The 72,089-nt window shown below is 48.6% G+C and overlaps 1 protein-coding gene across 1 annotated transcript; it reads left to right on the top strand.

Moving 5' to 3' along the window:
• The first annotated feature begins 21,319 nt into the window (after positions 1 to 21,319).
• On the top strand, positions 21,320 to 60,263 carry TOMM70 (translocase of outer mitochondrial membrane 70). Its single transcript, XM_073565222.1, has 12 exons — positions 21,320 to 21,628; positions 32,278 to 32,451; positions 33,514 to 33,640; positions 36,479 to 36,588; positions 38,529 to 38,677; positions 39,821 to 40,028; positions 40,678 to 40,812; positions 41,777 to 41,884; positions 43,214 to 43,330; positions 56,951 to 57,048; positions 59,332 to 59,454; positions 59,822 to 60,263. The coding sequence occupies exons 1-12, from the start codon at positions 21,401 to 21,403 to the stop codon at positions 59,973 to 59,975; spliced, it is 1,731 nt and encodes a 576-aa protein (XP_073421323.1). The 5' UTR covers positions 21,320 to 21,400; the 3' UTR covers positions 59,976 to 60,263.
• The last annotated feature ends 11,826 nt before the right edge of the window (positions 60,264 to 72,089 follow it).

Here is a 72,089-nt window from a genome sequence, read left to right as displayed (position 1 = left end):
TTACCTAAATATACAGGTAATTACTAAAGCCGGCCATACACATCAGCTGAACGCTCATTTTAGGTGTCAACTCTCTCTCTCAACTCCTCCATAAACACATACCTTTGATAAGACATGAAAAGGCTGTAAGTGAAGAGAAATTCATGGACAAATGGCTCTGGCAGCAGCTTATGTCCTAAAGGACAAAGCAGTCTGACCCTTTTGTTGCCCAGGTTGGGCCGATTTGCAGATCAAAATTACCCATTCAAGTGAATGATTCCACAAAAATATGGACGGTATGTGGATAGCTTCCATGTGGTTGGGGTGCACTATCCGTATTTCTATGAAACATGGTACTAGATGTTTTCTCTGTCATTGGAGAAAAGTGTGACCTAAGAGTGGAGGACATAACGCCTGTGCAGTTGCATAGGGGCCCAGAGGGGAGCGGACCCTTGACACCTACATTTTTAGAAGATATAGTAGTACGTACCTGAGACCTGTCCAGTGCACTCGGTAGTGTATGGCCATAGGAAATAGAAGGGTTTATACTAATATATGAAGGATTCATGAATCTAAAAGATAGGGGATAACTCCCTGACGGCTGGGGGTCCCACCACTGGGACCCTCAGGGATCCTGAGACCTGGCTTTGAAGAACCCCAACTGAATGGTGACAAAACCCTTGTTTGGCAAGCACAGCAGTCAGATGTTTTTTGTAGTTGATGCTAAGGTTTGCGCACATGTCAGGAGGAATTTTGGTCCACTACTGTTTGCATATCTCTAAATCATTAAGATTTTGAGGCTGTCACTTGGCAATTCGGAGCTTCAACTCCCTCCTGTCATGATCCATGGTCATTTCAGGGGTTAACTTTTCTCAGCCTCAGTCTGGTTTCAGATCTGCTGTTTAGCTCCGCTGCATTCTGCAGGTGGTGCCAGCTATAGTTCTGCCTTCGGCATACGTACCTGACTCTGGTATATCCTGATTTGTCCTGCTGTGATCCCTAACTTGCCCGTGTCTGTGTATTCGCTCTGTCTGTCCTGACTCAGTGTTTCCCTCTAATTTGTTGACTCCCTGGTTTTAACTTGGCTTGCATTCAGACCTGCTTCTGTCTTATCCGCTTCCGACTGTTGCTGATCCCCAGGCTTGTTTCTGACCACGTGTACTGCTGTGACCTTTGGTATTTCTGCTCCTGTTTCTGTCTCGGCTCATCTGACCAGTCTTTCGCTACCTGGTGGCACTTGTGCACTGCTCAGTCTTGCTACGCTGTGTGTGCAACCTCTCTTCCCTCACCAGCACCCACTGGTGGAGGTTGTGCTGTACTGTACTGCAGTAGAATGACACCTCCATAAGTTTTCTATGGGATTAAGGTCTGGAAACTAGCTAGGCCACTCCATGACCTTAATGTGCTTCTTTTTGAGCCACTCCTTTGTTGCCTTGGCTGTATGTTTTGGGTCATTGTCTTGCTGGAAGACTCAGCCACGACCCATTTTTAATGTCCTGGCGGAGGGAAGGAGGTTGTCACTCAGGATTTTACGGTACACGGCTCCATCCATTCTCCCAATGATGCGGTGAAGTAGTTCTGTGCCCTTAGCACTGAAACATCCCCAAAACATAATGTTTCCACCTCCATGCTTGACAGTGGGGACTGTGTTCTTTGGGTCATAGGCAGCATTTCTCTTCCTCCAAACACGGCGAGTTGAGTTAATGCTAAAAAGCACAATTTTCATCTCATCTGACCACAGAACCTTCTCCCAATCACTCACAGAATCATCCAGGTCTTCATTGGCAATCTTCAGACAGGCCTGCACATGTGCCTTCTTGAGCAGGGGGACCTTGCGGGCACTGCAAGATTTTAAACCTTTACAGTGTAATGTGGTACCATTGGTTTTCTTGGTGTCTGTGGTCTCAGCTGCCTTGAGATCATTAACAAGTTCCCCCCATCTAATTTTACAGCTTTGCGCAGGTCTATGATCTTGTCCCTGACATCCTTATAAAGTTCTTTGGTCTTGCCCATGCTGTAGAGGTTAGAGTCTGACTAATTGAGTCTGTGGACAGGAGTCTTTTATAAAGCTGACTATGTAAGACAGCTGTCTGTAATGCAGGTAATGAGTTGATTAGGAGCGTCTAACTGGTCTGTTGGAGCCAGAACTCTTAATGTTTGGTAGGAGATCAAATACTTATTTCTCACTGCAAAATGCAAATAAATTTATATAATATGATTTTCTGGATTTTATTTTTGATACTCTATCTCTCAATGTTAAAATTAGCCTACCCTTAAAATTATACAACATTCATGTGTTTGTCAGTGGGCAAACTTACAAAATCAACAAGGGATCAAATACTTAATTCCCCCACTGTATGCCAGAATTCTGGTAATTTCACAAATAAAACAGTTTTATTATGAAACTCAATTTGTGCACCTTGTCCGACAGGATTCGGGCCTCGCTGGAAAGTGTCATGGACTCATGGCTTTTGATGCTACACTTTGCTCCGAAATTTCTGTTACAAAGTAACAGAACTAATTTGTGGTGTAAACTCAGACTACATGGTCTAAAGATGCACCAAATATTTCCAACCGTATGAACCTTGATGATAAATTTTGTGCATTTTCTCACTGTCTGGTCTAAGTTTGCACTACGAATTAGCAGTAATAAATCGACCCTAAGGCCTCTTTCACACATCAGTTTTTTGCCTTCAGGCGCGATCCGGCTTTTTTTGGAAAAAACGGATCCGGCAAAATGCAATGCCGGATCCGGTTTTTCCCCATTGACTTGCATTAGCGCCGGATCGTGCCGGATGGCATTGCGTTTCATCCGTTTTTTGCCGGATCCGGCAACTTGTCTCATTCCGGCGTCTTGAAAAAACGTCTACTGTAACGTTTTTTGTCTCCGGCAAAAAAGCTGGAAGCGCCGGATCCGGCGCTTCCAGCTTTTTGCTACAATGAAAGTCTATGGGCGCCGGAATGCGCCGGATCCAGAAAAAGACGGATCCAGCAACCGGATCCGGTTTTTTTAAGTCTGCGCATGCTCAGATCCGATTGGCCAGCCTCCAGGAACAGAGACGGATCCAGCAAAAAAACGGATCCGTTTCTACAGTTCTCCAAAATTTATGCCGGATCCGTTTTTTCTAAAAAAAGCCGGATCATGCCTGACGGCAAAAAACTGATGTGTGAAAGTAGCCTAACGGGTCTCTAAGCTTCAGTGCCCTGTAAGTCCCAATACATGTGCACACGAAAAGCCAAGTACTACAAGCAATGTTTTATTTACATCCTGTTTATAAATCAGACGTGAGCTCGTCACCTTACCAGCCAATCTGCTGTACAGATTACGTTGTTAATCAGGGTCAGCACATGCAGCAAAACCTGCATTCTGCGTCTATGCAGATCTTTTGTATCTGTATTTGTAAGCTAAAACCAGGTGTGAAATCCACAGAAATTGAAAAAAAAAAAAACTACGATGCAAGATGAGCACTTCTCCCATATTTTGGAGCCACTCGTGGTTTTGGCTTACATGTGCTGATTATTGATGAGCGAGCGTGCTCGGATAAGGTGTTATCTGAGCATGCTCGAGTCCTAAAAGAGTGTCTTCTGCGTGCTTGAATACTATGTTCGAGTCGCTGTGGCGGAATATCTTGTGGCTGTTCGATAGCTGCAATGCGTGCAGGCATTGCCTAACAGGACATCTCTGCATGTGTTTCGGCTGTCGAATAGCCTGCTGCAGCCTCTGCCCCCATCCTGAAATGAAGAATCATCAGTGACGTCCGTTTCAGGGGCCAGGCTAGTCCCTGCTTAGGCCCGGGTCAGACTCGCGAGAAATTCGCACAAATCTCGCGTCTCAATACCCGGCACTAGGGTCCTGAGTTTGAGAAAATTTGGTATGGGCAAAACGAGGATTGTTAGATAAGTGAGGTGGGGCGATAAAGCCAGTTCATGGGAACCAAAAATGTTACCACGAAGGTCCACCATAGTCCAAGTTCCCTAAATCTGGCTCAGGCAACTATGAAGCAGTAAAGTCCCCACTATTCACAGGCGTCGGGTACTGACGACAATGCTCGTCAGCGTTGCTGTCTCCCACTGCAGTCAGAAAGACCAAGCGGTCCTGATGAGCATTGTCATTAGTACCCCAGCGCCTGTGAATAGCGGTGACTTTACTGCTCCACATTCACCGTGGCCAGATTCAGGGAACGTGGACTATGCCGAAGCTTCGTGGAACATTTTTCGTAATAAATTGGTGAACAAATGACTATCTCTTGTTTTTAGTTCTGTCTTTTTCTGTTTTTCATGTATCCATTTCTGGACAATATTGGATTCAGTGGATTACTGCAGACCTGCATGGGATTTTTTGGTTTTTTTTCAATAAATTGGTGGACGAGGGATAGATAAAGTTTTTTTTTTAAAGTTTTTTTTTATGCGTGACTGTATTTTTGATTACTTGGTTAGTAATGGGGGTGTCTGATAGATACATCTCCATTACTAACCCTAGGGCTTGATGGCAGATGAGATTTTTGACACATCACAGCTGACATCAATTGCAAGCCCAATTACCCCGATTGCCACCGCACCAGGGCAATCAGGAAGAGCCAGGCAAAGCAGCAAAATTGGCGCACCTAACATGATGCGCTAATTCTGGGGCTGCTGTGGGCTTGCATTCTAAGGCTGTGTGCCCATGTAAGCGTTTTTAAAGCGTTTGTCCTGGTCAAAACGCTTCAAAAACGCATAGAAGCATCCCATTGATTTTAAATGAATTCTGCCCTTTTTGTTCACATTGATGTGTTATTTTCCGCACAAAAAACGATTAGCGGTAAAAAACGCAGCATGCTCATTAATTTTGTGGAAAAGTCAGCGCTTTTAGCTATTTTCTATGAGTCAGAAGACGCACGGAAAAAACGCACGGAAAACGCGCAAAAAAAGCGCGGAAATAAAACGAATGTTTTCTGGGAAGGAGTCCGGTTTTGAAGCAGAAATTTTCTGCATACGTGGGCACATAGCCTTGGGCTGGGAAGGACCCAATAACCAGGGATCTTCCCAGTCTCATGATATCAGCCTGCAGCTGTCTGCTTAGCCTTTGCTGGTTATCAAAAAATATGGGGCAACACCATGTCATTTTTAAAAATTATTTATTTAATAGGTTAAATAAAACAAAATACCCTTTAGTGCCTCATGAAAGTCACTAACGGGTGCTAGTTTATTATATGTAGGAGGCTTGTGACATTATATATGTACAGGGCATCTATTCTATCTCATATCTATCTATTGTGACAGGGTCACTGGCACTGTATGTGAGGGGAGATATTCATCACGAAGATTGCTTTCTTCTGTGATCTTGAAACCCATAAGCTTCTCTCCAGCATGCTACGAGCTGAAGGAGTTTATCAGCCATGATAAGGGACAGGTTTGTAAGTGAGTATGAGAGAGATGGGTGGGATGCCTACTCACCATATCTCCACCTCAGGGGTGTGGCTGGGATGTTAAATGTACAATTATTTTTTCTCTGTGTTGTGGTTTGAAGAGGAGAGACTCCAGGTGTAGCTCCAGGTGGAAATGAAGACACATGGTGGTCTGAGCAGGTAAACCCCTCAGATTGAAGGACTTTGCTACACATTATCTTTTTGTTTTAAAATTATGCCAGAAAGGCCACGTTTACTTTGCTGAACCCTGATATGGTTTATGCTGTTCCATAATAAACCAGCAGGTAATTTACCACAAGAAGTGGACAAACTGCATATCCTGGGTAAAATCCACCATCCAGCATGAGACGTCCGGCAGCATGGAGGAGCTTATAAAGCATCTGGTCCAGGTTCAACAGCAGCAACATCTGGCGCCAGTCAACAGCAGCAAATGGTGCAACAGGAGATGAATAAACTCCAACAACAGCAACAGGAGGCGCTAATGCGGCAAATGGAACTCCTCGCAGAGGCGGTTTGTGGGAAGCCGGCGGTCTTCCCCCCCCAACTACAGGTGTTGACTTGTAGGTCCAGAAAGCGGTAAGATGAGCCATGCCAAAAATAACCCCGGGGGATGATGTGGGAGCTTTTCCTTTTTCGAGAAACTTCCGCCAGAGCAGTGAGAGGGTGCTGGCGCCATATTTGTCGGGAGAACCTGAAAAGGCATATTATGACTTAGCACTCCAGGATGCCAAAGAATATGCCAAGTGAAAGACTGAAATCTTGGCACGCCTGGGAGTAACGATGTCCGTTAGAGATCAGTGAGTCCACCGCTGTGCGTATGCTGGCGACAAACCCCCTCACTCGCAGATGTTCGATTTGTTGCACCTGGTCCAAAAATGGTTGCAGCCAGACACTTCCACTCCGGCTCAGATGGCTAAATGTGTGGTGATGGACCGGTTCATCTACTCCCTTCCCAGGCCAATGCAGACCTGGGTTGCCCAGGGAGGCTCTCGGAATGCGGACGACCTGGTTAGCCTGGTGGAGAGATACCAGGTTGTTGAGAAATCCCTCGGGAAGCCAGACCTCGCCATTTCCCCGTACTGGGATACTCAAAAGGGGGGGGTCACTATGGAGGGTTGCTATACCCACAAATGAGGGGCGTCCCTATCCCACTGAGGGGCTCAAGCGTGGTTTGTTGGCGATGTCATAATCCTGTTCACATATCCACCCGGTGTCATATGTCCCCTGAACCAATGGACTGCAGCCTAGGCAGGCATTGCTTCTATTACCAAAGAACTGAGATGGGTTTCCAGGGCCGCTGAGCGGAGATGGAAGAGAACCCATTCTACGGAGCACTTCAACGCATACAAGCAGTTCCTTGCCAGCTTTAAGTCCACGCTCTCTGCTGCAAAACAAACTTACTTCGCATCTCTCATATCCTCCCTGTCTCACAACCCTAAACAGCTCTTCAACACTTTCAATTCTCTACTCCGTCCCACAGCACCTCCTCCCCATTCTCTCATTTCTGCTGAAGACTTTGCCTCCTTCTTTAAGCTAAAGATCGACACGATCAGACAAAACTTTGGCCCGCAGCCCCCAATGCCCCTCTTAGCCACTCAGCCCTGTTCTGCAAAAGCCAGCTTCTCCACCATGACAGAAGATCAGCTCTCCACCTGTCACGGGAAGCTTAGGTAACTCTAGGCTGAACCCCGGGGCCCCTGCAGTGTCCCTCAGACTAGAGGAAACCCTGACTTTCCCTCAACCCAGGGTTTACACTGAAGGTGAGCCTGCCTGGGCCTCCACCCTGTCCTTGTCTCCTGTCCAGCCCTAAGCTGAACCCACCACCCTCCACCCAGTGAAGAGACCAAACACCAGACCCCACAAATAAGTATGGACAAGGGTAAGGGAAACGCACCACACCACGTACACACAAGAGAAAACAATAAGGTGCAAGGGCAACCAAATAATACCACGCAGGGAGGAAATAATGGCAACAACAGAATATACTACACCAGATATTGTATGCTCCTAAGACGCCCCCTTCAGACCGGTAACGCTAGCACAAGGCATGAGCTATAGTCGGCGATGCCCATAGTCACGCAGGACAATTTAAAGGCAGGAGGCGTGGCTAAGCCCTCACCCAGACTAACAACCTGGTTAACCCAATCCAAGCCGGATCAGAAGACCAACCGGCGCTGCTGAGAACAAAGTGGTAGGATGGGGTATTACCGCTGTCTGCCGGACAACCTGGTGCGATCCGTGTCCGACATGACAGTACCCCTCCTTCTATGAGGGACCCCAGGAACCTCACAATGACGAGGGCCTGGCTTGTCCGGATGACGGCGATGAAACATCATAACCAGTCGGTATGCATGTATGTCCGAAGCCGGCACCCAAGTTCTCTCCTCCGGACCATAGCCACGCCAGTGAAGCAGGTACTGTAAAGTGCGACGCACTACCCGAGAGTCAACCACCTTGGCACCTCAAACTCCAACGTGCCCTCCACCAAGATAGGAGGCGGTGGCACGGGAGAAACATCCACAGAACCCACGACCTTTTTAAATAATGCCTTGTGAAACACATTATGTATCTTGTATACGGCAGGTAAGTCCAAACGAAATGCCACAGGATTGACAATAGCGGAGATCCTAAACGGACCAATGAACCTGGGACCCAACTTAAGCGATGGTATTTTGAGTTTGATGTTCCTTGTAGACAACCATACCCAATCACCCACACACAGGTCCGGACCTGGCACATGTTTACGGTCAGCCACGCGTCTATACCTAGACCCTACACTCAGCAAGCGCTGCTTTACTCTCCTCCAAACGGATGACAATTGTGCTCCCAACTGGTCCTCCTCAGGGACGCCAACCGAGCACCCCTGGCGCAAGGTACAGAATTGGGGATGTTGACCATAAATACAAAAAAAAGGAGATTCCCCAGACGATTCCTGACAATGATTGTTTATCGCGAATTCAGCCAGAGGAAGAAACGCTGACCACTCTTCCTGATTGTCAGACACAAAACAGCGTAAGTATTGTTCCAGGTTTTGGTTCATACGCTCAGTCTGCCCATTCGACTGAGGATGGAAGCCGAAGAATGAGACAATTTGATCCCTAGACGTGAACAAAATGCTCTTCAAAATTTTGCCACAAATTGTGTACCTCTATCAGATACAATGTCAGACGGGACACCATGAAGTCTGACCACCTCGCGAATAAATACCGTATATACTCGAATATAAGTCGGGTTTTTCATCCCCCTTTTCGGGCTGAAAAAGACCCCCCTCGACTTATATTCGGGTCACGGTTCAAACTTACCTGGTCCCCGTCGTCTCCGCGGTCCCCGGTATGTGTCTGCAGTCCCCTGCAGCCAGTCAGTGTCCCGGCGGCGGGTGATGATAGGGCCGCGGCAGTGCCGGCGTTACAAGTCGCTGCGCGCCGCTCTCTCCCGCCTTTCGTCTTCTGGCAGTGACGTACAGGGGGCGCGATGACGTGGATAGCACCCGCCCTCTGCCTGAGTCACTGAAGAGCCGGCAACGCTCAGGAGCAGCTGTCAGCAACGGAGGTGAGTACGGTATATAGTGGTTTGTTTGTTTTTTAATTCCAGCAGGGGCAGCAGCAACATGATAGGATTACCGGTAATCCTATCACTTGGCCAATAAATTATCATGCATTGGGGCCACTATTACGGTACTCACTGTGCAGCACTTATGGGGGCATATGTTGTGCAGCATTATGGTATTTGGGCCACCATTATTCACTGTGCAGCATTTATGGGGGCATATGTTGTGCAGCATTATGGTATTTGGGCCACCATTATTCACTGTGCAGCATTTATGGGGGCATATGTTGTGCAGCATTATGGTATTTGGGCTACCATTATTCACTGTGCAGCATTTATGGGGGCATATGTTGTGCAGCATTATGGTATTTGGGCCACCATTATTCACTGTGCAGCATTACTTTTATTCTTATCTATTTTTATTTTTGAAATTTACCAGTATCTTCGGCAATTCCTACCCTAGGCTTATACTCGAGTCAATAAGTTTTCCCAGGTTTTTGAGGCAAAATTAGGGGGGGTCGGCTTATACTCGGATCGACTTATCCCTAAGTATATACGGTACCTGAGCAAGGGTCTTCGCATTGGGCAAAGATGGCAAAGCAACGAAATGCGACATTTTAGAGAACCGATCAACTATTACCAGAATGACCGTGTTCCCAGCCGAGGAGGGCAAATCCATAATGAAATCCATGGAAATCTCAGTCCATGGCTTACTGGGCACACAGAGAGGATGCAACATGCCAGTAGGATGGGAACGTGGTGTCTTGGCCCGTGCGCACGTGGTACAGGCAGAGACATAGGAGGCCACGTCCTGCCGGATTTTGGGCAACCAAAAACGACGTGATACAAGTTCCAGAGTGCCCTTAACCCCTGGGTGGCCTGCCAGGACAGTATCGTGATGTTCCCCTAACACCTTTAAGCGTAGGTGTAATGGCACAAATGATTTATTAGGAGACAGACCCGGTGGTACCTCCTCCTGAGCCTCAGGAATCTCTGCCTCCACTTCTGTCGTGATAGCCGAGACCACAACACCCTTTTGGAGGATAGGCACTGGCTCCTCACATGGCTCTCCCCCTGAAAAACATCTGGACAGGGCGTACGCCTTAGTATTCTTAGAACCTGGTCGGTAAGTCACAAAAAAATTGAACCGGGTGAAGAATAACGCCCAGCGAGCCTGTCTGGGGGACAGGCATTTAGCAGACTCTTAATAAAGCAGATTCTTATGGTCTGTAATAACAGTAATCTGATGGACAGCCCCCTCCAAGAAGTGTCGCCATTCCTTAAATGCCAACTTGATGGCCAACAATTCCCTGTTATCAATATCGTAATTGTGCTCAGCCGGCGACAGCTTCTTGGAGAAGTAGGCACACGGATGCAATTTGCCCAAGGATGGGCCCTGAGACAGTACCGCCCCCACTCCCACCTCAGATGCATCCACCTCCACAGTAAATGGTAGGGAGACATCAGGCTGAACCAGGATGGGAGCTAAAGCAAAACTGTTTTTGAGGAATTCAAATGCGCGCATCGCCGCCTCAGACCAGTCAGAAAAATTAGTACCCCTTTTAGTCATGTCGGTGAGCGGTTTAGCAATTATAGAAAAATTTGTAATAAATTTCCTATAATAGTTGGAAAAGCCTAAAAACCGCTGAAGCGCCTTGAGATTATCAGGCCTCTCCCAATGCAGCACCGCTTCCACCTTAGCAGTGTCCATTTTAAACCCTGAGGCGGAAATAACATAACCCAAAAAAGGTAATTCTTGGACGACAAATACACATTTCTCAAGCTTGGCATAGAGCTTGTTCTCTCTGAGCAACTGTAATACCTGCCTAACATGCTCTATGTGTGTATCACGGTCGCGTGAGTAAACAAGAATGTCATCAAGGTATATGATAAATTTCCCCAAAAGATGAGAAAAGACATCATTTATGAAATGTTGAAATACTGCTGGCGCGCTAGTCAACCCAAATGGCATCACCAAATTCTCAAAATGACCCTCAGGGGTATTAAATGCCGCCTTCCATTCATCCCCTTGACGGACTCTTATGAGATTGTATGCCCCCCTGAGGTCAAGTTTGGAAAACCATTTGGCACCAGACACCTGGTTGAACAAATCGCGTATGAGTGGCATCGGGGATGGGTCACGAACCGTAATCTGGTTGAGTTCCCTAAAATCCAGACACGGGCGTAATCCGCCATCTTTCTTCTTGACAAAGAAGAACCCCGCCGCCAATGGAGATGATGAAGGCCTAATGTGCCCTTTGCTTAGACTTTCTGCAATGTATTCCTTGAGAGCTTGCCTCTCCGGACCTGAGATATTAAACATCCGGGCTTTCGGTAACTTGGCTCCCGGTTTTAACCTAATAGCACAGTCTTAGGGTTGGTGCGGTGGCAGCTCTGAACAACCCTTTTCAGAAAATACATCAGCAAAGTCCAGCAGTGGCTCCGGGATGCTGGGAGTCACTGCGGAAATACAAGTGGCCAGACAACTCTCCTGGCAATCTCTGCTCCACTGAATTATGTCCTGGGTTTTCCAATCAATTACCGGATTGTGCATAGACAACCATGGAAACCCCAGAACTACCTGAGCAGGTAAATTACTGAGCACCTTACATGTTACCCGCTCAGAGTGTAAGACCCCAATGTGGAGTTGTACATCAGCCACAAACTCTTTAATCTCCCCTTGTGAGAGTGGGGAGGCATTGATGGTAACCACCCGAATAGGATTAGGCAGCTTCTCCACCTTCAATCCCGCTGTCCGTGCGAATCTCTCATCAATGAGATTAGCAGCTGAAATACTATCAACAAATACAGTAATCGACAGCTCTTGGCCCCCGACTACTACCTTGGCAGGGAGCATACACTGGGAGACCAGCATGGAGGATATGCAAAGGCTCAGATTAGACTCCTCCAAACCCTCTGAGCCTAGCAGTTTTTCCGCCGGCGCGTCCTTCTTAGGTACCAGCCGGCAGGCATTAATAAAATGTCCTTTCTTGCCACAAAGAAAACAAACCCCTTGCTTTCTGGGCAAGGGACATTTATGCTTGTTACTTTGTGAATGTGATATACCAGCGATCTGCATAGGCTCAACGGATTCACCCGAAGTAGCCTCACCAAAAACTGCCCCCCCCCCCAGGAAAAGTCTCCTGCGAACTCTGACAAAAACGGCGATGAATGCGTACTACAAGCACCATAGCAGCCTCCAGAGAGGCGGGAGTCTCATACATTAACAGAGCCTGTTTAACCCTTCCAGAAACCCCATGCAAAAATTGACTCCTTAGTGCAGGGTCATTCCACTGAGTGTCCACAGCCCAGCGACGAAATTCAGTACAGTTTTCCTCCGCCAGTCGCTCACCCTGGAGCAGAGAGCGTATTTTAGATTCTGCTAACGCCAGTCTGTCAGGATCGTCATAGATTAAACCAAGAGCAGAAAAAAAAGGTCTACAGACTCAAATGCAGGTGAATCAGAAGGTAGTGAAAAAGCCCATGCTTGTGGATCACCACTCAGCAAGGAAATTACCAAGCCCACACGCTGAGCCTCATTTCCTGAGGAGAAAGGACGCATACGAAAATACAATTTGCAGGATTCACGAAATACAACGAACTTACAGCGATCACCAGAAAATCGTTCAGGGAGAGGTAACTTGGGTTCAGCTGCCCTGACTGCTGCCTCAGTTTGTACAGCAGAAACTGACAGGCCTTGTTGCTGGACCGCCCCCCTCAGTTCAGTGACCTGTAAGGACAGAGCCTCCAGCTGTTTAGTTAAGGAGACTATAGGATCCATGGTAATTAATTCTTGGGCCGACTATAATGTCACGGGAAGCTTAGGTAACTTTAGGCTGAACCCCGGGGCCCCTGCGGTGTCCCTCAGACTAGAGGAAACCATGACTTTCCCTCAACCCAGGGTTTACACTGAAGGTGTGCCTGCCTGGTCCTCCACCCTGTCCTTGTCTCCTGTCCAGCCCTAAGCTGAGCCCACCACCCTCCACCCAGTGAAGAGACCAAACACCAGACCCCACAAATAAGTATGGACAAGGGTAAGGGAAACGCACCACACCACGTACACAAAAGAGAAAACAATAAGGTGCAAGGGCAACCAAATAATACCACGCAGGGAGGAAATAATGGCAACAATGGAATATACTGCACCAGATATTGTATGCTCCTAAGACGCCCCTTTCAGACCGGTAACGCTAGCACAAGGCAAGCGCTATAGTCGGCGACGCCCATAGTTACGCAGGACAATTTAAAGGCATGAGGCGTGGCTAAGCCCTCACCAAGACTAACAACCTGGTTAACCCAATCCAAGCCGGATCAGAAGACCAACCGGTGCCGCTGAGAACAAAGTGGTAGGATGGGGTATTACCGCTGTCTGCCGGACCAACCTGGTGCGAACCGTGTCCGACATGACACCACCCTTCTGTCAAGATCACACCTCACCACTTGTGCCCTCGACCCACTCCCATCTCACCTCATCCCTAACTTGGCCACAGTCTTCATCCCATCTCTAACACACCTCTTCAACCTTTCACTTACAAATGGTGTCTTTCCCTCATCCTTCAAACATGCCTCAATCACACCCATCCTCAAAAAGCCCTCCCTTGACCCATCCTCTGTGTCTATCGCACAATGTCTCTTCTCCCTTACGCCTCGAAACTACTGGAACAGCATGTATATCTTGAACTGTCCTCCCACCTCTCCTCCTGTTCCCTCTTTGACCGGTTACAATGTGGCTTCCGACCGCATCACTCAACTGAAACTGCCCTAACTAAAGTGTACTAACGACTTACTAACCGCCAAGAGCAAGCAACACTACTCTGTCCTCCTTCTCCTGGACCTGTCCTCTGCCTTCGACACCATAGACCATTCCCTCCTGCTACAGACTCTCTCATCTCTTGGCATCACAGACTTGGCCCTATCCTGGATCTCATCATACCTAACAGACCGAATATTTAGTGTCTACCTCTCACACACCATCTCCTCACCTCGCCCCCTGTCTGTCAGTGTTCCTCAAGGTTCAGTCCTAGGACCCCTACTATTCTCCATCTACACCTTCGGCTTGGGACAGCTCATAAAATCCCACGGTTTGCAGCATCACCTCTACACCGTTGACACGCAGATCTACCTATCTGGACCTGACCTCACCTCCTTACTGACCAAAATCCCACAATGTCTGTCTGTTATCTCAGCCTTCTTCTCTGCTCGCTTTCTCAAACTGAACATGGACAAAACAGAATTCATCATCTTTCCCCATCTCACTCTACCCTTCCACCAGACCTATCCATCAATGTCAATGGCTGCTCTCTTTCCCCAGTCCCGCACGCTCGGTGCCTTGGGGTCATCCTCGACTCTGCGCTCTCTTTCAAACCATATATCCAAGCCCTCGCCTCCTCCTGCCGCCTCAAACTCAAAAATATTTCCCGGATCCGCTTATTCCTCATCCACGAAACCACAAAAACACTAGTGCATGCTCTTATCTCCCACCTCGACTACTGCAACCTCCTACTCTCTGGCCTCCCCTCTAGCACTCTGGCTCCGCTCCAGTCCATCCTACACTCTGCTGCCCGACTAATCCACCTGTCTCCCCGCTATTCCCCAGCCTCCCCCTATGCCATGCCCTTCACTGGCTTCCTATTGCCCAGAGGTTCCAATTCAAAACCCTAACCATGACATACAAAGCCATCCACAACATGTCTCCTCCATACATCTGTGACATGGTCTCCCGGTACCTACCCGCACGCAACCTTTGATCATCTCAAGATCTCCTTCTCTACTCCCCCCTTATCTCTTCTTCCCACAACCGCATACAAGACTTCTCCCGTGCTTCCCCCATACTCTGGAACTCCCTGCCGCAACACATCAGACTCTCACCATCAACGGAAACCTTCAAGAAGAACCTGAAGACCCACCTGTTCCGATAAGCCTACAGCCTGCTATGATCCTCGGTCTACTGAACCACCACACGACCTGCTCTATCCTCCCCTACTGTATCCTCACCCATCCCCTGTAGACTGTGAGCCCTCGCGGGCAGGGTCCCCTCTCCTTATGTACTTGTGTGTCCCTTGTCTTACACATGTTTATTATGCTTGTCTATATTTCACCTTTTCACATGTAAAGCGCCATGGAATAAATGGCGCTATATAAATGCATAATAATAATAATATTACGCCTATCCAGCCTGAAGAGTGGACTGTCAACCCAGCGAGGGGCCGCAGACATGTACCGTGTCCGGCAGTGGGGTAATAGTGTTTGGACTTTTGGACTCTGGAAGTCTAGAGACCCTAATCAGAGCTACACTGCCCCACCAGTTGATCCCTAATAAGTTTGGGGGCGTCCACTGCATACTCGGAGACGTCACGGGCTACTCTGTAGCCAGAGTGCCCATGAGAACAGACTCTGGTACTAAGTCCCATGAGGTTGGGGTAGTAAAAGACTTAATACATCCTGTCATACTAAGGTGGGTTTTTTCACTATTTTGGAACTTGTGGCAAAAAGGGGCTGCACAGAGTGTCCCGGAAAATAGCCAAGCCCCTATAGAAGAGACTCCATCAGAAAGAAAGATAGAGGAGTTTCCCCTATGTGTCCTCGCTGGAGAGGGGGCTGAGACGGTGACAGAGGAGCCCATTTTCCCTGAATTAGAATTGCCCTGTGATGCGAGTCACTGTGACGCTAGTCACTACTCACAGACAGGCCGTGAGACAGAAGAGTCAGACGTTCCAGGTCAATACCAAACGCTAACTTGTCAGCAAGAAGCTAACAATTTCCAACATTATAATTTCTCTCATATGAAAATTTCCTAAAAAAAAATTGCATATGGCCTAAGTTCGTAAGGGTTTTAGGACCTTAAGACCAAACAGCCCCCACCCCAAACTCTAAGGCATCCATCTCCATGATAAACAGTTTTTGAAGATTAGGTTGAATCAAAACTGGAGCAGACATGAAGCACTCTTTTAGTCTATTAAAGGTCCCAATGGCATCTGACGACCAAACCTTTATATCCGTCTGACATGGGAGATCGGTAAGAGGTCTAACGATCTGTGAAAAACCCCTAATACATTTGCTATAATAATTGACAAATCCTAAAAAAACGCTGTAGTGCTTTATGGTTGTGAGGTTGAACCAAATCAATTATAGCTTGCCCCTTCCCAGCGTCCAATTTAAACCAGCAGATACAAGGAATCCCAGAAATTATATTTCCTGAACAGAGAAAGTAAATTTTTGTAATTTGGCAAAGAATTTTTCCTGAATCTTTGTAAAACATAGCGAACATGCTCATAGTGCGAATCCAGATCAGAAGAAAAAAATTAGAATGTCATCAAGGTATACCACAAAAAAACCTTCCAATGATAGCAGAAAAAATATAATTCATAAAGTTCTGACAGACAGTAGGTGCATTGGTTAAACCAAAAGGCATGACCAGGTTCTCGAATAAACCCTCAGATGTTAAAAATGCTGTCTTCCACTCATCACCCTCCTGGATCCATATCAGATTATATGCCCCTCTAAGGTCAAGCTTAGAAAACCATTTGGCCCAAGTAAGCTGATTATATAGGTCGGGGATGAGTAAAAGTAGGTATTTTTAACAGAAATTTTGTTTAGTTCACAGAAATCGAGGCAAGGGCCCCCATCCTTCGTTTTCACAAAGAAGAATCCAGCCGCTACAGGCGAGGAGGAGGGAAAGATATGACCCTTCCGTAAACTTTCATTGACAGATTCTTTCATAGCATCCGTTCTGGTCCTGACAAGTTGTACAGGCGAGCTTTAGGCAATTTGGCATTAGGAATAAGATCAATAATACAATCATAAGGACTATGGGGAGGTAGCAGCTCTGCCTCATTTTCCGTGAACACATCTCCAAAGTCTTTCAGGTGTGCCGGCAGACCATCCAGATTAGCGGAGCAAATTTGCACAGAATTAAGACACTTTTTATGATAGTTGGGGCCCCACTTAACAATATCTTTATGCCACCAATCACTTACAAGATTATGAACATGAAGCCAAGGAAAACCCAACACCAATCCCACAGGTAAATTATCCAATCATCTCCTGTATACACTGCACAGTACCACTTCTCCTGTCCTGTATATATACACTGCACAGTACCACTTCTCCTGTCCTGTATATATACACTTCACAATACCACTTCTCCTGTCCTGTATATATACACTGCACAGTACCACTTCTCCTGTCCTGTATATACACTGCACAGTACCACTCCTCCTGTCCTGTATATATACACTGCACAGTACCACTTCTCCTGTCCTGTATATATACACTGCACAGTACCACTCCTCCTGTCCTGTATATATACACTGCACAGTACCACTCCTCCTGTATATATACACTGCACAGCACCACTTCTTCCCTGTAAACACTGAACAGTACCACTTCTCCTGTCCTGTATATATATACTGCACAGTACCACTTCTCCAGTCCTGTATATATACACTGCACAGTACCACTCCTGTCCTGTATATAAACACTGCACAGTACCACTTCTCCTGTCCTGTATATATACACTGCACAGTACCACTTCTCCTGTATATATACACTGCACAGTAACACTCCTCTATATATACACTACACAGTACCACTCCTCTTGTCCTGTATATATACACTGCACAGTACCACTCCTCCTGTCCTGTATATATACACTGCACAGTACCACGTCTCCTGTCCTGTATATATACACTGCACAGTACCACTCCTCCTGTATATATACACTGCACAGTACCACTCCTCCTGTCCTGTATATATGCACTGCACAGTACCACGTCTCCTGTCCTGTATATATACACTGCACAGTACCACTCCTCCTGTCCTGTATATATACACTGCACAGTACCACTCATCCTGTATATATACACTGCACAGTACCACTCCTCCTGTATATATACACTGCACAGTACCACTCCTCCTGTCCTGTATATATACACTGCACAGTACCACTCCTCCTGTCCTGTATATATACACTGCACAGTACCACTTCTCCTGTCCTGTATATATACACTGCACAGTACCACGTCTCCTGTCCTGTATATATACACTGCACAGTACCACTCCTCCTGTCCTGTATATATACACTGCACAGTACCACTCCTCCTGTATACATGCACTGCACAGTACCACTCCTCCTGTCCTGTATATATACACTGCACAGTACCACTTCTCCTGTCCTGTATATATACACTGCACAGTACCACTTCTGCTGTCCTATATATACACTGCACAGTACCACTTCTCCTGTCCTGTATATATACACTGCACAGTACCGCTCCTCCTGTCCTGTATATATACTGCACAGTACCACTCCTCCTGTTTATATACACTGCACAGTACCACTCCTCCTGTCCTGTATACACTGCACAGTACCATTCCTCCTGTCCTGTATATATACACTGCACAGTACTTCTCCTGTCCTGTATATATACACTGCACAGTACCACTTCTCCTGTCCTGTATACATGCACTGCACAATACCACTTCTCCTGTCCTGTATATATACACTGCACAGCACCCCTCCTCCTGTCCAGTATATATACACTGCACAGTACCACTCCTCCTGTCCTGTATATATACGCTGCACAGTACCGCTCCTCCTGTCCTGTATATATACACTGCACAGTACCACTCCTCCTGTATATATACACTGCACAGTACCGCTCCTCCTGTCCTGTATATATACACTGCACAGTACCACTCCTCCTGTATATATACACTGCACAGTACCACTCCTCCTGTATATATACACTGCACAGTACCGCTCCTCCTGTCCTGTATATATACACTGCACAGTACCACTCCTCCTGTCCTGTATACACTGCACAGTACCATTCCTCCTGTCCTGTATATATACACTGCACAGTACTTCTCCTGTCCTGTATATATACACTGCACAGTACCACTTCTCCTGTCCTGTATACATGCACTGCACAGTACCACTTCTCCTGTCCTGTATATATACACTGCACAGCACCCCTCCTCCTGTCCAGTATATATACACTGCACAGTACCACTCCTCCTGTCCTGTATATATACGCTGCACAGTACCGCTCCTCCTGTCCTGTATATATACACTGCACAGTACCACTCCTCCTGTATATATACACTGCACAGTACCGCTCCTCCTGTCCTGTATATATACACTGCACAGTACCACTCCTCCTGTATATATACACTGCACAGTACCACTCCTCCTGTATATATACACTGCACAGTACCGCTCCTCCTGTCCTGTATATATACACTGCACAGTACCACTCCTCCTGTCCTGTATATATACGCTGCACAGTACCGCTCCTCCTGTCCTGTATATATACACTGCACAGTACCACTCCTCCTGTCCTGTATATATACACTGCACAGTACCACTCCTCCTGTCCTGTATATATACACTGCACAGTACCACTCCTCTTGTCCTGTATATATACACTGCACAGTACCACTCCTCCTGTATATATACACTGCACAGTACCACTCCTCCTGTATATATACACTGCACAGTACCGCTCCTCCTGTCCTGTATATATACACTGCACAGTACCACTCCTCCTGTCCTGTATATATACGCTGCACAGTACCGCTCCTCCTGTCCTGTATATATACACTGCACAGTACCACTCCTCCTGTCCTGTATATATACACTGCACAGTACCACTTCTCCTGTCCTGTATATATACACTGCACAGTACCACTCCTCTTGTCCTGTATATATACACTGCACAGTACCACTCCTCCTGTCCTGTATATATACGCTGCACAGTACCACTCCTCCTGTCCTGTATATATACACTGCACAGTACCACTCCTCCTGTCCTGTATATATACACTGCACAGTACCACTCCTCCTGTCCTGTATATATACGCTGCACAGTACCACTCCTCCTGTCCTGTATATATACACTGCACAGTACCACTCCTCCTGTCCTGTATATATACACTGCACAGTACCACTTCTCTTGTCCTGTATATATACACTGCACAGTACCACTCCTCCTGTCCTGTATATATACACTGCACAGTACCACTTCTCTTGTCCTTTATATGTACACTGCACAGTACCGCTCCTCCTGTATATATACACTGCACAGTACCGCTCCTCCTGTATATATACACTGCACAGTACCGCTCCTCCTGTATATATACACTGCACAGTACCACTCCTCCTGTCCTGTATATATACACTGCACAGTACCACTTCTCTTGTCCTTTATATGTACACTGCACAGTACCGCTCCTCCTGTATATATACACTGCACAGTACCGCTCCTCCTGTATATATACACTGCACAGTACCGCTCCTCCTGTATATATACACTGCACAGTACCACTCCTCCTGTCCTGTATATATACACTGCACAGTACCACTTCTCTTGTCCTTTATATGTACACTGCACAGTACCGCTCCTCCTGTATATATACACTGCACAGTACCGCTCCTCCTGTATATATACACTGCACAGTACCGCTCCTCCTGTCCTGTATATATACACTGCACAGTACCACTTCTCTTGTCCTTTATATGTACACTGCACAGTACCGCTCCTCCTGTATATATACACTGCACAGTACCACTTCTTTCCTGTATACACTGTTATCCCGTCTTTTCCTCACTGGATCGGGGTAACTTTGGTATTGCTGCGGATCTGACCCCTGGGCCCCCTATGGTCTGCAGAGCGCCAGGTAGTTGCAGCTGTGCTCGATCATACGCACTGCTGCTGCGACTCTTCAGATAGTGGTGAGGGGCACCAAGTACAGGAGCGGTCACTGATGGGGGGGTGATGTGGGCTGCTGGGTTCGTGTCCCGGTCCGGCCTTTTATGAACCCCATATAGTAAAGGTAATCTCTACACCTTGCCCCAGTACCACCACCAGCCCTCATACAGCTCTTTGCTAGTGTCGTAAGCGCCCACCGGTAGCACTGACTTTGGGGGGGACCCACTTCTCACCTACATACAAGTATTACACTACCCTCCTTCACAAATTTACCCATATCTCTATATAATAGCTGGGGAGTTTGGTTTATGAATAATGAGATGCTGCTTTTCCTGTACAGAGCGATTTATGCCAAGTACTGCCCATACAGTGGGGTGAGGGGCCGAGATGTGGACAGGGGCCCACCGGGGGATCCCCCCGTTCCCCTATGGGCCAGTCCCAGCCTGGCTCTATCCACCAAAAATTAAAAAAGTGGTGTCTCTCGTAAGGCAAGAAGGAAAACATGTCAGCGAAGAGGGGTCCCGAGACTGTGTCCCCCAAGGCCCAGATACCCCAGGGCCGGCGCCTCTGTGAGTGATGTCCCGGCCGGCACCAGAGGAATGCAGTGCCGCCACACAGCCAGCAGAGGGCGCGGCCTGACCACGGTGAGCGCTCCCGGAAGTGATCCCCCCACCTGCCGGCTCCCAGGATGCACCGTGCTTCCGGTATTCCGCCTCCCTGTCTTTTCCCCGTGTCCGCAACTGTAGGGACGGATTAATCATGGCGGCGTCCAAACCCGTGGAACCGCAAGGCGGGCCCGGGATCCCGCACTGGAAGCTGGCCCTGGCCGTGGGGGCCCCGCTGCTCTTGGGAGCCGGTGCGGTGTATCTATGGAGCAGGCACAGGTCCAGCAAGAGAGACAGCCAGCGGAGAACACCGGAGGGAAGGGCGAGCCCGGTGCCCAGCGGGAGCAGCGCCAGCCAGGAGGCCGGTGTCAACAACGAGATGGTGAGGAATCGGATGGGGGAGGCCGGTGTGTGCGCCCCACCAGCAGAGGGCGCACATGTCAATGTCACCGTGAGACCGCCATGGCAAGCTGCTGCTATTGTGCGGTAATGCACGTGCGGGGAGCACCCCCAAGAGAGAGAGAGGGGGGCTGTAAGGGGGCGCACCCCCAAGAGAGTGAGAGGGGGCTGTAAGGGGGAGTCTCCCAGAGAGGGAGGGGGGGCCGTAAGGGGGAGTCTCCCAGAGAGGGAGGGGGGGCCGTAAGGGGGAGTCTCCCAGAGAGGGAGGGGGGGCCGTAAGGGGGAGTCTCCCAGAGAGGGAGGGGGGGCCGTACGGGGGAGCCTCCCCCAGAGAGGGAGGGGGGGGCCGTACGGGGGAGCCTCCCCCAGAGAGGGAGGGGGGGGCCGTACGGGGGAGCCTCCCCCAGAGAGGGAGGGGGGGCCGTACGGGGGAGCCTCCCCCAGAGAGCGGGGGGGGCCGTACGGGGGAGCCTCCCCCAGAGAGCGGGGGGGCCGTACGGGGGAGCCTCCCCCCAGAGAGCGGGGGGGCCGTACGGGGGAGCCTCCCCCCAGAGAGAGGCTGTAAGATGGAGGCCCCTCCCCAGAGAGAGGGGGTGCTGTAAGGGGGAGCCTCCCCCCCAGAGAGAGGGGGCTGTAAGATGGAGTGCCCCCCAGAGAGAGAGGGGGGGGCTGTAAGGGGGAGCCCTCCCCCCAGAGAGAGAGGGGGGGCTGTAAGGGGGAGCCCTCCCCCCAGAGAGAGAGGGGGGGCTGTAAGGGGGAGCCCTCCCCCAGAGAGAGAGGGGGGGGGGCTGTAAGGGGGAGCCCTCCCCCCTGAGAGAGAGGGGAGGCCCCCCTCTCTCTGGGAGACTCCCCCTTACAGCCCCCCCCTCTCTCTCTGGGAGACTCCCCCTTACAGCCCCCCTCTCTCTCTCTGGGAGACTCCCCCTTACAGCCCCCCTCTCTCTCTCTGGGAGACTCCCCCTTACAGCCCCCCTCTCTGTGGGGGAGCCTCCCCCCAGAGAGAGAGGGGGGCTGTAAGGGGGGAGCCTCCCCCCAGAGAGAGGGGGGCTGTAAGGGGGGAGCCTCCCCCCAGAGAGAGGGGGGCTGTAAGGGGGGAGCCTCCCCCCAGAGAGAGGGGGGCTGTAAGGGGGGAGCCTCCCCCCAGAGAGAGGGGGGCTGTAAGGGGGGAGCCTCCCCCCAGAGAGAGAGGGGGGCTGTAAGGGGGAGTCTCCCAGAGAGAGAGGGGGGCTGTAAGGGGGAGTCTCCCAGAGAGAGAGGGGGGCTGTAAGGGGGAGTCTCCCAGAGAGAGGGGGGGCTGTAAGGGGGAGCCTCCCCCCCCAGGAGAGGGGGGGGCTGTAAGGGGGAGCCTCCCCCCCCAGGAGAGGGGGGGGCTGTAAGGGGGAGTCTCCCAGAGAGAGGGGGGGCTGTAAGGGGGAGCCTCCCCCCCAGGAGAGGGGGGGGCTGTAAGGGGGAGCCTCCCCCCAGAGAGGGAGGGGGGCTGTAAGGGGGAGCCACCCCCCCAGAGAGGGAGGCGGGGCTGTAAGGGGGAGTCTCCCCAGAGAGAGGCGGGGCTGTAAGGGGGAGTCTCCCAGAGAGAGGGGGGGCTGTAAGGGGGAGCCTCCCCAGAGAGACAAGGGGGGCTGTAAGGGGGAGTCTCCCCAGAGAGAGGCGGGGCTGTAAGGGGGAGTCTCCCAGAGAGAGGGGGGGCTGTAAGGGGGAGCCTCCCCAGAGAGACAAGGGGGGCTGTAAGGGGGAGCCTCCCCAGAGAGACAGGGGGCTGGCTTATTGCTTGCTGGGGGTATGACCGCTGGGACAGTGAGAGGGGTTAGCTCACTGCTCGCCGGTGGTCCGTACACCCGTACACTGGCATGGGATAATGGAATAGCTTACCACTTGGAGTCCGACCGCCAGGACAAGACAAGGGATGGTTCACTGCTTCTGAGGACACCAGCGATCCAAAAACAGAGCAGTGTCTTGAATATGACAGAGGTGGAGCATTTTCTGTTCATTTTCTATTGGACATCAGGGCGCTGCTCTCTGCTTTTTCAGCAGTTTTAATGTGAATTAATGGATAATCCTTAACCCCCTCTCTATTCAAGTCAGTGCCCTGTAAGTTTAGGTCACTGGGGGTCCGAGCGGTCTGACCCTCAGCGATTCTTACATTATACCCTGTCGTACAGTTGGCAGTAACCCAATAAATGGGAGTTCAATCAAGTGCTCTGTGGTCTCCAGCAGTCTCATGGAGAATGAATGGCGCACATTGTTGTTCCATTAAAATGGGGGAGCAGAGGGGGGTCACAGGGGTCAGAACTCCACTGATCTATAAGTGATAGGTTTTTCTTAGTAGACATGGTGAATGACAGGTGGATGGGGTGATTTCCAGGACTGTGTACTAATATTACTGATAGACATGAGCTCCTATTGTCCTGTCTTGGTATAGTCTCCCAGATGCCAGTTGTCAGGTGCACCATGCTGGCCAGTTATGTGCTGTACATGCTGCCAGGTCAAGATTATATGTCTCCAGTCCAGTAAGGACGTGTTCACACTCAGCCGTGGCTTCCTGTATGATCCCTACATGATACTTGACGGCCCTCATTTATTACAGAGCCGACCCTGCTCTGATTATCTGAAAGCAACGAAAACAAGACAGAGAGAGAACGGAGCCCTTCATGAATGATGTTCTTAGGCTTTATACAGGAGCTGCCACCCTTCCTGGCACAGCTGTATTACTAAATGCTCTTCTCCATATATGAAGAAAAGAGGATGCTGTTATTCCTCCTGGTGCTGAATGTATAAGCTGGCACCACCACTCCCCTTGAGAATAGAACGTGTTCCTACACAGTTCTCAGTCATTCAGTTCTCATTCTCGCTGTGTAAGGACTCGTGCTAATGACAAAGGGAGCGGGACCATCAAATTCTCAGTGTAATCATTCATTTCCAGGAGGGATGATGGAGGAACGGCTCACCGCAGAGTTCAAAGAAAATCTCCTCTAGGGTTGTTTTACCAACAAAGACATGTCAGGAGGTGACAGGTGCAGGTTCTGCTGCCGTACTTGATGTTGCGTGACTTCTGGTAAATGTCTTGTGCTAAATCCCACAAAAACAGGTATAAAACTGGAGCAAGTTCAGAGAAGAGCTGCCAGGATGGTGAGCGAACTGCAAACTACGTGCTATGAGGAACAGAGGATCTGGAAATGTTTAGCTTGCAAAAAAGAAAACTGAGAGGAGACTTAAAGGGAACCTGTCAGCAGGATTGTGCACAGTAACCTATAGACAGTGTCAGGTCGGCGCCTTATACTGATTACAAATGATACCTTGGTTGATGAAATCCGTCTTGTGGTTGTTTAATCTGTATTTGTAGTTTTCAGTTAATGATAAGCTCATGCTGCGGGGTGGCCTGTGGTGGCGGGGGTTTATGTGGTGCTCTGCTTATATTTCAAGGGCGGGCCTTTGCTTACGTATCCATCTGTATGGGCTTATGACAGGTCACTGATCCTTCAGTGACCTGCCCACTATTTTGCATAAGGTATATACTGTTGTGGGGTTAGAAAAAAAACTAACTTCAACAAAATGGCACCGGCGACGCCTGCACAGTAGCATCTATCGTTTGCCAACGGCGTTATTTTGTTGGAGAGAAAAAAATTTGGCCGCAGCAAAATGGCGCTTGCGCAGTAGCATCTATCCGCAATTCCCATTTGCACATGGAAGTACGAGAAGCAATGGGATGAAACTGAAAGGAGAAGATACAGAATAGATAATAGAAAAAGCTTTTTGACAGTTAGGGTGATCAATGAGTGGAACAGACTGTCTGATGACACTCGCCAAAGTGTCATCAGACAATCCCAAGTAGCTTCATTAAAGAGATCCGTTAGTGATAGGGAGACCATGTTTCCATGTCTGGTTAGATAGTCCTCCTTGGTCTCTCCTAATGCGTTTCCTCAAGAAGCTTGATTCATTGGTGGAGAGTGCCTGGTCCTCGACTTAGCTGCCTCAGGGACCTTCACAGCGCTGGTTCAATCCTATGCGTGAACAAGGAAGATTCTCTATCCAGGGATGGAAACATGGCCTCCCCAGCACTTGAGGATCTCTTTAATGGAGCTACTCTGAATTTTCTGCTAACACTTTGGTGACATTGTTCTTCATGATGACGCTAGTGTACCCTCCCTCAATTCCCCCTACAAAAGAATGGTGACCCACGTCACAGTATGATTCTCCAACTGTAATCTCCACAGAGCCCTCCGTACAGTGTATTGGCCCCACGTAGCGCTGCGTACAGTGTATTGGGCAGCACGGTGGCTCAGTGGTTAGCGCTGCAACCTTGCAGCGCTGGAGTCCTGGATTCGAATCCCACCAAGGACAACATCTGCAAGGAGTTTGTATGTTCTTCCCGTGTTTGCGTGGGTTTCCTCTGGGTTCTCCGGTTTCCTCCCACATTCCAAAGACATACTGATAGGGAATTTAGATTGTGAGCCCCATCGGGGACAGTGATGATAATGTGTGCAAACTGTAAAGCGCTGCGGAATATGTTAGCGCTATATAAAAATAAAGATTATTTTATTATTATTGGCCCGCGTAGCGCTTCGTACAGTGTATTGGCCGGCGTAGCGCTTCGTACAGTGTATTGGCCCGCGTAGGGCTCCGTACAGGGTACTGGCCCCGCGTAGGGCTCCGTACAGGGTACTGGCCCCGCGTAGGGCTCCGTACAGGGTACTGGCCCCGCGTAGGGCTCCGTACAGGGTACTGGCCCCGCGTAGGGCTCCGTACAGGGTACTGGCCCCGCGTAGGGCTCCGTACAGGGTACTGGCCCCGCGTAGGGCTCCGTAAAGGGTACTGGCCCCGCGTAGGGCTCCGTACAGGGTACTGGCCCCGCGTAGGGCTCCGTACAGGGTACTGGCCCCGCGTAGGGCTCCGTACAGGGTACTGGCCCCGCGTAGGGCTCCGTACAGGGTACTGGCCCCGCGTAGGGCTCCGTACAGGGTACTGGCCCCGCGTAGGGCTCCGTACAGGGTACTGGCCCCGCGCAGCGCTCCGTACAGGGCACTGGCCCCGCGCAGCGCTCCGTACAGTGTAATGACATACTAAAAACATAAGTACTCCCCTCTGCCTGTTCCTGCTACTCCGGTCTCTTTATAGTGTCTTCAGATCCTTTGCACATCTCGGCATAGCGAGCACGCTGTAATGACGCTATCACGCCCGCTGCGCTGAGATGTCAGACGTGGAGAGGGAATGTCAGCTGATGATCCCTCCTCCATCATTGCTTTCAACTGTACCGGCACCTAGGCAGACGCACCCAGCTTCCAGGCCCAGGCATACTGTGGACATACATGCTCACCCTGCAGGCCAGAGTTTGACATGTGCTCTACTGGGAGAATGCACTGATCTCCACTGATATATGCAGTGTCCATGGTTCTGCAGTGCGGCCCCCAGGTGCGCCCCAGCACTCTCCTGCAAACGCGTAGCGCTTCGTACAGTGTATTGGCCGGCGTAGCGCTTCGTACAGTGTATTGGCCCGCGTAGTGCTTCGTACAGTGTATTGGCCCGCTAGCGCTCCGTACAGGGTACTGGCCCCGCGTAGGGCTCCGTACAGGGTACTGGCCCCGCGTAGGGCTCCGTACAGGGTACTGGCCCCGCGTAGGGCTCCGTACAGGGTACTGGCCCCGCGTAGGGCTCCGTACAGGGTACTGGCCCCGCGTAGGGCTCCGTACAGGGTACTGGCCCCGCGTAGGGCTCCGTACAGGGTACTGGCCCCGCGTAGGGCTCCGTACAGGGTACTGGCCCCGCGTAGGGCTCCGTACAGGGTACTGGCCCCGCGTAGGGCTCCGTACAGGGTACTGGCCCCGCGCAGCGCTCCGTACAGGGCACTGGCCCCGCGCAGCGCTCCGTACAGTGTAATGACATACTAAAAACATAAGTACTCCCCTCTGCCTGTTCCTGCTACTCCGGTCTCTTTATAGTGTCTTCAGATCCTTTGCACATCTCGGCATAGCGAGCACGCTGTAATGACGCTATCACGCCCGCTGCGCTGAGATGTCAGACGTGGAGAGGGAATGTCAGCTGATGATCCCTCCTCCATCATTGCTTTCAACTGTACCGGCACCTAGGCAGACGCACCCAGCTTCCAGGCCCAGGCATACTGTGGACATACATGCTCACCCTGCAGGCCAGAGTTTGACATGTGCTCTACTGGGAGAATGCACTGATCTCCACTGATATATGCAGTGTCCATGGTTCTGCAGTGCGGCCCCCAGGTGCGCCCCAGCACTCTCCTGCAAACACCTCTATGGAGGCATATACTAATGATACTGCTGAAAGGGGGACACTATATTCTGGTGGCTGTAGAATGGTACCTGACAGCCCGCTCTGCTCTCCGCCATTCATTCATTTGCTGTCCAAGCTGGTTGCCATTCTGACGTTAGGAGGCATGTCAGCTGCTGATTGTGGGGTTTATTTTCGCCTTTTCCTTTGCATCCATTTTTAATGGTGATTAATTCCCAGGAGTCGCCCTGTTCACACTAAGGCCACATTCAGACATCCAGATTATTATTTTTTTTTTTTTTTTTGCATATGAGAAAAACTTGCTGTTATACCTCATTGTGTTGGGTCCAAATTGTATCTATTTTTGGTTTGTTTCTGTCTTCACCATCAGTGTTGCATCCATTTAAAATAAAAATATAAATATTTTTTCCCCACAAACAGTCTGCAAAGAAGTCATGTGCGCAGCCCTATAGACTATAATGGGTATTTGTTGTACCTGTGAAAACACCGCTAGGACACATGGATGAAACGCGTCTGATGGGGTCTAAGGCTGTGTGCACATGCTGCGGATTAGGTGCGGATTCATCCGCGCGGATTTTGTAAAATCCGCAGGTGAAACCGCAGGTCAAAAGACCTGCGGTTTTACCTGCGGATTGCTCTGCGGTTTTGCCCTGTGGTTTTTCATCTCCTCAAAGGAGGAGATGGCAAACCGCAGCAGAATCCGCAGAAAGAATTGACATGTCAATTCTTTCTGCGGATTGAAAACCGCAGATAATCCGCGCGGAAAATTCCGCACCGTCTGCACTGCGGTTTTTGATTCCCATAGGGAATCATGGTACTGTTCACCGCGGCCAAAACCGCTGCGGAACCGCAGCAAAATCCGCAGCGTGTGCACACAGCCTAAGACGTTTCTCTGCAACCATTGTATTGGATCCATTTACATAGCTGCCCCTTGATGTTTTCTAGGCATGAGGGTAGCATCACAAGGGTGTATAAAAAAAAAAAAACCTTCTAGATGATGGGACTGAGCCACCTATGGCGGCACAACGTGCCATGGCGGCATAATGTGTGTAGTATCCAAGCTAGTGGACATGACCTCCGCTATTCGTCCCTCTGTGCTTAGCGATGTCCGTACAGACCGGCGCTTGGCCCGGCTGCTTTCATTCACAGGATAGCCGATCCTTCCGGAGAGGGCAAACTCCACTGTGTACAGGGAGGCTGAACTTTTCCCTCTCTGTACACCATGACACCAGCTTCTCCTCCTGTTACAATTATGCAGATGCCAAACGTGTATAGGTTTTTTTTTTCCTTGAAAAAATAATTTTCTCATTACGTGATTTACCCATCGGATTAATGTATTTTATAGACCAAACTTTACGTACAACGTGATACCAAATATGTGCGTGGGGGGGTAATTATTTTTTGGGGGTCAAAATGGGTGATTTGAACTTATTTTTTTTAAATGTGTTCATCTTTTTAAAGAGAACCTCTTTTTTCCGCTGTATCTATTAGTCCCCATAGGGGACTTGAACCTGTAATTGTCTGATTGCTCATGCTATACATGGCAGTGCCACAGTATTGCCGCATATAGAGTAAATCTCGGTGTCCTTTTGAAGCTCTGCATATACACGAGGAGAACCTTACCGACCCCACAGCGCTGCTCAAAACAGATAAGAATAGGACTTACTCTGAGCCTCGCGGACCAGAGGCACAAATTTTTAACTCTTTAATGCTGAATCACATATAAATGAAGCTTGCGCCAGCTCCCATAGCCCCCCCGCGACGTGATTTCAGGGAGCCGATGGGTTGTTATTCTTTCTGGGGGCTTACTGAAGGGCCTCCTGTCACTGACATCGTTGTACCGTGAAGTTACAAGCTGAGCTTCATAGGAAACTGCGATTTCCACTATATACCGCAATATGTAGTGTAAGTGATCGTAAAGGGACCAAAAAGTAAATTAAGACATTTTAAAAAGATTTTAAAATATAAAAAAAAATAGAAATCTAAAGGAAAAATTCAAATCACACTTTTTCCTCCCATTTCATGCAGAAATTGCAAAGGAAAAACTCATGTTTTTGGGGAGTTTTTGGAGTTTTCCTTTTCCTGAAGTGTTTTGGAAGTTTATTTTCCTAATTGCAGCTTTTTTTTTTTTTATTACAGTGCCCAGTTTTCTCTAAGGCTGTGTGCACACAGTGTGTTTTTGATTCGTTTTTGCAGTGGTTTTTCCACGTGGAAATGGGCCAAAACTGCTATGGAATCCTAATGCAAGCTAATTCAATGACAATCCTGAAGTGTTGTGCACATGATCAGTAAATTTCCTTAGAGTATTTGCAGTACATTTCTTTCTGCAGCATGTCAATGCTTTGTGCGTTTCTGCAGTGTTTTTCACCCATTGGCTTCAATTGAGTCAGTCAAATCCACAGCAAAAATGCAGGTATAAAAATGTTTGCGGATTTGCTGAGTTTTGGTTTGCATTTTATATGTACTTCCTATGATGTTTCCCATGCGGTCATCTGTGTGACAGTGTGGGAAACACCGGCGTGGTGGTTCTTATTGGTGGTAATGCTACCGCCGGTAAGACTGTCAATCAGAGCGCTGTGGGGTCATGCTGTCAGCTATGACCGTGACCCGCGGTTGAAAGTAAAATAATTACATACATATTCAAATAAAAATTTAAAAAAACCATTATACTTACCTAACACCAAATCTACGATGCCCTCGTCTACTAGAAAAAATGTAAAATAATAAACCAACATATACTCGCCTGTCCGCCTTAGTCCACATAATCCCCAGTGTCCCATGGCGATCTCATGTGTAGAACAGTCACATCGGGAGATGTGAACGCTCTACCTAGCTGCCGGCAATACACTGACAGGAGGTAATCGTTCCCGCAGTATATCACTGAGCTGCCGTGAGAGTTCATCAGCTGATCAGCTCCGGTGCTCTCACGGATCCACTGCTGCGTGAGAACTTTCCCACAGCAGCTCAGTGATACACTGCGGGAGTGATTACCTCCTGTCAGTATCACCGGCTGTCTTTGAGAGCAGTCAAATCAGTGACTGCTCGCAAAATAAACATGATCGTTGTGGGATATTATGGATTATCTTCTCTCTGGTCAGGTGAGAAATATTGTGGTTTATTTTTGTCGCAGGAGACGTTGGCTTCGGTGGATTAGGTGTTCTGTGATTATGGTTAAATTGAGATTCAATAAAGGAGTCTGTTTCATTATTTCAAATAAAGGACTTTATTCTGGGTGTCTGTGTTTTTTTTATACAATATCATTATTGGGTTACTAATAGACACCTCTCCATTACTAACCTGTGCGCTTGATGTCACCTGACAATACAAAGGTGACATCAAACCCGCAAATATGTACCCCACTTGCCACCGCTACAGGGCAAGTGGGAAGAGCGAGGCTAAGCTCCAGATTCTGCACATCTTAGAGATGCACCTTTTTTGGGGAGGCTGAGAGCTGATGTTTTTAGTCTGGGAAGAGCCAATATTCATGGCCCCTTCCTAGGCTATTAACATCAGCTTGCAGTTATCTTCCTAGCCTTTGCTGGTTAGATTTTATAGGGGGACCCTATGTCAATTTTTTTCTTGGGTACCCCTGTAAACTAGCCAGTAAAGGCTAAGCAAACAACTGTGAGCTGATGTTAATAGCATGGGAACCTTTATGGCTTTAGGCTCCTTCCCAGAATATTAACCTCAGCTGCTGACTTTCCCTCTGCTGGTTATTAAAATTACGTGGGAGCTCATGCAATTTTTTTCTTTACAATTAACAGTTGCTGTTTGGTTACAGCCTATGTAGGTTCATTCGGTTAACGCTCCTACATAGGCTGGTCACAATGTGTGTATTTGTGTTTACTTATCGGCTTAGTAATGAGGGTGTCGGGCTAACACCTTTTCATTACGAAACCTAGGGCTTGGTGTCAATGACAGCTGCTGACACCAAAACCTAAATCCATTACTCTGATGCCACACTGCATCAGCATAAAAAGGTGGTGTTGAACCAAGAAATTACATCACAAAACTTAATATCTTTATTTAGCTCAAAATAGCCTTCATTGCTGTACAAAAACGCATGCAAAAAAAGTGCGTTTTTGCTGCCAAGAGATGCAGAAATTTCTGCAAGCAAATACTCAACGTATGCACATAGCCTAAAGAACCTGGCATGTGCTTGCTTTTTTTGTTTTCTATGTTGTTCAAAACCTCTCAAGAAAAAAAAAATGCTGCAGAAATTCAACAATGGCTTGCCTATAAAAATGAACTTGTGTTTTCCAAGAGTTTTTGAAGCAGTTTTTATTGAGGATGTTGGTGACAGAGCCTATGGTAGTAAATAACTAATTTATGTTTTGTATATATCCCTCTTAGATTACTTGTTGTTTTCCGTTACAGACCCCTCTAGAAAAAGCACAAGGTGCAAAGAACAAAGGAAACAAGTATTTTAAAGCTGGGAAATATGACCAGGCCATTCAGTGTTACACTGAGGCCATCAGTTTATGTCCTCCAGAGAAGAAGGTAGACATGTCTACGTTTTACCAGAACAGAGCTGCGGCCTACGAGCAACAGGTAAGAAAGTCGCCCGCAATGGTCTTCTCCTTTTATCTGTTGAAATAACTGCAGTTGTAAATCAGTATTTTTATTTATTTTTTGCATAATCTCATCAGTAAGGGTTGGAAGGAAACCACCTGGAGCTCTGCCAGCAGCAGGGTGTTATGGATCTGCCATACCCTGTAAGTGTAGTGCAGTGAGATTATTCGCACTCAGCCTTTTACCTGCCAAATGATCTCTTTGGTTGAAATTGTTCATTTGCTGTGGGCCTTCACGTTGAAATCGAAGGCATATTGGGCCTCATTTATTAATACTGTTAGTCAGACAGTAAAGGCCCCTTTACATTTAGCGATGTACCAGCGATCCCGACCACGATACGTCCCGGTCAGGATCGCTGGTGCATCACTAAATGGTCGCTAGTGAGCTGCCAAACAGGCAGATCTCACAGCGATGCAGCAGCGATCTAGCGGTCGTTACTTACCTTTCAGACGCGGCGATCCTGACGTCGTCCGCGTCCACGTGTCGCTCGTCGGCGCCAGCAGGAAGCGCCCGACGAGAAATGGAGCTGCGCGATCAGCGATGGACAGCGGGGGAGCCGGTCGGAGGTAAGTATCACACATAGCGATATCGCTGCTGCGTCACCAAATCGGTGACGCTTCAGCGATATTGTTAGCGATATCGCTATGTGTAAAACCCCCGTAACACTGGCCTTGTTGCCCACAGCAAATAGAGCACAGGGTTTGTTTTTTTTTGCACCATGAGATAAAACCTTTCTTAACTTGCTATTGATTTTCCATTACCGCCTTCCAAAAGCTTTTATCTTTTTTTTTTTTTAGGGTTTGTTTAAAGGGTATAATTTTCTAATTTGTCTAATTTTTTTTTTTTTTAAAGAATTCATTATGAAAGATAAGTAACATGATACTTTAATATTTTGGATTAAGAACGTGGCAATATCAATTATAGATTTTGTTTAAAATTTTATCAATTCTGTGTGTTATTTGTTTTAGAGATCCCTTTTTTTTCTTTTACGGTTTTTTTTTTTTTTTAGTTATTTATATTTTTACATTTTCCCTTTTTAAGCAAACGTGGAAAGAAGTCGTCCAGGACTGCACCAAAGCGGTGGAACTAAATCCCAAGTATGTGAAAGCCCTATTCCGACGGGCCAAGGCGCATGAAAGGCTTGACAACAAGAAAGAGTGCTTAGAAGGTAGATCCTCACTACAACTACCAGTTCTTTCACATCTGGACAAAATGTATGAAGGTTTAGGACCTGGTGTGACCCATTTACAAGTCAGGATAGACAAGGGACAAAGTCAAATCAATGAATTTTGGTTAGAAGCGACTGCTGCACATTTAGGGTACAACTGGCTGAGCGTCAGGAACTTGTCGCCAGTCACGGTAGCAACAGGCCGCACAATTTTGCGTCTTTACTGTAAAGCCATTGGTCGCCGCATATGTGGTCTTTCCATTGAAGAGGCAAAAAGGTACAAATGCACATCGTCTGAACTTGCACACATCACTTGATTTTTTTTTTTTTTTTTTTTTTTTTTCTCCTCTACCCATTAAGAAGTTAGAGCTCTTTTTAGTTTTTTTTTGTTTGTTTTTTTAAACTTCTGTTAGTAAAACTTGTGCCTCCCCTTATTCCCTGGCAGTTACTGCTTACCCCTTCCTCAGCAGACGATTATAGCAGTACATGCTTTTCCATCTCTCGGTTATCAGAGCATGGCCTCACCTGCTCCTTCTTTACACTCTAGGTATGATCCTTTTGGCAGAAATCCACTTACAGCTTCTGGCAAAAGGCAACTTGTACGAAGCTTCTCTTATCTGACAACTGCACAATTGGTGACAGCTCTGAGCTCCCTAAATTGTGTACTTGGGCAAAAATGCCAGTCATCAATTGCGTGAAGTGGCTGGAGCAAAACATTTATTCTTGCTGTGTTTATTTACAGTATAACTATAGGATTAGTAATGGATATGTGTCTTATACACGCCTCTCCATTACTAAAGCCCCCGTTACACACTGCGATATCGCTAGCAATATCGCTGTAACGTCACCGATTTTGTGACGTTACAGCGATATTGCTAGCGATATCGCTGCATATGATACTTACCTCCGACCGGCTCCCCCGCTGGTTATCGCTGATCGTGCGAGAAGCTCCTGGATCATTTCTCGTCGGGCACTTCCTGCTGGGCTTCCTGTGGCGCCGACGTGCGGCGCGTGGAGCCGGGCGGGAGGACGCAGGATCGCCGCGTCTGACAGGTAAGTAGCGATCCCTGTCCCCAGCGATGTCGCTGGTGAGATCTGCCTGAGTGGCAGCTCACTAGCGACCACCTAGCGATTCACCAGCGATCCTGACCGCGTCATATCGCTGGTCGGGATCGCTGGTGAGTCGCTAGGTGTAACGGTACCCTATGGCGTGGGCTTGATTTCACCGGACAATACAAAGGTGACATCAACCCCACAAATAGGAACCCCACTTGCCACCGCCACAGGGCAAGTGGGAAGACCCGAACAAAGCGTCAGAATTGGCACATCTAATAGATGTGCCTTTTCTGGGGAGACTGCAGTCTCCTATTTTTAGTCTTGGGGGGGGGGGGGGCAATATCCATGGCCACTTACAAGCCTGAGAATGCCAGCTGCCTGCTTTAGCTTGTTGTGTTCGGCGCAGCGTCAAAACGATGCATGCGCAGGCATCCACATACATTCGCATGGCCTGCGTACACAATGTTAAAGATAGGGTACGCAGGACACATGCCAACGTAGGAGGAGCTGAAGGAAGAGGTGTGGCAGTGGGCGGGGCTTAACGGAGGAACTAAGCAGCCCTCCGCAGCTCTGCCATACGCTAGTGTGAAACTGGCCTTACTCCAGTGACAGGCGGTAATGATTTTACCTCCTATCAGAGGCAGTGTTTGCCGCTGTCTTGCATTTGACAGCAGGGCAAACACTGGATGTTTGGGCCCCCCATTCATGTGAATGTGGTTCGGGTTCAAGTCCAGGTACTGTTCTGGTACCCATACATCCGGCTGGACCTGTACATCCAAGTGTCTACCCATCTCTACTATTAAGTCTCCTCTTGGCCTTCTTTTGTGCAAATTAAACATTCCCAGATCCTTTAGCTGTTCCTCGTAGAACATGCTTTGTAGTCCGCTCACCATCCTAGTAGCTCTTCTCTGAACTTGCTCCAGTTTTTCAATGTCTTTTTTTAAAATGTGGTGCCCAGAACAGGACACCATATTCCAGATGAGGCCTGACCAAGGAGGAGTAGAGGAGGATAATTACTTCATGTGTTCTAGACTCTGTGCTTCTCTTAATACATCCTAGAACTGTTTGCCTTTTTTGCTGCTGCATCACACTGTTGACTCTTGTGCAGTCTGTGATTTATTAGTATACTGAGGTCTTTTTCACTCGTGCTGTTGCTTAGTTTTATTCCTTCCATTCTATAGATTAATTTTTGTTTTTCTTCCCCAGATGTAGAAATTGCATTTATCTGTGCTAAATACCATTCCATTAGTCACTGCCCATTGCTCAAGCTTATCTAGAGCCTTCTGAATCCTTTTTCGGTCTTCTAAAGTTTTAGCTATCCCTCCTAGCTTTGCATAGTCTGCAAATTTGATTAGTTTACCTTCAGTTCCCTTACCTAGATCATTTAAAAAAATGTTGAACAACACTAGGGCTAGGACATAGCCTTTTGTTTCCCACTTGAAACATTCTTCCAATTGGCTGTGCAACCATTTATTACCACTCTGAGCACGATCACTGAGCCAGTTATGAATCCACCTAACCGTAGCGTTGTCAGTCCCATGCCTGGTCATGTTTCAATAAGGATAGTATGGGATACTTTATCATAATGGTCTGTTTCTTCCCAGGAGAAATGAAGGCACTCTGCCTTAAAGTGGAGCAGTGTCTCTTTTTATTTCTTTTTTGATCTCTGCACTTATTTTTTGTATCTGTCAGAAGTCAGACTGTCGCACACTGGGATACCTGAGAAAAGAAAATGAAAGTGAGTGTTCTGCTGCCTCACGCTGTTGTATCTTGTGTCTATAGATGTCACTGCCGTTTGCATCTTGGAAGGATTCCAGAACCAGAACAGCATGCTGCTCGCAGATAAAGTACTTAAGCTGCTTGGGAAGGAAAAAGCCAAAGACAAATACAAGGTATTGCTGGATAGCGGGTGACACGAGTATGTCTTAAAGGGGTATTCCAGTGTTATAACGTAAATCCCTAGAATATGCTGTAACTATGATCAGTGAGGGTCCAACCTTAGGGACGCTTGCTGATCTTGAGTGAAGGGGACACTCCGATGGTGAAATTCTACATCTCCTTTCTCTATACAATGGCCATGTTTTAGTACAGGCAGCTGCAGCCATCCTCATTCATTTAAATGGGGCCATGCTGAATTTTCCTGCATAGTGGATGGTAAAGCTAAAGCTTCAGTTTCTTATCTGTATTTGCTGTGCAGCTGAAGGCTATTTAGCCATGTCTGGGGGCCGGTCATTGTAGGTTTCACACACAAGGTTTTTTGTTTGTTTTTATGTGTTATCCATCATGTTTGCAGATAGATCACGGATATTTTAGAATGAATGCTCCTTTTTCACGTTTTTTTTGTTGTTTTTTTTAAACACTGTGCTTTTGCTCTGCAGCTTTTTTTTTTTTTTTTTTTTTGCACCTTTGCCTAAAACATTTGCACAGTACATCATGTGTGCAATTGACAGCAGTGGGGCTTCCTCTAAAGGGGGTTTTACACTAAGCGATATCGCTAGCAATATCGCTAAAACGTCACTGGTTTTGTGACGTTATAGCGATATTGCTAGCGATATCGCTAAGTGTGATACTTACCAACGACCGGCTCCCCCGCTGTCCATCGCTGATCGCGCGAGAATGTCCGGCTCCATTTCTCGTCGGGCGCTTCCTGCTGAGACTTCCTGCTGTGACGTCCAGCGACGCGTGGAGGCGAGCGGGAGGACGTAGGATCGCTGTGTGTGAATGGTAAGTATCGCTCTCTGCGTCGCTGCTGCATCGCTGTGAGGTCTTTCTGTATGAAAGCTCACTAGCGATCATTTAGCGATGCACCAGCGATCCTGACCGGGTCGGATCGCCGGTCGGATCGCTGGTGCATTGCTAAATGTAAAAGGGCCTTAAGGCTATGATCATAGGCTGTATTCACCCGAGTGCCCTTTTGGCATCTGTCGGGCTGATATACATTATTCTGCCTTTTTTAACTATATAGAAAAAAAGAAGTTGACTGCTATAAATCCTCTTGTGTAGTCAGTGCTCTTGTTATCAAGCGAGCCTACAGGTGATAAATGCCTATGTAGTGTTGTGTGTCTAAACATCCTCTCAACGTAAACTACCCATCGAAGGCTCTGATGTAATGTGAACACAGTGCAAGATATATTTCAGTATTGTGGGTCTAATATATGGTTGGACTATTCACCAGACGGCACCATATTTCTCTGTACAATTTTCCAAAAAATTCCTCTTTTTTTGTAGGCTGACAAACTATCATCTGGATCATTTATTCAAGCCATTAGATTATTGTGGGCTGCATGTTTCTCTGTGTGAAAAGGGGATCTACTGCCTACAAAATGCATAAAGTATTGGGATAAAAGCATTGCATTGCGGTCATAAAGGCCAAGTGCACACCACTGTATTTTCTGTCCTAGTGTGTTCCGACAAAACATTGGATTGCATGCAGACCAGTGTTCTTCTGTGAGGCCATGCACATCCCATGCTTTCTTTCCTCGGACCGAGCTGGTACTAGGAAAAAAATTGCAACTCGACCATCATCAGACTGCACTTGGATGTCATCTGAGTTCAGTCCGATTTCCATACACTGAATGAATGGAGGAGATGGAAACATTATGTTCTCCAACAACTCAGTGTGCTCCGATTGTCTCATCCAAGAGAATCATATAACTCTATGCAGACAGTCTGATCAGTGTTTCATCAGTGTCATTTGCTTAACTGACACACACAGACAATCTACGGCGTCTGACCATAGCCAAATGAGCGCTGATCAGTTTTGTATGTTTTCCATTGATGCTTGTTGTGGCCAGGAATCTTGCTTGCCTAATGTATTTTTTTTTCCTTCTAGAACAGGGAGCCACTGATGCCTTCACCACAGTTCATCAAATCCTATTTTAGTTCTTTCACGGACGATATAATCTCCCAGCCCCTGCACAAAGAAGAGAAGTCAGATGAGGATAAGGATAAAGAAGGAGAAGCCGCTGTGGTCAAGGAGAAGTAAGTCTCTCTGCTAATGTCTTCAGTTACCAGAAGCTGCCTGTACACAAGATGTCAGCCGAAGCCTTAGGCCTGTTTCACATTTCCGTTTGTTTCCAGCAGTCAAAATCCGCCGTTTTACAAAAAAACGGATCCGCTATTTTTTTTTATTTTTTTTTTTTGGAGGATCGTTTTTTTTCCCCATTGACTTGCATTAGCGGCGTATTTTGACGGATGGTCATCCGTTGGATCCGTTTTTTGATGGATCCGCCAAAATTTTGGCGTCCGCTGACTTGAGTGGATGGACAATGAAACGTTTATTGTCTGCACGGATATGCATTTTTACACTGGGCATGCCCGGAAGAATTTGCTTGCCAGATATTTAACCCTAAATCCCGTTCTGGCGGCAGAAAAAATAATTTTTCTTTCTTTCTTTCTTTCTTTCTTTCTTTCTTTCTTCTTTCTGGCTTCCTCTCCAGTCTTGGTTTTCAGGCTCTGTCTCATTGGGGTGTTCCGCCATGTTTGTCTCCTCACTTACTACTTTGTATAGCCGTACTGTGGAGTACACTAGCCACAAAGTTTATACTAAAATCTACAAAAACTGTGCTTTACTATACTATAAAAAGTATAAAGGTGTGCCATCACATTGCAACCCAATCATGGCCAAATGTCCCCTGTCTGGTGATCAGTGTTTTTGGCTACATATCAGTGCACTTTCTGAACATGTCCACATAACAATATGACCCAAGACTTGGGGCATATTCACAGTCCGACTACGGACCAGACTCTGGTCTGTTGACCTAAACTCACATGTTTATGAAGCTGTTGATCTGAGGTCAGGAGACCTGGGACTGTTCTACACATCTCAGCCCGTCATTGGACCATGAATCTCAGTCTTGTAAAACCTGCCTTAGAGTTTGTGCACATGGTGTCTTTTAGAGACACCGACAATCATTTTCCTGAAGTGGCTTCAACAGCAGCTTTGTAGAGAATTAATTCTTAATTTTAAATAAAGAGATAATGTAAAAATTCCCATTTACTGTCTTTTTACATATGGAAAAGATCCTCAACTTGTAGATGAGATTTGTTTCATTGTCTCTACGTTGCACTATGTGAACATCCACCGTTTACCATTTTTCTTTAATTTTTTACTTCTGTCTTCAGATCCGGTTATTTAAAGGCCAAACAATACATGGAAGAAGAAAACTACGACAAAATAATCAGTGAATGCACAAAAGAAGTGGAGGCCAAAGGCAGGTACATGGCTGAAGCGTTACTACTGAGAGCCACCTTCTACCTGCTCATCGGAAACTCTGCTGCTGCCAAGCCAGATTTGGATCAGGTTATTGGCATGGAAGATGCCAATGTTAAGGTAACTAATGAATTGAATTCACATTCTAATTTGCAAACATTTTAGGAAAAACTGTGTACTATTGTCCGTATAAGACACTGGGAAAGATTTATAAGACCGGCTACAAAGGAAAGTGCAGCAATTGCCTATTGCAACCTATCTGGTGGTATAGCAGATATTGCTTCCCAGCACGCTGATCTACAACCGGCGGGTTCACCTGATCATAGAGTAATACAGGCATGTCTAGTTCTTTCTTACTTTGTAGTTTAAGTAGTAGTATTTTTCTTTAAGTGTACATTTGAAGGTCATTTTCTATTTCACACACAGAATAAAAGTTTGAGCAACCTTAGTGTTGTCCACTACTCAGTCCCTTTTCTCACGTACAGCAACGGCTCTACCAGGGATCGCGTGACATTGTCAGCTGATCTCTGTAGCCAATCGACGCTGGCGTCACTCTCTTCTCAATGTCACGCAATCCCCGGAAAAGCCAGTGCTAACACCCCGCTGGAACGGCGCCAGCACCAGAGGTTAGTATGTGTTATTATTTTACTGGGGGGAAACATAAGGATTCAGAAGGCGGTGTCCTTGTAATGCACAACCCCTCCAGTGTAATACAACATGCTTACCCTGTACATTTACATGAACATGTCTTTCCTTTGTGCTTTCTTAGTTACGTGCAAATGCCCTAATCAAACGCGGCAGTATGTATATGCAGCAACAACTGCCGATGTGGTCTACGCAAGATTTCAACACGGCTGCAGACATAGACACCCAAAATGCAGATGTTTACCACCACAGAGGGCAGGTGAGTGGCCATGTTTTTTTTAATGTTAACTACGTCTTACCAGAACAGTTCTTTATATCCTTATACAGGATAGGTGATAAATACTCAATCGGTTGGGGTGCCTCATCAAAGCAGTGGACATATGCACAGAGTAGCAGGTAACACAGGCACTGCTGCACCATTCATTCTCCATACTATTGCGAGAGATGGTGGAGTACAGCACTTGGCTTTTTTCCACAGCCCCATAGAGAGCAAGTGGAGAAAGCCAGCACGTGCTTGACCACCACTTTATTCAAATAGAAGTCCCAATCAGTGGGGGTCTCAGTGGTCAGACCACCAGTCGTAGTAATTATCACCAATCCATCAAATCGGTGATAAACTCATTTTACCAGAATACTCTTACTATATCTTAGAAAATTATTTAAATAAGTGTCACTGGATACATGATGATCATTAAAGGGAAACTGATGTAGGAGCAGAGAACCTGATTTCAGCTATGTGTCACTTACTAGATTTCAATGAAGGTTTCCATGAAATCAGTGTTTCATCAGCAGGGGATTAGCACTACAGGACTAGGTATTCATGCCTCCTGGTGCAACCCCGCAGCCGCCACTAGTTAGCAGCTGTCAGTATACAGTGTCCACAGAAAGCTGCCAATCAGTGATGTGGGCGGGGTTATACAGGGCTTAGCATTTGAGCTCTGCTAGACCTGCAGCAGTTAAAACTGTGATTGGATCACCACTGCTACACCCAGTAACCTAAGTGATACATTGTTGGAATCAGGGTCTCTGTGCCTAAATCTTGCTGCTGTCGAATTACATAGCAAAACCTCCTGACAGATTCCCTTTAATACTATTGTGTTCTTCAGCTCAGAATTCTTTTACTGTTTTTTTGTAAGGTTTATAAGTCAATGATGTGTATTTATAGGAGTGGGACCATAAGATGTGGCTGACGTAGCAATTGTAAGGTTGTCCCTTTATTACAGCTGAAAATCCTGCTAGACCAAGTGGATGAAGCTGTTGCAGACTTTGATGAATGTATTAGATTGCGACCAGATTCTGCTTTGGCTCAAGCACAGAAATGCTTTGCACTAGTAAGTATTGGCCTACGCCGGTCTCCAGTGTATGAAGCCAGTGGTACTCCCTCTTGGTATTGAGAATCCCAGCGCCCGATTCATCGTTGAGTGTTTGTCTAGTTTTTCACCTGTTTTTCATTTGCGCCTTTATTCTTCTTTTTGCTCCTTTTTTTAAGACTATTTTATGTTTGAGCTTTTATATTCGCCATTTTGGGATAGATTTGGGGTTTTCCAGATGTTTTCAGCCGATTTCATCAATTGCAACACGGTAAAATTTTGCAGAATTTTTGTACAAATGCAGTCCAGCTTTTACGTAAGTAGGCCTGCATTTGGCCAGAAGTGTTTGTGCCATTAGATAAATAATAAAAGAGAATGAAACCACTTTTCCGTGTGATCTGCCACCAAATTTAACAAAACAGACTGCATACATTATTAAACAGATCTTGGACTTGATGAGACTGGTGTACTTACATAGAAAATCCAGATGAGAATGGCTGAATAATCCTAATTTTATAATGAGCTCTAGCTGGACTAGTGTAGATCGTGTAAAATTGTGCAGCAAGGTGTTGCACCCCCACTGATCTGATATTGATATATCATCAATATAAACTTAACTGTCAACCACTTCAGAGCGTAACTAAACATTTAATTTTATTTTTTTTTAACTAGAATTGTAATTTGAATACATTTTGTAGTAGGGTTGTTTTACCCTATTTTGCTGCTTTTGTAGGTGCTCCTGCACATTGGAGCGAGAGGCCCAGTGGAAAGCAGGCAGTCTGTATCTCTGGTGATAAGCGTAACGTGTGAAACCTGTTCTTTCCTATACAGAGCCGGCTCCTGCATTCCTCTCACTGTGACTGCCATATACAAGGAGAGTGCGCGCGTGTTATGCAGACTCTGCTTTCCTCGCGCACTATGGAGACTCTGCTTTCCCCGCGCACTATGGAGACTCTGCTTTCCCCGCGCACTATGGAGACTCTGCTTTCCCCGTGCACTATGGAGACTCTGCTTTCCCCGCGCACTATGGAGACTCTGCTTTCCCCGCGCACTATGGAGACTCTGCTTTCCCCGCGCACTATGGAGACTCTGCTTTCCCCGCGCACTATGGAGACTCTGCTTTCCCCGCGCACTATGGAGACTCTGCTTTCCCCGCTCTTGTGGTGGCAGTTCTGTACAGAGTACTGATCTATGCACTTGGTAATGCACACTACAGCAGCTATTTTCTCCATATAGGCAGCAAGAAAGGATGGTTTAACCTCCTACAAAATGTATTGAAGTTGCATTTCTTCTTTTAATAGGAAAAAAGGTTTAGTGCTTTAAATTCTGTGTCTCATCTCTTTCTTCCAGTACCGTAAAGCCTATACTGGTAGCAATCCACTTCAGATCAAAGCTGCAATGAAAGGGTTTGAAGACGTTATTAAGAAATTTCCAAAATGTGCAGAGGGCTATGCCCTTTATGCCCAGGTAAAGCATTGGCATGGCATCCATGTGCTTACTAGGACATATGGAAAGTTGTTATCCAGATGGGAGAAACCTTTCACAGTTTAGTCGTCTTCTTTCTGTACGGTGCATGAACACATGAATCTAAAGTGACTACACACATACCTGTGGCTATTTCTGGTGCTCATTCAGGGAATAGCAAGAGCACATGTAATGTAGTACAATAGTTCAGGTATTCCATAAACTGCACGTGTTGGGAAAAACTGCATATAATCTCCTATGGCATTGCTGGGTGGTACTGCAACCATGAAGTCCGCCCTGACCGCCAGGGGTTGTTTCCTGACAATTTGACACTTACCGTCCCGGTGCTGTCACTCCCTGCTAGATGCCTGGAGCTGGATTTTGCCATTGTCATTATGTACAGTATTTACTGATGGTCAGTAGCCTTCATCCCCGTACATGAGTGCCTGCGTAGAGATGGGATAAAAATACACTCTACATTGTAATTGCAACACCGACAAGGAAAAGTCATAGCATTATGGAAATCAAATTACGGATAGACATGTTAATGATATGCAAATCATGGAAAAATGGAAACAAAATTGTTCAAAACTTCTTAATGTATTCAGTATAAAGTATGAGCGCCTCGTGCAGAACCCGTGCACTTGCAGCCTGGCTGCTATCAGTGAGGTTATTAGTGGTTGTCTGACAAATGCTCTGCCGCACTGTAAGCACTTGGGTAAATCATCAAGATCCGCTGCTGGCAGCTCCTTTTGCCCCATGGCCTGCAGTGTCTCCCGGCTTGTCATTAAGCACATCTGAGACTTCATTGGTCGGCAGTTGCAAAGGAAGCTGCCAGCAGAGGATCGTGATGATTTGTCAAAGTGCCTTCAGACAAACATTAAATAGCCTCATTCATAGCTGCGAAGACGTGTAAGTGTGGAGATTTCTGCACGTACCACTCATACTCAGTATTGAATAAATTGAGATGTTTTGAAAATGTTCTCTTTTTTTTTTTTTTTTTTTTCTTCTTTCTCCTTCGTCTGCACATCGGTATCATATCTATTAGGGATGAGCGAATAGCTTCAGATAACAAGCTTCTGCATACATGTGTTGTGACTGTCACACAGCTTCGACACATGCAGCTGCGGCGCCGAACAGCTGATAATCGGGAGCTCCAGGTATCCGGATTCCCCATGCAGCTATTTGGTAAGTGCTATAGCTATTCGCAGAAGCACTTATCTGAAGCTATTAGCTCATCACTAATATCCATCCTGATGAGATCTCCATGATTAAATGACTTTTCCTTCTCGGTGTTGTAAATTTAATGTTGAGCAGTGTATTTCTGTAAAACCTGACAGTTTTCTGATTGTCACCCACAGACTGAAGTCACGCTGGGTCTCGTTCTGCTGTTCCCACTCTGCCATCTGTGCGCCAGGTGGAGGATGTCAGGTTTTGCTTAGAAAATGTCACTTTCTCGTTCGTCTTATTGGGGGACACAGAGACCATGGGTGTATGCTGCTGCCACTAGGAGGCTGACACTATGCACAAAAAAGTTAGCTCCTCCTCCGCCGTATACACCCCACCGACCGGCAGGAAATTCCTCAGTTTAGCTTAGTGTCAGTAGGAGGTGGACACGGGTCTTTTATTAGACCCCTATCTACCTCGTCGTGCGTCGTTCCTTTACAGGTTTCGGAGGGATACGGAGTGAACAGTCACATCCGTACTCCCACAAAGAGACTATGAGTACGGCGTGTACTGCCACCCCGTATCCTCATAGGTCTCCGTGGCAGGACCAGGAGCCTCGCACAGGTGCGTGCCAGCTATACGGACGGTCCTTGCCCCCCGCCTCCCACCATCTCGCCTACCAGAGCCTGACGTTTGGACGAGGCGTGGATTCCATAAAGACGACAGACAGCGTGGGATTCTCAGGTACCTTTATTGTGGCCCCCGGCCTGGGTGAGTATGCGGTCTAGCGGTCCCCCGGCGTTTTCATCCTAAGGCGGTCGCCAGGGGACCACGGTAGGGCCTGCGCGCCCGCTTCTCCCCGCGGTCGCCGCATCCATGAAGGCCCCTTTTCTTTCGGGCCTTGTTCTGCGCCCCCCCCCCCCCCCCGTTTCTTCTTCATCCCGGCAGGGGTATACAGGGGTCGGGCTGTGGGAAGCAGGGACGCGGCCCGGGGTTGCGGCCCGGTGTTGCGGCGCATCTTCCGCGCCGACCCCCTGCTGACAGGCGGCCGGCGCTATTAATTTAGGCCCCGGCTTCATCTCGGGCCTACCGCTGCGTCGCGGCCACGCCCCCTGCCCCTTTCTTCTAAGCGGGCTTCTCTCCCACCCGTCCTAGGCCTTCCCAGCCCCCTTGCCTCACACCAGCCTGCTATTGGACAGCGGGCGGTGCTAAGGGGATCTCTGCGGCGAGCTCCGCCCTTCTTCTCCCTCTGGCAGCGCGCCCTTTCCCTGGTGGTCGCCATCTTCTCAGCCTGCCAGCCGGACCTCATTCCCTGCCGGATTTCGGTCGCTGGGCCTTTTTTTCAGCCGGATTGGCCTGGCCTCATCCTGCAGCCAGATCAGAGAGCGTCGCCCTTGGGGACACCGGACCGTGAGTAGCTCTGCACCTGCAGACTGACACCCTTCTCTGCCTTCTGTCCCCCAACCGGCCTGCACTGCCTCTCTTTTCACTATGTCCAACGCTAAGTCTGATCGTACCCGCTCTGCGTCCAGCCCGACGCCGCTCAGGAGCCATCCATAGCCCCAGGGGCGAGTGAGCCCCCCATGCCGGGTTGGGTCTCCTCTTAATCACAGTCAGTGGCAGACCTCATCAAGGTGTCTCAGTCCCTAGTAGCCGTTCTGCACAAGTTGCCCTTGGGAGCTTCGGCGGGACCCAGCACGTCTCAGGACGTCCCATCTGACCCAGCCAGCGGCAGTCGCAAGAGGCCCAGGCAGGACCTCCAGGCGGAGTCCTCCCCTCGTCCTATCTCACCCCATAGTCCCCAGCAGTCTCCCTCTCGGGCCTCCTCCCCTGAGTCAGGCGAAGCGCTTTCGGAATCGGAAGGGGTCTTAGAGCTGGATTCGGACCAGGATGCGAACATGAAGGTTACGGTGCAAAACCTCATTGCCGCGATTCACCATACCTTTGACATCGCTGACGCCCCTGCGAAATCCTCAGATCAGGAGGTTTCGTCCAGACGGGCGGAAACACCATCCAGGGTGTTTCCCTTCCATTCTGAGTTTGGAAAGATTTTTACAAAGGAGTGAGAAGATCCGACCAGACGCTTTCAAAGAGGAAAGCGTCTCGGCGTGCTGTACCCGTTTGCTAAAGAGCTCACGGACAACTGGGCCGCTTCTCCCTCGGTGGACCCTCCCGTGTCCAGACTTTCTAATAATACGGTCCTTCCGCTGTCAGGGGTGGCGTCGCTAAAAGATTCTAATGATAGGATCATAGAATCTCTAGCAAAATCTGCCTTCGAAGCGGCATCAGCAGCGGTATGTCCAGTCTTTGTTTCTTCTTGGGCAGCAAAGGCCATATCCACTTGGGCAGATGACCTTCGGCAGGGCATTCTGGATAAGGCACGACCAGAGCATTTGGCCGATCTCGCCAATCAGATTTCCCATGCGGGGGATTATCTGCTTTCTGCCTCCTTGGATGCCGCATCTTGCGCAGTTCAGGCGTCAACTAACATCGTGGCAATCCGACGTACAATTTGGCTCAAGGCCTGGCAGGCGGACTTGTCCTCTAAAAAGTCTCTGACCAATCTGCCTTTTCAGGGAGTGCGTCTTTTCGGATCACAATTGGATCAGATTATTAAGGACGCTACTGGAGGTACGAGTTCTCTTCTCCCCTCCAAGCCTCGCAGACCTCCTCCAAGGCGTCAGTTTCGTCCCTGTCGGACTTTCCGCCGTTTCAATACGGCGGAAAACCCTTCCAACCAGCAAAGTCCACAGGCACGTCAGGAAAGAAAGAAGGTTTCCTTCAGGCCCACTCCGTCCTGGCGGTCCCACTCTTCCCAGGGAAGACCGTCCAGATCTAGATCTGGACGGTCTACGTCCGCATGACTACCATCGGTCTCCCGTGGGTCCCTTCCAATTGGGAGGTCGACTTCTCTTCTTCAGCAACGTCTGGCTCGCCTCAGTAGAGGACGCTTGGGTCAGAGAGGTTGTATCAACAGGATACAAAATAGAGTTCATTTCTCTTCCACGGGATCGTTTCTTACAATCCCGTCCGCCGAGGGATCCGGCCTTGGTCCCGGGGTTCGGTTTGGCCATCACCTCTCTTCTCAGTTCCGGGGTGATTGTGCCCGTTCCCGAATCGGAACGCTTCACAGGGTTTTATTCAAACCTGTTTGTGGTGCCGAAAAAGGACGGGACAGTTCGACCCATCTTGGATCTCAAGTTACTCAACAAGAGAGTTCGCCTTCGCCACTTCCGGATGGAGTCAGTTCGCTCGGTAATTGCTTCCATGGAGGAGCAGGAATTCATGGGTTCCATAGACATCCAAGATGCCTATCTACATGTGCCCATATTTCCCGGACATCAGAAGTTCCTGCGGTTTGCGATTCTTCACGAACATTACCAGTTCGTCGCGCTTCCTTTCGGGCTCGCCACCGCTCCCAGAGTCTTCACGAAGATTATGGCAGCGTTGATGGCCTTCTTGAGGATCAGAGGTCTCGTTCTTTTTCCGTACCTCGACGATATCCTGATCAAGGCCCCCTCCTTTCAACAGGCCCGCCTAAGTGTGGCGATCGTTCTAGACACCCTGTCCAGTTTTGGGTGGATCGTCAACCGGGAAAAGTCCTGTCTGGTCCCTACTCAACGCCTTGTGTTTCTGGGCCTTCTGTTCGACACTCGTCGGTCAAGGGTATTTCTCCCACAAGACAAGATTCTTTCCCTGCAGCAGGGCGTGCGATCATTACAGATCACACGATTTCCATCCCTCAGGTCAGCCATGAGGGTCCTGGAGAAGATGGTGGCGGAGATAGAGGCAGTTCCCTTTGCCCAATTTCACGCCAGGCCACTCCAGCAGGCCATTTTGTCCAGGTGGAACAGGTCGGCTCTGTCTCTGGATCGTCCGGTTCGCCTTTCCTGCCGGATCAGGCGGTCTCTCAACTGGTGGTTGACGTCTCCCCTCATTCTCTTGGGGCGGTCTTTTCCCGTTCACTGGCAGATTGTCACTACGGACGCCAGCCTCATCGGCTGGGGTGCAGTGTTCCGCAATCACACTGTTCAGGGTCGATGGTCGACTCAGGAATCAGCTCTGCAGATCAATGTCCTAGAGATACGGGCGATCCATCTAGCTCTCGTCCACTGGGAAAGGCGCCTCAAGGGCCTGCCTGTCAGGATTCAGACAGACAATGCCACAGCGGTGGCGTATATCAACCGCCAAGGGGGGACACGGAGTGTCTCAGCCCTGGCGGAAGTGTCCAGAATTCTTCAATGGGCAGAGACCTTTGTTCCAACGATTTCCGCGGTTCACATTCCCGGCGTGGACAACTGGGCCGCCGATTTCCTCAGCCGCGAGGGTCTCGCGGCAGGGTAATGGTCCCTACATCCGGAGGTGTTTCATCTGCTCTGCCGTCGGTGGGGAACCCCGGATGTAGACCTCATGGCATCTCGCCTCAACAGGAAAGTACCACAATTCGTGTCCAGGTCTCGGGACCCTCTGGCAGTGGGCGCCGACGCTCTGGCCGTCCCTTGGTCACAGTTCGTGCTCCCCTACCTGTTCCCTCCTCTGCCTCTTCTTCCCAAGTTGTTGAAGAAAATCAAAGCAGAGGGGATTCCAGTCATCCTCATCGCCCCGAATTGGCCCAGAAGGTCTTGATTCGCAGACATTGTCAACCTTCTCGCGGACGCCCCCTGGAAGCTTCCCGACGGGCAGATCTGCTGTCTCAAGGCCCGATTTGCCACCCCAATTCTCGGTCGCTCAATTTAACGGCGTGGCTGTTGAGACCGAGGTTTTGAGACGGGCAGGATTCTCTGATCGGGTAATTCATACCATGATCCGCGCCAGAAAGCCGCCTTCTTCGAAGGTCTGTTACCGTACTTGGAAAGCCTATTTCTCCTGGTGTGAGGCCAATGACATCGCGCCCTTGGTTTTTTCGCTCCCTTCTATTCTGGCGTTTCTTCAGGCAGGGCTGGATGCGGGGCGTGCTCTCAGTTCCTTGAAGGGTCAAGTTTCGGCACTGTCCATTTTATTTCAGAAAACGCTGGCCTCCCGGCCCCAGGTCAAAACCTTCCTCCAGGGTGTGGCTCACACGGTTCCTCCGTACCGAGCTCCCGTGGATCCTTGGGATCTTAATTTGGTTCTTCAGGTTCTGCAGGGTCCTCCTTTTGAACCTCTCAGGGACGTTTCCCTTTCCCTCCTTTCTTGGAAAGTGGCCTTTCTGGTGGCCATTACCTCCATCCGGCGCGTGTCGGAATTAGCGGTACTTTCTTGCCGCTCTCCTTTTTTGGTCCTTCATCAGGACAAGGTAGTTCTGCGGCCTCCGCCCTCTTTTCTTCCGAAGGTGGTATCTTCGTTTCACCTCAATGAGGACATTGTTCTGCCATCCTTCTGCCCGAGCCCAGCTCACCCTCGGGAGCGGTCTTTGGACAAGCTGGACCTAGTCAGGGCATTGAGAGTCTATCTAGCCCGGACGACTTCATTGCGGAAGTCAGACTCTCTGTTCATCACCCAGCCTCAAAGGCCACTATTGCGCGCTGGATCAGATCGGCAATTTTGGAGGCATACCGGGTCAAGCATCGAGTGGCCCCTCCAGGGATCAGAGCGCACTCTACCCGGGCGGTGGGTGCCTCCTGGGCGGTGCGCCACAGAGCTTCCGCGCTGCAGCTTTGCAATGCTGCAACGTGGTCATCGGTTCACACCTTTGTGAAATTCTACAGGGTCCACACCTACGCTTCGGCGGACGCCAGCCTATGTAGAAGGATTCTGCAGGCTGCGGTGGCGAGTCCACTGGCCTGATGGAAGTTTGTTTCCCACCCCAGGGACTGCTTTGGGACGTCCCATGGTCTCTGTGTCCCCCAATAAGGCGAACGAGAAAACAGGATTTTTTGGGTTGCTTACCGTAAAATCTGTTTCTCGGAGCCTTCATTGGGGGACACAGCACCCTCCCATGTTCTACAACTCCTGTTCTTATGTTTGTCGGTTTGTTACAGTTGAGTTGTTTGTTCTGCTTTCAATCTATTCTGTTACTTCTCCTACTGCTTTCTCACTAACTGAGGAACTTCCTGCCGGTCGGTGGGGTGTACACTGCGGAGGAGGAGCTAACCTTTTTTTGTGCATAGTGTCAGCCTCCTAGTGGCAGCAGCATACACCCATGGTCTCTGTGTCCCCCAATGAAGGCTCCGAGAAACAGATTTTACGGTAAGCAACCCAAAAAATCCTGTTTTCTCGTTCGCCTTATTGGGGGACACAGAGACCATGGGTGTATGCTGCTGCCACTAGGAGGCTGACACTATGCACAAAAAAGTTAGCTCCTCCTCCGCCGTATACACCCCACCGACCGGCAGGAAATTCCTCAGTTTAGCTTAGTGTCAGTAGGAGGTGGACACGGGTCTTTTATTAGACCCATATCTACCTCAGTGTGCGTCGTTTCTTTGCAGGTTCCGGAGGGATACGGAGTGAACAGTCACATCCGTACTCCCACAAAGAGACTATGAGTACGGCGTGTACTGCCACCCCGTATCCTCATAGGTCTCCGGAGCAGGACCAGGAGCCTCGCACAAGTAGGTGCCAGCCGCACGGACGGTCCTTGCCCCCCGCCTCCCACCATCTCGCCTACCAGAGCCTGAAGGTTGGATGAGGCGCGGATTTCATAGAGACAGACAGCGTGGGATTTTCAGGTACCTTTATTGTAAGGCCCCCTACCTGGGTGAGTATGTCAGTCTTCCCCCGGCGTTTTCTCTTGGAGCGGTCGCCAGGGGGACCACGTTAGGGTCCCTGCACGCCCCGCATCCCCCCACGGTCACCGCATCCATGCAGGCCCCGGGTCTTCACGGGCCTCGTTCTGTGCTTCCCCCTTTTTTCCATCTTGGCAGGGGTAGCGCTGGGGTCGAGCAGTTCTGGGCAGGGACGCGGCCCGGTGTTGTGAAGCGTCTTCCGCGCCGACCCCCTGCTGGCAGGCGGCCGCCGCAACTAATTTAGGCCCCGGCTTGTGTTCGGGCCTACCGCAGCGTCGCGGCCACGCCCCCCGCCCCTTTCTACTAAGCGGGCTTCACTCCCGCTCTCCCCAGGCCCTCCCCCCGCCTTTCCCTCTCCTGCCCAGCATATGGCTAGAGGGCAGCAATTATTAACCCTGCGAGGACCGCCCTTCCCCGGGACCCGCGCTTTTCTACAGGCAGGCGCCATCTTCACAGCCTGCCAGCCGGACGCAGCTGGAGAGGCTCCCCAGCCCCTGTGCAGTTTCTGCAAGCAGCTTTTTGCCTCTTTGGGATGGCCAGCCGGACTTCTCCCTGATCTGCATCCCCGGACAGGTCGAGCAGCATCGCTTTTGGGGACACCGGACCGTGAGTAGTTCTGCACGGCAGACTGACCCTTCTCCGCCCTCTGTCCCCCAACCTTCCGGCACTACCTCAGGTTTTTCACAATGTCTATCCCTACGGCTGATCGTACCCGCTCTTCGGCCCTCCCCTGCACAGCCCGACGCCGCTCAGGAGCCATCCATAGCCCCAGGGGTGAGTGAGCCCCACTTGCCGGGTTGGGCCTCCTCCCTATCACAGTCGGTGGCAGACCTCACCAAGGTGTCTCGGTCCCTAGTAGCCGTTCTGGATAAGTTGCCCTTGGGAGCTTCTGCGGGACCTAGCACGTCCCAGGACGTCCCATCTGAGCCAGCCAGTGTCAGTCGCAAGAGACCCAGGCAGGATCTCCAGGCGGAGTCCTCTCCTCGCCCTACCTCACCCCATACTCCCCAGCAGTCTCCCTCTCGGGCCTCCTCTCCCGAGTCAGGTGAAGCGCTTTCGGAATCTGAAGGGGTCTTAGAGCTGGATTCGGATCAGGATGCGAACATGAAGGTTACGGTGCAGAACCTCATTGCCGCGATTTACCATACCTTCGACATCACTGACGCCCCTGCGAAATCCTCAGATCAGGAGGTTTCGTTCAGACGGGCGGAAACACCTTCCAGGGTGTTTCCCTTTCATTCCGAGTTTGGGAAGATTTTTACCAAGGAAAGGGAAGATCCGACTAGACGCTTTCAAAGAGGAAAGCGTCTCGGCGTGCTGTATCCGTTTGCTAAAGCGCTCACGGACAACTGGGCCGCTTCTCCTTCAGTGGACCCTCCCGTATCCAGACTCTAATAATACTGTTCTTCCGCTGTCGGGTGTAGCGTCTCTAAAAGATTCTAATGACAGAATCATAGAATCCCTAGCAAAGTCTGCCTTCGAGGCGGCATCTGTGGCGGTATGTCCAGTCTTTGCTTCATCTTGGGCAGCAAAGGCTATATCCGCTTGGGCAGAGGACCTTCGGCAGGGCATTCTGGATAAGGCACAACCGGAGCATTTGGCCGATCTCGCCAATCAGATTTCCCATGTGGGGAATTATCTGCTTTCTGCTTCCTTGGATGCCGCATCTTGCGCGGTTCAGGCGTCAAGCAACATCGTGGCAATCCGACGTACAATTTGGCTCAAGGCCTGGCAGGCGGACTTGTCCTCTAAAAAGTCTGACTAATCTGCCTTTTCAAGGAGTGCGTCTCTTTGGGTCCCAATTGGACCAGATTATTAAGGACGCTACCGGAGGTACGAGTTCTCTTCTCCCCCAATCCAAGTCTCGCAGACCTCCTCCAAGGCGTCAGTTCCGTCCCTTTCGGTCTTTCCGCCGTTTCAATGCGGCGGAAAACCCTTCCAACCAGCAAAGGCCACAAGCACGTCAGGAAAGAAAGAAGGTCTCCTTCAGGCTCACTCCGTCCTGGCAGTCCCACTCTTCCCAGGGAAGACCACCCAGATCTAGATCTGGACGGTCTACGTCCGCATGACTATCATCGGTCTTCCGTGGGTCCCTTCCAATTGGGAGGTCGACTTCTTTTCTTCAGCGACGTCTGGTTCGCCTCAGTAGAGGACGCTTGGGTCAGAGAGGTTGTATCGACAGGATACAAAATAGAGTTCGTTTCTCTTCCACGGGATTGCTTCTTCCAATCCCGTCCGCCACGGGATCCTACCTTGATCCCGGGGTTCGGTTCGGCCATCGCCTCTCTCCTCAGCTCCGGGGTGATTGTGCCCGTTCCCGAATCGGAACGATTCACAGGGTTTTATTTAAACCTGTTTGTGGTGCCGAAAAAGGACGGGGCGGTTCGACCCATCTTGGATCTCAAGTTACTCAACAAGAGAGTTCGCCTCCGCCACTTCCGGATGGAGTCGGTTCGCTCGGTGATTGCCTCCATGGAGGAGCAGGAATTCATGTGTTCCATAGACATCCAAGATGCCTATCTACACGTGCCCATATTTCCCGGACATCCGAAGTTCCTGTGGTTTGCGATTCACCACGAACATTATCAGTTCGTCGCGCTCCCTTTCGGGCTCGCCACCGCTCCCAGGGTCTTCACGAGGATTATGGCGGCGTTGATGGCCTTGTTGAGGATCAGAGGTCTTGTTCATTTTCCGTATCTCGACGATATTCTGATCAAGGCTCCCTCCTTTCATCAGGCCCGCCTAAGTGTGGCGATCGTTCTAGACACCCTGTCCAGTTTTGGGTGGATCGTCAACCGGAAAAGTCCTGTCTGATCCCTACTCAACGCCTTGTGTTTCTGGGCCTTCTTTTCAACACTCGTCAGTCAAGGGTATTTCTCCCACAAGACAAGATTCTTTCCCTGCAGCAGGGCGTCCGATCACTACAGATCGCACGGTTTTCATCTCTCAGGACAGCCATGAGGACTCTGGGGAAGATGGTGGCAGCAATAGAGGCAGTTCCCTTTGCCCAGTTTTCACGCCAGGCCCCTCCAGCAGGCCATTTTGTCCAGGTGGAACAGGTCGGCTCTATCTCTGGATCGTCCGGTTCGTCTTTCATGCCGGATCAAGCGGTCTCTCAACTGGTGGTTGACGTCTCCCCTCATTCTCTCTGGGCGGTCCTTTCTTCCCAGATTGTCACAACGGACTCCAGCCTCATCGGCTGGGGTGCAGTGTTCCGCAATCACACTGTTCAGGGTCGATGGTCGACTCAGGAATCAGCTCTGCAGATCAATGTCCTAGAGATACGAGCGATCCTTCTGGCTCTCGTCCACTGGGAACGGCGCCTCAAGGGCCTGCCTGTCAGGATTCAAACAGACAATGCCACAGCGGTGGCGTATATCAACCGACAAGGGGGGACACGGAGTGTCTCAGCCCTGGCGGAAGTGTCCAGAATTCTTCAATGGGCAGAGACCTTTGTTCCAACAATTTCCGCGGTTCACATTCCCGGCGTGGACAACTGGGCCGCCGATTTTCTAAGCTGCGAGGGTCTCGCGGCAGGGGAATGGTCCCTACATCCGGAGGTGTTTCATCTGCTCTGCCGTCGGTGGGGAACCCCGGACGTAGACCTCATGGCGTCTCTCCTCAAAAGGAAGGTACCACAATTCGTGTCCAGGTCTCGGGACCCCCTGGCAGGGGGCGCCGACGCTCTGGCCGTTCCTTGGTCATAGTTCGAGCTCCCCTACTTGTTCCCTCCCTTGCCTCTTCTTCCCAAGCTGTTGAAGAAAATCAAGGCAGAAGGGATTCCAGTCATCCTCATCGCCCCGAATTGGCCCAGAAGGTCTTGCTTCGCGGACATTGTCAACCTTCTCGCGGACGCCCCCTGGAAGCTTCCCGACAGGGCAGATCTGCTGTCGCAAGGCCCGATTTGCCACCCCAATTCTCGGTCGCTCAATTTAACGGCGTGGCTGTTGAGACCGAGGTTTTGAAACGGGCAGGATTCTCTGATCGAGTGATTCATACCATGATCCGCGCCAGAAAGCCTTCCTCTTCCAAGATCTATTACCGTACTTGGAAAGCCTATTTCTCCTGGTGTGAGGCCAATGACATTGCGGCCATGGTTTTTTCGCTTCCTTCTGTTCTGGCGTTTCTTCAGACAGGGCTGGATGCGGGGCTTGCTCTCAGTTCCTTAAGGGTCAAATTTCGGCACTGTCCATTTTATTTCAGAAGACGCTGGCCTCCCGGCCCCAGGTCAAAACCTTTCTTCAGGGTGTGGCTCACACGGTTCCTCCGTACCGAGCGCCCGTGGATCCTTGGGATCTTAATTTCGTTCTTGGGGTTCTGCAAGGTCCTCCTTTTGAACCTCTCAGGGATGTTTCCCTGCCCTCCTTTCTTGGAAGGTGGCCTTTCTGGTGGCCATTACTTCCATCCGACGTGTGTCGGAATTAGCGGCCCTTTCTTGCCGCTCTCCCTTCTTGGTACTTCATCAGGACAAGGTAGTTCTGCGGCCTCCGCCCTCTTTCCTTCCGAAGGTGGTATCTTCGTTTCACCTCAATGAGGACATTGTTCTGCCATCCTTCTGCCCGAGCCCAGCTCATCCTCGGGAGCGATCCTTGAACAAGCTGGACCTGGTCAGGGCACTGAGAGTCTATCTAGCCAGGACATCTTCCTTGCGGAAGTCAGACTCTCTGTTTATCATTCCAGACGGTGCAAGGAAAGGTCACCCAGCCTCAAAGGCCACTATTGCTCGCTGGATCAGATCGGCAATTTTGGAGGCATACCGGGTCAAGCATCGTGCAGCTCCTTCAGGGATCAGAGCGCACTCTACCCGGGCGGTGGGTGCCTCCTGGGCGGTGCGCCACAGAGCTTCCGCGCTGCAGCTTTGCAAAGCTGCAACGTGGTCTTCGGTTCACACTTTTGTGAAATTCTACAGGGTCCACACCTATGCTTCGGCGGACGCCAGCCTAGGTAGAAGGATTCTGCAGGCCGCGGTGGTGAGTCCACTGGCCTGATGGAAGTTTGTTTCCCACCCCAGGGACTGCTTTGGGACGTCCCATGGTCTCTGTGTCCCCCAATAAGGCGAACGAGAAAACAGGATTTTTTGGGTTGCTTACCGTAAAATCTGTTTCTCGGAGCCTTCATTGGGGGACACAGCACCCTCCCATGTTCTACAACTCCTGTTCTTATGTTTGTCGATTGGTTACAGTTGAGTTGTTCGTTCTGTTTTCAATCTATTCCGTTACTTCTACTGCTTTCTCACTAACTGAGGAATTTCCTGCCGGTCGGTGGGGTGTATACGGCGGAGGAGGAGCTAACTTTTTTGTGCATAGTGTCAGCCTCCTAGTGGCAGCAGCATACCCCATGGTCTCTGTGTCCCCCAATGAAGGCTCCGAGAAACAGATTTTACGGTAAGCAACCCAAAAAATCCTGTTTTTTCTGTAATTCGGAGAATGTCTCCTTGGATACAGATGTCCTTGTTAAATGATTGGAATTGGGAGTTTTAGTTCTGCTTTCTCATGTCTTTGCACACTGCGGTGTACATGCATTGGGGAAATGCGATCATGTCCTTGGACAAATGCCAACATGCACCTTTTATTCCATTTTGATGACAACCACAGACAAAAAAACAGCACTTTTTACATAAAAGAATCCAGCTGGTATGAAGCTTCACATTGGAGGCTTTGCTGGGAGCGTGTCCTGATGGATGCATGAGATGTGATGTGAATACTTACTGTGATCTTGGATAATAAATCCTCTGGTGTTCATGTTTGTGCAGGCTCTAACAGATCAGCAACAGTTTGGGAAAGCTGATGAGATGTACGATCAATGCATAGATCTCGAACCGGACAATGCCACCACATATGTACATAAAGGGTAAGTGGTTCCCAATTATTTATGATTGGACTAAGAATAAAACCCTGGCATAAGATGTCACCAGACACTTGTCGGAACCGACCTGAGCCAATGCAAGGAGGAATCGAAACGTGTAATGAGTATTTCCCCCTTAAGAGCTATTCTTGCCTTTATGCTGAGTGCGGCACCACAGGGACCACTATTTGCGGATGTGCATTAGGCTAAAGGATAAGTGAACACAAACAGATGGTTATCTCAGTAGAATGTGTATGATGGTGGTAGGGGACCTTACATCTTACATAGCTGTTAGAAAACATAATTGTCTTATAGCTTTTCCTGCCAACCTGCAAAATCCACATTCTTAAGAGTTGTCTGGTCCCAGAAGAAGGATAAGTGTCAGGCACTGCGTGACTGCAGACAGGTAAATTGTGACCGCACATGACACACTGTCATGATTCTCCTGTAGTCCCTGGGCAGGCAGGCGGTCACATAACTGCATGTATGCCATTTGCATGCTTATGATCACATGCTGACTAGTCTCTTGCTCTTAAAGGGAATCTGTCACCCCTTTTTTGAGATATCATATAATGATATCATTCAATTGTGTGTCACATAAGGATTCTCTTAGTACTTTTGCTTCCCCCTGACCCCGCACCCTTCATGCATAAATACCTTTTTTATATTGGTTCAGATGTATGTAAACTGCGACGGTCCGCTGGGCGGGGCTTATTCAACTGCTCCCCCCCTCCCTGTCTTGCTCTACACAACAAGAAATGTGTAGAGCAAGACAGGGAGGGGGAGCAGGTGAATAAGCCCCGCCCATCAGACCGGACAGCCGCAGTTTACATACATCTGAACCGATATAAACAAGGTATTTATGCATGAAAGGTGTGGGGTCAGGGGGAAGCAAAAGTACTAAGAGAATCCTTATGTGACACACAATGGAATGATATCATTATATGATATCTCAAAAATGGGGTGACAGATTCCCTTTAATTGTCTTCTATGTAGAGAAGCCTGGAGTGACTAGTCGGCACATGATAGCGTGAACATCCACATGGGGAATACAGGGAAATATCATCACTCACTCTTGATGCTGCAGTCACGTAGAGTGCCTGCAACTTTTGTTCGGAGACCGGGGAATCCCTTTAAGCTGTCCATACACTTTAGATAGTGGTCGGACGAATGATTACTCAGCTAACAGCTCTCTCTCTCGGCTCCCCCATACACAAGAACGCTCATCCAAGAGCTCCTCTGTTCTCCATGAGACACCGCTCCTCTGACAGCGACTTACCTCTGTGCCAAACAATAGGATCAGCCGCTGAAATTCTACACGTCGGATCCTTCTGTAGAGCAGCATGGTGGCTCAGTGGTTGGCACTGCTGCCTTGTAGCGCTGGGGTTCTGGGTTTAAATCCCACCAAGGACAACATCTGCAAGGAGTTTGTATGTTCTCCCCGTGTTTGCTTGGGTTTCCTCCCACACCCCAAAGACATACTGACTGGGGCTCACTATCTAGACTCCTTACGGGGACAGTGATAATTATGTCTGTAAGGTGCTGTGGAATTAATGGAGCTGTATACGCGAGTAAAATAAATAAATCTCGGGGGAGGTTCATGAAGTGTTTCCCCCCCCCCCCCCCCCCCTTTCCCCCATACACATTAAAAAAAAAAATTTTAAAAAGCAATCTGCCAAGCCGTCAGATAATGGCTGACCATCTAATGTGTATTGGGGCCTTTATTAAGCTGAGCTATTAGTGAATGTTTCCTCAGTGAGGACAGGGAATAAGTTAGTAGAAAGGATCAGACATGTGGAAATCCACCCGAGCCATGCAGGACATCACAGTACAGACTAGTTGGACATCCACTTCATCCATCATTCATCTAAGGCCTGTTTCACACTTCCGTTTTTTCAAATCCGTCAAAATCCGTTGTTTTCCGTAAAAAAACGGATCCGCCATTTTTTGCAGGATCCGTTTTTTTTGTCCCATAGACTTCCATTACGGTTACCGCGGATCCGTCAAAAAAACGGATCCATATTTTTAAAAACGGATCCGTTGGCATCCGTTTCCGTCAAAAAAACGGAAACGGATCCGTTTGGCGGACACAAAAACGGAAGTGTGAAACAGGCCTAATATGTCTGGTCACCTCTAGAGTAACTCTAACTACTCTAACCCAGCTGGACTCGAACGCAGAACCTGAATTTACTCAGTAAATGTTGGGCTCCTCCTGTGGGTTCCTGCATTCATTGTAATTTTCAGTTTGCTCTTTGATTTTTGTTTTTTTATTTCTCTTCTCTTTTACAGCTTACTTCAGCTTCAGTGGAAACAAGATCTTGACAAAGGCTTAGACCTGATCAGTAAAGCCATTGAAATCGATAACAAATGTGACTTTGCTTACGAGACCATGGGGACAATAGAAGTTCAGAGGTAAGCTCCGCTGCTTACGAGTGCGGTGACTTCTTTTATATAACCTCAGTAGAAATAGAAAGTCCGGCATCCAATATAGAAAAACGTGTAGCTTTCTTTTCACATATCTAATAGAATTCAGTACATACATGGGAAGCTTACGTTTCAGGCCTGTAGTCCTAGCAGGTCCACAAGGCCTGAAATGCATCACAGCTTTTAGAATTGCCATGTCTGTATTATATGTCTGGAAATAAAGCTACAGCTCTACTATATCAGATACTGAAATTTCTGTTCCTACAGTGCTATCCGGACCACAGCACGGCCGCTTTTACAAAGCGGCTAGTTTCTGTTCTGTGTACCACAACCACACCATATATTTCTGTTCCAGGGGAAATCTGGACAAAGCCATTGACATGTTCAATAAAGCCATCAACTTGGCGAAATCTGAAATGGAAATGGCCCATCTGTACTCACTATGTGACGCCGCTTATGCCCAGACTGAAGTCGCCAAGAAATACGGCCTGAAGCCTCCAACGCTGTAAATGGACTGCCAGCGATGAGCAAACGTGATGGCTGCAAAATATCGATCTTTTAAGACAAGTAATTTCACCCAGAAAAGATTTTGCATCCAAAACAAACAGTTGAATGGCGGACCCTCGTTTTTCTGCTTGTGGTGTTGTCATTCATCCCTTCTGTTAGATGTATTTGGTATTGTGGGGTGAGGGTGTCTGGGATGATTTCCCTCTGCCAATGTCAGTGGAAAAGTTAAGACACCGCTGCATGAGAACAGGAGGACACAGTTTGCCATGCAAATAAAACTGCTGAATTAAGTTCATTTCTGTTTTGTCAGGGAATGGGTGGTTATCGCGTGAGCAATGTTTCTTAAATTTCTTTTATTTTTAATTTTTTTTTTAATATTTTGGTACTTTTTACTGTTTATTTTTCTTGACTTCTGTTATATATCCTATTCCTCTTGTACATAACTGATCACACCAGACTGATTTTTTTCTCCTTTTACTGAGTGAAAACAAACTATTCTTTTTTTTTTTTTTTTTTTTTTTTTTTTTTAAGCTGCCAGCTGTGAAAAATAAATGCTTTGCATGCTCAACCTTCACCCCCCCCCCCACTCCAATGAGAAATTGTGTTTTTGTTGTATACTCAAAATGAGCTCCAATGCCCCCCTATAAGTCTTCAACTGGATTGACAGGCATACATGGAGGCCGTTGGTTTAGGGCAGGGACCCACCAATCGGGGTCGGGTATTGTGTTTCGATTATACACATGTGAACTGAGCCTTGCAGTAAGAGTGAGTAAAAAATTAAACCTCAAATAAATTGGCTCATAGGGATGAGCGAACATGCTGGGATAAGGTGTTATCTGAGCATGCTCTGGTGTTAACCAATTGACTTTAGGGTGCTCGAATAATACGTTCGAGTCTCCGCGGTTGCATGTCTCGCCGCAGTTCGACAACCGCCACACGTGCAGGGATTGCCTGTTTGTTAGACAATCCCTGCATGTGTTGTGGCTGTCGAACAGTTGCGAGACATGGAGCCGCGGGGGCTCGAACATAGTTTTCAAGGACGCGAGTCCCTATGCCTATTCAGCTGCAACACTTGTAGGCATTGCCTAACAAACAGGCAATCCCTGCATGTGTGTGGCGGCTGTCGCACAGCCTCAGGGACTCGAATGTATTATTCGAGCACGCCGAAGACACTCGGTTAGCACCCGAGCATGCTCAGATGACACCTTTATTCAATCACATTTGTACTATCGTAAATTGGTTTTGAAATTTTGTAAGTTGTTTCATAGCAACTATTACAAGGTGCTGTGCTGACCGTATATAAATAAATTGAAAACTGGACACGCCCTATTGGCAAGGAAAATTGTAATGCAAAGTTGTCAATTTATTAATAAAATTACAAGAGGTAGAACAGAGGAACATAAGTAAAGATGCCACATCATTTTGTGTGTGTGTGGAGAATGCAAGTAGTTACTTGATTTAATTTTCTTTAAAAAACAGGCAAAGATAAACCATCTCATTTATTGTGTATTCAGGAACCAATTTTGTGTAGGTGCCACCCAAGAAAAACATATTGCCAGGTCCATAGTTGCCACACTTTCACTTTTTGGCTTACAATGAACAATCTAGTCCTAAAAATTCCAATTTTCAAAGTTATATTAAAGTCGACCCTTCAGACTTTCCATGCAGTGACTTATTGATGCGCCTGTCGTAGATACAGCCAATCAGGTGCGCAGTGGAGAGGGAGTAGCTACAGCATGAACAAATGACGAGGCAGGGAGGTGTGTCTCAGACTACCGCAGACTCCCGGCAGGAACTGTAGCTAAACTGTAGTCACTGATCATCGCTCTGTCTGAATAGAGCTGAGCTACAAAGCAGGAAAGGAGCAAAAACCGAGAAAACTTTAGTGGGTAAGCATTACCTGTCATTACGGGATTGAAGCAAATTCCTTGATATTAACTAGCTCCTTTAAAAAGAAGTGCATTTGTTTTGGAGCAATGCCACTATTGTTGTTTTTATTTTTTTATACATAGAATCGTGTAAAAAAAAAAAATGCTATAGTTAAAACATGGCGCATCTTGAAAAAACACTGTAGCAACTAGTTCTCATTTGCCTCTTGTATCAGACTAAGGCTAGGCACACACTTTGTCTTCTCAACTCTTGGACGTATATGCTCAGGAAGGTATATGACCACAGTCCTAATGGATGCCTACCCTAGGGTCCCATTGTAATGAGGGATGCTGCATGGTGCACGTTCCTCCGCGTACGCCCTATGCAGTTAAACATTAGGCCGAGGACTATGTGTCAGACGGAGGCTGACAGAACGCACATTTCGTCATCCATCTGGTGAATGGGTCAGTGGGAAAGTTACAGTATTCGTCAAGCAAAAGCTCCCAACCATTGCCGTAGGCTATAAGTGCACAGATGCAGTGTGCACATGGCATTCATCTTGAACCCACTAGGAGGAGATGTGAAGATAAATGCTCTTAGTCTAATAACTTTCATTAGCTGTCGTATAAGACCTCCAGATCACAGTCTAGATATGGGATTATCCAGATTCATTGTGCTGATTTATATTGCGGTCTATAGGGGTTTTTGTAGGTTTGACCACACGAATAGAAATGCATAAAAAAAAAAAATACCGGGAACCTCAGAATGCCAGTATGGACAGAGTGCTAGTGGGACTCCACACATAGGCTTTGTCCGACACCTTTCACTAGAAAGAGATTAGTTGAGCCATTAAACTACTATTACTTAAAAAAAAAAAAAAAAATGGCTACAAGAAATGTTGGATGTTGTCCCCCTAAACCTTATATGTGAGGCTGAGTGCAGACTTGTCACCTGTGACGCTTGCAGGAGACTTGGTGCTATTAGTGCAGTTTTTAACGCTTTGGATCATTGACAATGTTTATGAAGACAATTTTTTTTTTGTACAAAGAGCAATGCAGTAATAGCATTTTTAGGTTGTATGGTTTTCCATATGGTGCCCTCTATATCTGCATACAGTTGATCATCTTTTGATGGGGTAAAGCATCAGTTAATGAGTATAGTCCAGGAACTTGGTCGTGTCAGGACTGGAGAGGGCCACCATCTGAGGACCTCATGTTCTTTCCACCCTATGTGACCACAGACACGTCTTATTTTTTCCAGTTGACCAGAAAACCATTTAGGGTCTCCAGAACTGAGAAAACTGGTCCATAGTCCTCGGCCCTTTCTTCCACTTCAGGCAGGGAAAAAGTTGGCCAACAAAACCATCTTTTCTCTAGTACAGTTTAATACCCAAGATCCAGTCTCTTTACCTCGTCTAACTAAAAATAAGGGCTTCTGACAAATGTTTCCTATAAAGCATTTATGGCTTCAGATGCGATCTAGAGCTTGTAGGTTTTACAATTTTATTTGCATGGCTTCTTCAATGTTTGTGCCATTCAGTTCTCCATCAAGTAGACGCAGCATGAGCCAAATCCTTCATGCATTTCAGGTCACAGACTGTTTGCCTGCTTATATGAAAGTGCACTAAAACAATTTTTTTTTTTTTTTTTCTTTTTGTAAATGATTTTTCCCTCCCAGTGATAAAAAAAAAATCCATACCAATAAATATTACAACATAATTAAATGACTTCTATTGTGTTCTTTGGCAAGAGAACCTGCCGTACCTTGTTTGTGAAGGTTCACGGGCTAATGTAATGTGCACTATCTGCAATTTGCTAATATACTCCCATTTCTTATCTTTCCGGCACCCAAGACTCTGTGGTGAGGAAACTGAATCCCCACAACTATAATTTAAGTGGAGCAAAAGGTTTTGCAAAACACTGGTCTGGCATCCATGTCTGTGTTCCATGGTAAACTTCCTTAGCTGAAACTTGAAGGAGGGTGTCCTGGGTGGAGAGTTAGCGTCAGCATCCGGGAAAGTGCTAGGGCCCTGAGCAGGCGGGGGCCCACTCTCCATCAGGGATACTGGTGCTTTATGGGGGTCCAGTGTCTGCCAGTGCCCACAAGTGGCCTTCCTGCTTGCTTCGAGCCCCGACACTTGCGATACTTACTTCTCCCTGCTGCAGCGTCTTCTGACTGACATTCAGGTCAGAGGGCGCAATGACATGACTGTTGTGCACCCTCTGCCTGAACAGTCACAGGTTATAGAGCCGGAAACGGCGACGCTGAGGAGTCGGGAGCAGAGCAGCGGCCGGCGAGGAGGGGTGAGTATTTAATTTTCTCTATCACTTCATTGGGGGACACAGGAACCATGGGTGTATGCTGCTGCCACTATGCAGAAAAGAAAAAGTTAGCTCTTCCTCCGCAGTGTACACCCCACCGACAGGAAGTAGGATGTTCTGTTTAGCTTAGTGTCAGTAGGAGGTGGACACGCGTCTTTCACTAGACCATTATCTACCTCAATGTGCGTCGTTTCTTTTCAGGTTTTCTGGAGGGATACAGTGTGAATGGTCACTACTGAACTCCCATACAGTACACCCACACAGAGACTGAGTACGGCGTGTACTGCCACCCCGTATCCTCATATGGCTGGACGGCAGGACCCCATCCCCTAGCACAGAAGCGTGCTTAGATGTTCCAGACCTGGTCCTGGCCCACCGTCTCCCACCTACTCGCCCACCAGAGCCTGTTAGTTGGAGGAGACGTGACGTCCGGCAACCGTCAGACGACTTCACCTTAAGAAGATAGGTAAAGAAGAGGAGACCCCTTGTCAGGTGTAGACGGTCACTGGTAATTTAGTCCCTGGCTTATATTCGGGCCTGGACCTCCCTTTCCCCTGGCTGCTCTCCTGCCGCACTTGGGGGGAGCTCACTGCCCGGCTGAGGGTCGGCAGATCATTCACCCTCCTTTCGCCGGGCGCTGTGCTCTTCAGGCTTTCCTCAGCAAGTGCTTTCCCTCAGAATAGGTGACGGTGGGCAGCAGCCTGCTCTCCTCAGCGTTTTTCCCCCGCATCTGATAGGATCCGTATTAAAGTGCCAGTGTTTTCCGGGCCTCCGCGCCGCCCCCGCTCCGTCGGCGGTTTCCAGGGACTAATCTAGGCCCCGGCTTCATTGCAGCCTAGTTCTCGGTAGCTCCGCCCTCCCCCCGTCTTCTCTGTATTCGGGCGGGCTTTATTCCCGCCTGTCTCCCCTCACTTCCCCGGCGCAAGCTCCGCCCTCTATACCCGGCCTCACATGCGGTGCAGAGATAGTAGCCATCACCGCCATCTTCCTGCACCCAGAGCTGACGTTTAGCTCCGTCCCCTTGCGGGCTGTGCAGAGTGGTGTTTTTCACAGCGCGCTCATTCTATTGTGGCGAGAAGCGTCTTCCTTGGCATCCTCCCACCAGTCGCATTCTCCCAGCGTGGGACCCGGTTAGTGCCTTCACCTGGCAGGACCAGCTCTTTCCTGCCTATCTCCGCTCAGCCTAATCAGGTACATTGCGGAGTATAAGCCCCTCATAGTAAAACTAAGGGCCACACTTTCCGCAGGTCCAGTGATGGAGCAGAGAATCCATCCTTGCTAGTGTGTCTCATGTGATATGCGCTATAGTCGTACTGTACAATCGATAGGGGTATAGGGACAGTCATTAGCGGAATAGCACCCTGCAGCCGTACAGTCCCGGACGTAATGGTTTTCTGGAGCCGTACAGTCACTAACGTAATGGGTTTTCTGGAGCTGTACGGTCTCTGACGTAATTGTACTCTGGAGTCGGGCAGTCACCGACTTTACAGTACTCTAGTGCTACACAGTCACTGACATAATTCACTGGCGTAATAATAATCTGCTGCGCAGTCTCTAGTGCATCAGTATGTCTGGTGTCCTAGCACACAGCCATGTAGAGCCACGCTGCTGTCTACTGTAATTGCCGCATGGCGTTTGTCTGGTAGAAAGTTCCACCGCAATTGCAGATATGTGCCTTAATTTTCAGTAGAGCAAGACTTGATCATTGCCTCACACATATTGATGCTGGAGCCCTGGCATAGCAACTGCTTCCATAGCTCACAGGCACTCGCCCTTCCTTTTTCTGCAGCCCCCTCCGGACGCTGGCTTCATACTGCCCAAAGCAGAATAATGAGCTGCTTCTATCTCCATGTCTGCAGTGTTTTGGGCCGGACTTCCAGCTGGATAGAAATCCGTGTTACCTGGTAATTGTCTGCTGTGGCTCAGTGGATAAGGAAGCTGTCCACAACTCGCAGGTCCGGAATTGCAACCCTGGCGCATAACAGAGAGTAGAGTTTAGTCTCTTTCTGATCCCAGACCTACTGTTCTACCGTCAAGAGAATTGACAGGTCATAATCTACTTTAATACAGACTTCAGGGTACGGCTTACTACACGTGAAGCCGTTATTCTGCCTAAGGTCGTCAGGTATCCAGACCGCAACACAGAAGCCGTTATTCTGCCTAATGCCGTCAGGTATGCAGACCTTGACCGCAACACATAAGCCGTTATTCTGCCTAATGTCAGCAGGTATCCAGGCCTAGACCGCACCGCAACATAGAAACGGCTGTCTCCTATATCCTTCTCCGGGTTCTCTCCACGCTGATTTGTTCACAGGATACTTAGAGCCGATTGCAGCTATACTATATCCGCTATCCAGGCTTCAAACGCACCACCTACCAGGTACAGTGGTTGAAATGGCCGTATTACTGTGGAGACGTGTCTGGGGTTGACTGCTTCAGTGGTACTGGTGTTCAGTACCGTTTTCAGGTGAGTCAGATGCCCTCGTATTCAGGTTCCTCGCGTCCTATTGCAGCAGTATTCTATCCCTTATCAAGCACTTGGATAGTCCTCTACCAGACAGGTTTAGTCAATACACGCCATCTTTCCGGTAACTCAAACGTACCCTAAGCCCATCGACTACATCAGCTCGGTTCTACTGTCCCATTGTCAGATGAGTCAGGAGCACCCTCTCTCACGTTCCTCAGGGTCCTTTGCAGCCTTTGCCTAGCTCCCGTCTAATCACCACTCGGCATTTATTACCTCTGGCGGGCTGCAGCTGCGATTTCAAGCCTCTTTCATGTGAGTCTAAGACATCTTTCAGCTGCATATTTCATAGCCAATAACATCTGTGGTTTGTTAACAGTTAAACGTAAAAAGCTACCATGTCCAAACGGAGTGGATCTCTGTACCACAGAGCGGATCTCAGTAGCAACATAACTGGATACTCCACCTTCAGGTAGGTCAGACACTCTCGTGTCCGGTACGGATGGTCGAGGTTACTGTGGCATGATCTGGACCCTAAGTGTGAGTTGCTCCACAAGAGTTTTTTGTACCACCTTCTGATCAGTTTACAGTACCGTCCGCAGGCTATCTTTACTGCCCGGTGTATTACGCCTATCATTAATGTTTGGCTAATAGTAGTTTATAAGTTCTAGTATGGCCTAAGGGCCTTCGAGCTACCACAGTACCTAAGCTCCTTATTTGTCGGAACTTACCTATTCTTTCTTAGAGACACCGGATAAAGCCTCCAGCAGCTCACAGATGTGACTTCAGACCGTGACTGGGACAAGTATCCCACCTCAGACAGGAGTGGGATCTCACTCTGCGCAAGTATCGACCACGGTAGAAAGCTGCTCCAGTCTTGGATCTAAGGATGAGTCTGGTGATAACACATTTCTTATTTCAGCTAGAATGGTATTTTTCACTGTGATCTTCGGGCGTGTGTTGTCTTAGACGTAGGCACGCGGATCTACACACTGCAATCCCCTCCCTGCTCCAGACGGTCCAGGATGTATTCAGTGGTTTACATCGTCATAAGGATTGACCTCCCTTTCATCAGCCTAGTTGTCTTTCTGGGGTCTATTTGATCTACCTAGAGCCAACTTTCTTTGCAGTTGACATACTCCATGTTTTGCCATGGACTTTCCTTGCTCGACTATTCACTTTTGTAAATCCAGCTGGACTATTTTTTCCCATATTCACCCTCATCCCTATATGCTGGGTTTATCTTCCTCTTGATCTCAGTCTGATCAGTCTGAAAAGTCATCCAGTATTCTTCAGTCTACCTGCTTAATCGAGCAATCAGTTGTCTCTTCATAGCCAACCTGTGCCTACATTGAAGCAATGAGATCCAGGTTATCCCCAGGGTTCCATTCAGTACGTTTTCAGTGTTCGGTTCTTTAGCAGGTTCTCAGGGCCTGCTCTCAGGTCTTGTCGTTTTCTCATAGAATGGGCTTCAGCCGTTTCCAAACAAGGGGGTGCTTTGGTATATCTTTTTGTCTCCTGAGCGCTTCACAAATTAGACTACTTCTGCGACTACGAACCCTTCGGTTCCAAGTTCTCCACCACTACGGTCCTTCCTTGCCCAGACGTACATCCCTCAGGGATACCAACGTCGAATTCACACAGTAGTTAGCAGGGTCAACCTTGAAAGCACCCGCCGCCATAGCGTGTCCTGCCTTAGCCCCCACTCGTGTTGCAAAGTTCTATAGACGCGTGGCCTAGCTTGCTCAGAGCATTCTTTCTGGAGGCCAGTCGGAAGATTTGACCGTCCTCACTGTCCAAAAATTGTTCTTGCATGGAGACATAGTTTTTCGCCTAATCATTCCCATCTAAAGGTCCATTTGGCTTTCGGTTTCACGAGCGAAATTATCCCCAAAGAGGTTCCTCACCAGCTTTCCGTTCCTTCCGTGTGGCCAAATTTTTAAGGAGCTCACCGGAAGGACAAGCGCTCCCCTTCCTCAGGCTAAGTCTCGTCGTTCTTCAGTGCTTTTTCCTCAGCATGACGTTTGGGGATCTAGGATTGAGTCCATCGTTGTTTTTTTTTTAAGGAAGAAATTTTCTTATTCTTTCAACATTTACTTTCTGTGAATCGCATGATTTTTTCCTTGTTCCATGAAGCTCTTATCCAGCTCCTGGTTTCTTCAGGGCTTTGGCGATGTCTGCCTTTGCAATGAACGGGTTCATTTTCCTTTTCAGTTGGTATCTTTCCCTTTCAGACTCTCATCCATTCCTGGGGTCTTACAGAGCCTGTAGCAGCTGTGGTGCACTTCCTGTGGATCAAGGGTCCACTCTCCATCATTCTGAATTCCCTTTCTTTCGTCCCTCGGTCTTTTCCTTCGTGACACCCTTTCATCAGGCTACTTGGCCTGAGCAACGGTACTTCTCAGACTTGAAGTGTAGAGGTCCTCTGGCCTTCAGGTTAGAGTTCTGTTCGCGGAATCTGGTCGGCATTAGTAGGGTTGCCGGCTCAGGAAGGACTGCGTTCTTTTGAGTACGACGCACTCTGCCCGGGCAGTGTGTATCCTCCTGGCGGTACTCTTTGGACCTTCGTCTGGCACCTCTGCAGTGCGATATGTCCTCCACAGGTCCATAAGGTTTTCAAAGCCCATGCCTAGCTTCGACAAGTGCCGATCGGGGTAAAAAAGACCTCGCAGGTGACCTTGCAGGTGACGAGAGTGACTTCCTCGTCCTGATGGAGTTATTTGCTGTTCCCTCCCCTTGAGGATTGCTTTGGGACATCCCATGGCTCCTGTGTCCCCCAATGAAGCGATAGAGAAAACAGGATTTTTAGTTGCTTACCGTAAAATCTGTTTCTCTGAGCCTTCATTGGGGGACACAGTACCCTCCCAAGTTGAACAGCTCTGTTTACAGTATAATATTGTTACAGTATGGATTTGTGTTTCTGTGGTTTTTATCTCGTTTACAGATTGCTTCTACTGCTTTCTCACTAACTGAACATCCTACTTCCTGTCGGTGGGGTGAACACTGCGGAGGAGGAGCTAACTTTTTTTTTCTGCATAGTTTCAGCCTCGTAGTGGCAGCAGCATACACCCATGGTTCCTGTGTCCCCCAATGAAGGCTCAGAGAAACAGATTTTACCGTAAGCAACTAAAAATCCTGTTTTTTTTTTATTTTTAATGTTTGTAGCATCTTATGTCACCAATTACATATGGAACAGTATATTTGGCCCATTATATATGGAGCATCTTATGAGGCCAGATGCATATGGAGCAGTATATGGGATCTATTATATATGGAGCATGTTATGGGGCTCAATATTCTGTGTGGGGCAATATTTGGGTCTCATTATTCTGTATGGAGCAATATATGGGGCTCAATATTCTGTATGGAGAAACTATGGGGGTCATAATACTGTATGGAGCATTATATGGGGTTCATCCTACTGTATGGAGCAATATAAGGGGCTCATTATTCTGTATGCATCTTTATATGGGGTCATATTGTATGGAGAATTATATGGGACACTAAGTAAACCAGAAAAAAGTTAACTCCTCCCCTGCAGTATACACCCTCTCGCTGGATGAGATATCTCCAGTTCATGCTTAGTGTCTGTAGGAGGCACTTGGGTCTGGTTTCAGACCCCACCGTTTTTATTTTATTTTTAAATTTTTCTGTAAATTTTTATTTTTTAATTAACGGAGTGAAGGGGGCGACGGTTCCTTTCTACGGCCCGCTTTCCCCCGAACCAACAACAGGCAAGCACGTGGAGTAACCCTTCACGTACACTTTCCTGCGACGTTTGGGGCTGATTCCTCTAGCAATTGATGATCCTTACGACCGGAGTCCAGTAATCCACAGATATGAGGGCAGGCGCACGGAATGGAGAAGACTGGACAGCACTTACGTAGGCCCTGAATCAGCCCCATAGCTCTCCATCCCCCTATCATAGGGAGGATCGATTGAGCATGGCCCCTTTAAGAACTCCTCCAGCTCTGCTACATCAGCCCAGTAGGATGAGAGCCTGCGTCAATGGCCGGACAGCACTGAGCACTGGAGTGGAGGTATGGGGTCGGGTCCTAGCCCCCAGGAGAAGCGCTGATGTAGCGTCAGCGGCGGTGCACCCCCCCATCGCGACCCCCCCCTCGGCGCTACCACGGGTAGCCCGAAAAATTTAGTCCCTGGCTTCCCGGCCTGCTAGGCCTCAATTTCAATAGCGCCGCCCACTAGCGCCACCCCGTCCCACCCACCGGCAACTTCCACGGGTAGGCTCAAAAATTTAGCCCCCGGCTTTTCCGGCCTACTTGGCCGCCTTGGCGCCTCTCATCCCTGACGAGACGCGTGATCCTAGTCTCGAGGGCCATATCTTTTTACCTACAGCCTGCTCTAGACGAGCTGTGAGGCGAGCTTTCTGCCGGATACCGGGTGACACCGCAGGGACACCGCTATTCCTCCCGGGGGGACACAGCATAGGACCGGGTAAGCTGCATCTGCCCTCAGATTAAAGCTTAATCCTCTCCCGGCACGTTCCCTGCAGCTGACTCTGCCGTTAACCCTTTCAGGAGCACTATGTCTCAATCTAAGTAAGCTAAACGGGCTGCTAAAAAGCACACTGCGTTTTTTACCGTGTGTACCACTTGCAAGTCTGTCTTACTTAGTGCACAGACTAATCCGTTATGCACTGGCTGCGCCCCGACCTGCGCTCAGTCGCCCCTCGCCGCCGCTGCTGACGGGCCTCCTGCGTTTAGTACCCCTGAGTGGACTGCGTTCCTGTCACGGTCGGTGGAGTCTCTGGCCCAGGCTATATTCTCCCTCCGGGAGGACCCTTTAAGCCAGAAGGCGTCCTTACCCCCCGAGGAGGGCTCTGGCGGCGGGGGGCGGGAACCATCCACCAGCAGGGGCCATACTTGTTCAAGGGACTGTCAGGGCTCTAGAAAGCAGACCCATGATGCTTCCCCTAGTCCCGTTCACGCCTCTGCATCTGTGACTCCGGTCTCTCACTCTCCCTCTCCTGGAGTTCTCAGCGAGCACGACTCTGAATTCGAATCTGAAACGTCACCCCCTCAGAATCCCCCAACTGATCAAGAGTCGCTTGATTCTCTTATAGAATCAGTCAACAGGATTTGGAAGTTGGATGAGGATAATGTTCCCGCTCCAGCACATCCTATCTCACTTAAGAAAACCAAGTGTGTGCGCAGGTTATTTACCAGCCATCCGGACTTTAAGGAAGTTGTCCAAAAACATGGGGATCGTCCGCATAAGCGGTTCACAGGGCAAAAGTCTACTCAGGCTAAATACCCTTTTAATCCAGACCTAATGAAGGATTGGTTACAGTCCCCTCCAGTGGACCAGCCTGTATCGCGCCTTGCTTCAAAAACGCTTCTATCCGTTTCTGAGGGTTCCTCAATCAAACCCTCCCCCCCCGATCGACAGATTGATTACCTGGCCCGTTCAGTTTTTGAAGCTTCAGGAGCAGCGCTTTTTCC

The sequence above is a fragment of the Dendrobates tinctorius genome, unplaced genomic scaffold (assembly GCF_039654945.1).
Source record: "Dendrobates tinctorius isolate UK_male_01 unplaced genomic scaffold, ASM3965494v1 ptg000016l, whole genome shotgun sequence".
Classification (NCBI taxonomy): Eukaryota; Metazoa; Chordata; class Amphibia; order Anura; family Dendrobatidae; genus Dendrobates; species Dendrobates tinctorius.
The sequence above is the reverse complement of the archived record's forward strand: the minus strand, read 5'-3'. Positions and strand labels throughout refer to the sequence as shown.

Bases quoted from the DNA above. Each gene is read 5' to 3' on its own strand.
- TOMM70 (XM_073565222.1), top strand. From the start codon at position 21,401: ATGGCGGCGTCCAAACCCGTGGAACCGCAAGGCGGGCCCGGGATCCCG. The intron at 40,029-40,677 runs GTAACTAATGAA...GTGCTTTCTTAG, and splicing joins TGGAAGATGCCAATGTTAAG to TTACGTGCAAATGCCCTAAT. The intron at 57,049-59,331 runs GTAAGTGGTTCC...TCTCTTTTACAG, and splicing joins ACCACATATGTACATAAAGG to CTTACTTCAGCTTCAGTGGA.